Here is a 72,089-nt window from a genome sequence, read left to right as displayed (position 1 = left end):
TGTGTTGAGGAAGAAACTATTATAGGAATGAGGTCAATTTCAGCTTCAATGTTGTTCCTACTCTTCCTTGTCACAGGTGTACATTTTGAGAAGACCGAGTTGAAGGAATTTCATAACAACAGTATCACTTAGTTCCTTGAAATCATTTTAAGTTAAAAATCACATTGCGATTTATCATAAAATTATTTTTGTTGAAGTCCTGAGAGCTTAATTCTTCCTACAATTTCATTGATACCAAAAGTTGGGAATTAACTTTCTTGTCAAAGAATTTGTCAGGATGATCTGCTTTTCCAGGATAACAACACTTTAATTCATTTCTTTGTTGGGCAGCATGTTCCAGGAAATGTATCATAAAAGAATAGGATGGATGAGACAGGTGCCATTCTTTTATAAAATAAGAGAGGACCATTCTTATTAATTTTCATACAAATTCTTATTTGAATTGAGATATAATTTATGTACCATAAAATACACACTTTTAAAGTGTACAGTGCTTTGGAAATTCCAATGATGGAAAGTTTAGAACATTATGTAACTAATGGTGGTTTGAATACTGAGCAAAAAGATCATATCTGTATCTGATTACTTTATTCAGATTTCCTAGAGACTTTTAAATTTTTTCCTTGAAAGTATGCCACAGTGCACACTTTGAGTTGTAAGGCTAGCCAAGAAAAAAAAAAAAGTATTTTTTTTCACAGTATCATTAAAAAAAAAAAAAAAAAAAAAAAATCCTTCCCTTTTAACACTAGAGGTCACTCTGCGACCACAAATGTGAAAGAAGCGCCCTGGGGCTCCAGAAGGTCAGAGCAGCTAATCTGTATAAATTGCTGAACCATGAGCCAAATTTGTACCTAATTATGGGTTGCTTTGATGCAGCCTCACTCCTATTAAAAGTTTCCCTTTTTCCTACAGAACTGTGATTGTTGTGACTCATAGTCACAACCAGCACTAATATTTCTTCACTAACCAGTGTCATCTCAGGCACTGTGACCAAATATACACATCTCTCTATGTTACAGGTTTTTGATGTTCATTATTCAGGTGGAGAAGAGCATCTGTCACTTGGGTATCATCAAACGGTGATAGCTTGGTCTTTATTTATTCATAAGTCCAAGACAGAGACAGTTTTAATTAATGCAACCCTGGATATGTGGGTGCAAAGACCACAGAGCACAGGGTGTGGAAACAATTGCCAAACATTTTCAGAGTTCCTCTTTTCTGTTTTTGGAGATGCATAAAACCAGCTCTGCATACAGTATATGAATATTCTTGCATGCATTAGATTATCAACCATAAATTACAATCTTTATGATCCCTAGAAGAGTTGAATTTCCTTTGGTTAGTTACTCTTTCATTGTAGCATTTTTTTCCCCCCTGAGGCTTTGAATATTTGCTACTGAAGAAATTTCATATATAACTGCAGGCAAAAATATGTGCTTCATTATTGGCCCCTATACATTGGTGTTTTGTCTGTGATGACCAGGACATAGGGGGCCCTCTTTGGGATCTCCTCCTTAAATGAGAGAGTACAGTTCCTCAGGTGGGCAGGCATAAAGACTGAAATACCAAGCATTGAGAAATAGTGGAGGTAGTGAAGCTTGCCACTCCCTGTCATAGCGTCATGAGGCACGAATGAGAAATTTGCAGCAGAAGCAGGTGATTCCCAGGAGTGCAAGACTTTCTTCTCTGGAGCGCAGGTTCAGTTGGGTATTGAGATTCCTTGATATTGGCAGCCTCAGCTGGTCAGGACTAGAGGACTTCCTCCCTGCTCTGCCTAAGCTCCCAGCACCAGCAGTTGAGGGAGCGCTGATGTGGTTTAATTGGAGCTGATGTGCTGCTCCTGGGTCTGATTCCTCACATCCAGGGTTGGCCATGTTTAGGAAGACTTTAGCCATGGGCAAGCCAGAAGCCTTCCCTTGTGGATTGTAGCACAATCACATAATTGCCCTGACCTCTTGTATGTCCTACCCAGGGCTGGATTGGATTTTTAGAGTGTATTTTGCTTAGATTTAGAGCACTCAAGGCGGTGGAGATCATTATTCTCTGTAAGGAGATAACAAAAATATGCTATGGTCACTTATCTCGGCACCTAACCCATCCGCCAACCATTGATTTCCCATCTCGGTTTGCAAGGTGTTGAATGGAACCGATCAATTTAACAGCACTGATGCGGCTCAAACATGCCCATAATCTATATTTTCAGTGGGTTTCCTTCCTGATATCCTCATTCCACTTCGCCACAGTGGCTTCTTGATTGGAGATATTGAAAGAAGGCATTGGGAGGTCTTTATAATGGGAGCAGTCAGCTTTAGCTCTTCCACTCTGCGGGGAGGGGCTCATCTTGTCCCCCTCCCTGCTTCTAATGCTTTCCTTAATGTACATGCTTGCATTCCCCCGCTTGGATTTAAATTAAAAGCACCAATTAGTCTCCTATTTTCTGGCAGCCTGCAAAAACACCATTTAGGGACGAACTGTTTAGAAAGCAGGTTTTTACTTAATAAACAGTGATCAATCGAATTGATTAACCATGAACACATTCCCACTGAGTCTGTGGGTGGCGCTTGTTGTTGATAATTGCGGTTCACAAGTACAAGACTATTAAATGGCTACCTGTGGACGTGGTCCCAGCTCATTCACTTAATAGAACCGAGGGGAGGCGGCGGCAGAGAGAACAATTGTTGATGGCAGTTTTGGGGTTGGGACAGTGTCTGAGCCAACATTTGGCCCCAGCAGATCTCTGCAGTATCTTTATCAATTGTGGCCATTTACTAGACACTCATGCACGTTTCTGTAAACCTCGCATCTGTGGTTATTTTTTTATTTTTATTTTTTAGTAATTCACTTGGTAATTAGATCTTTTCATGTTGGCTTTGTGGTTTTTACATAAACCAGAAGTGTCTGGAGCTGCCTGTGCATCAGAATTAGTGCTGTGATTTGTGCAAAACAGGTTCTCCCCTTCGCTAAAATCGCAGCTAGAAACTGCGAGGAGAGCTTCCCGGCTGCATTAGCTAACTAGCTGCGTCTGAAGGCGTGTGAGAACGATGGAAATGAAGGCGGTTTCCGCAGGAAGGCCCCCCTCAGTCGTCCTGTGGCAGTTGCAGAGCGTGCCTGGAGCTCAAACGCAGCTCAAGAGCAGCCAGCACCTCTGCGCAGCTCACTGGGGGCTCCAGGCACAGCTCCGAGCCCAGAGGTCAGGCTGCTCTTTGTGTGTCAGAGGCAAGGAGACGCCTGAGGTTTGGAGCTTCTGCGGATGCCCCGCTTATTTTAGACCGGTTTCTTTAGCTTCTCTTTGCATACATACTTTACCAAATTACCCAAAGCACAAAATAGCAACGCAGCGTGTTCTACGTGGCTAGGATTCCAAAGATTTAGTGAGAAGATCTGGGAGGGAAGTACATGGACGTAGTTTGGAATGCGTTGTACGCCCTAGGTGCTCTCTCTGGGTAACTGCGGAGGTGGCGCTGGGTGACTTTTAAAGGCCCCTTAACTAGGGAGGACTGGTCTTGGCGGAGTGATTCCTTGCGCCCTCTAGTGGTTCACTTAGTACGTTTGGACACCAAGCCTGGGGGTCCTAAAGCTCCACTGTAAGGCAACTGCCTGGCCCCGCCCCATGCATGGGTGTCATTGGGCTGAGGAAGGGCCCCGACCTTGGTGTTCCTTACAAGCTCACCACGAGATTCTACTGTGCAATCAGGCTGGAGAGCCTTTGATATAAACCAAGCAAAGACAGGGTCCCACGTGGTAGGTGGTAACCCATGTATATTTGGCTTTGAAATATATATTTTTAAATTATTATTATTATTAATACTATTATTACTACTATAACTACTGGAGATTGGACGTAGGATCTCACATGTGCTAGACAAGTGCTCTACTACTGAGGTACATCTCCAGTGCCTTTTAAAAAAAATTCTATTTTGAGACAGGGTCTTACCAAGTTGCCTAGGCTTATCTTGAACTTGTGATTCTCCTGCCTCAGCCTCCAGAGCAGCTGGGATTATAGGTGTACACCACCAAATTCAGCTTAGGTTTATTATTTATGTGTTTTTTATTATTTTAATTGTTTTTATATAATATTGCCTATGGATGATTTTAATCTGGAAATTTCTAATCCTTCAGGAAGACCCAGAAGTTTGCCTAACTTGACAGCCATTCTCAGCCTTTCTCTTCCCTCTCATCTTCTGCTAAAGAGACTGGAGAAACTAAATTAGTATGCAGTTTCTTAGTCTTTCCTAATGCAGTGAATAGCCATGTGATACCAGGCTAGATAAAATAATGTAAGGTAAAGTCCACTGTTGGGTGTTTCTGGGAGAGACTTTTATCCTTTTTAATTTAATATGTTAAAAGAGATGTGGAAAACACCATTCACTTCTCCTTACTTTGAATGTAGGTGAGATGCCTGGAACTCATGCAGTTATCTTGAATCCATGAGGGTGGAGCTAAGAGAAAAAGTGACCCCTTGGCTCAACCAGAACAAGCTAACCCTAACAGTGCCCTGCCTCCAGATATTTTTATTATGGGGTAAAAAGTAGCCTTTATTTGTTTAAACCATGTTAGGTTAAATGGCTTGAAGCCAAATAATTCATACCCCAAACAGTTTCAAATGAAACATCATGGTGAAAAACTGAGTAAGAGGAAAATGTGAAGAAAAATACATTTCTTTAGAGCATCCACAATGGGAAAGGCCCTGGGGTTTCACGTGCATGATTTCAAGCAGAACCAAGGGTGGTGTTGTCATTAGAATCATTTCCAGTTGAGGAAACTGAGGTGGAATACCTTTCCTTTGTTCAGACAATTGGCTTAGTGTGAAGGACCAGTTATCAAATTTCCAGTCAGTCTTACCTGTGATGATGCCTCTCCTTAGGACTGCTTTCCTACTACCCATTGCTGGAGATGCTGAGTCCAGAGGAGATGCTGAATCCCAGCATTGCTGGATTGGGTAGTTAATCCAGGTAGATGGCTGCAGCCAGGGCCAGGTGGACAGGGAAGGCCACAGTGGTACCCAACAATACCCACAGAACAAAAATGGTGGCCCTGAGAGCACCAGCTGGCCAGGGCATGGGACCAGCCTCTTATATCAGAGATGATGCATAGAGAGGTGTGGCTTGTGGAACCATGCTCAGGAGCAGAGCACCTGGGAAGGGAGGGAAGCAAAGCTTCTGGCAAATTCTTGAGGGGACGGTTAACTTTGGATAATATAAAGACTGAAGATCCACTAACCCTCCCCCCTCCAAGTCTTCACTATGAGCAGGGACCTGTATATTTCACAGAGAGAGATATAGAACACATACCAGAAACCCACTGGAGGTTGCACATTAAGAGACATGTATTATGTAAATGCATGCATTATAAACAGTGTGGACCTTCTTCAGAGATTGTGGTGTCAATCATTTTCATCAGTCTTTTATCTTCACATAACTTTGTGTTAAAGATCCTTGCCGCTGTTGTATATGGCCGGGAAGACACAGATCCTGGCAGAGCACCAGGGTACCCAGGAAGGCTCCATAGATCCATAGCACCACATCCAGTTCTGCATTCTAACCACAGTGCCAGTGCATCCCCTCTCTGAGTTACAGCTGCTGGCCTGTAAGTTCTCTGAGTCATTGATTCACACCTTCCCTGACTGGATAGATCGTTAAGAGAATTGGTTTACAAGGCTCTTGCTGAGCGGTTGGCTGTGGGAGAGAAAGTAAACAGACGCTAGATAGAGCTGTAACATATGATGTTATATCCAATGCTTAATGAGGCCAGTAAAAACAGGGAAGCAAGATTAGCCGCAAATAAATGAACGTGCCTGTGTAGAATCGAGAGATGACTGTATTTTATGTGATTTAGTTCCGGAAATGGCAGCTGTTGTATCAATTATGGCTAAGTCGTTCTAACTAATCTCTTCATTGAATTCATTTCATGGACTGAGATGGATTAAAAAATTATTTCATTTCCATGATTAGAAAAGTTAGACAGTTTCTTACAGGAAACATACAAAATAATAAAATAGACAATTCAAATGACCAGAAATCCCACTGCTAATAATAATTCATAATATAGATCATGTTTGCAAGTGATAACTAGTTGTTACATACTACCTAGAACCTTGGCTCTATTAGCATACTAATTAACCCTCTAAGAAGGAAGACAACTAGCAACCACTTGGTTACAGGGAGGAGGGCGATGCTCAAGGAAGTCAAATGACTTGGAATTAATTGTCTGTGTCCATCTCAGGAGAGGCACTTGGAGCAAGTTTTGAAACCACAGTGTCACCCAGTTGGAGGTGGCACAGTCAGGATTTGACCCTGGCAGCTTGGCTCTGGATATAATTTTTTTTATCTCCCTTACTGATTTATTTTATTTTTTTTAAAATTAATTAATTGACTACTTTTACAGTAGAATGCATTTTGTCATATTGTACACCAATAGAGCACAAATTCTCATTCCTCTGGCTATGTATGGTACAGAGTCATACATACATGTATGATTACACAACTCCAGTAGTGTAATCATACATGTATATAGGGTGATAATGTCTGTCTTCCTATCCCCACCGCCCTACCCCTCCTCTCATTCCCCTCTATACAAACCAGTTTTCCTTCATTCTTCCCTATACCCAGCTCCACCATGGATCAGCATCCACTTATCAGAGAAAACATTTGGCTTTTGGTTTTTGGGGATTGGCTTATTTCACTTAGCATGATATTCTCTAGTTCCATCCATTTATCTGCAAATGCCATAACTTCATTCTTCTTTAAGGCTAAATAACATTCCATTGTGTATATGTAGCACATTTTTTTTTTTGGTCTGGATGTATTTTTAATCAGAAATCTCTATTGCCTCTGAGGGAAACTGTGGAAAACATATTGTTCTCTTCATCTGAAAATGCACACATAGCTTTGTGTTAAAGATCTACATCACAAATTTGGGAACATTTTCTATATGCTGGTTTGAAATTTTATTTGTCATGTGACTCTATGTATCTATTATAAAGAAGCATTTGATGAATTTGTAGTATTACTTTCTCTGAGTGCTCTGGTTTGAATGTGAATTGTTAGTCATGAGGGTTCTGTCATCTTGAATGGGTTAATGACATTTTGGGGGAGTAGCCTAGTTGTCATGGGAATGGGTTCTTGACACAGACTGTGTTCAGCCTCCTTTCCCTCCCTCCTCTTGCACATGCGCTCTTGCCTCCTGCCTTCTAAGATGGGATGAAGCATGAGACCCTCACCAGTTATAGACTCCTCCGCCTTGGACTTCCAGCTTCCTGAACTGTAAGAAATACATCTCTGCTCTTTGTAAATTACCCAGTCTCAGGCATTCTGTTATAGCAGCACAAAACAGATGAAGACACAGACGCACATTGGAATATTTTAAAAATTACACTCCTAACCCCAGGCATTTGCACCATTTCCAAGTGCTATTGAGTGATATTATAAATAATGCTGAGATGAAAGCCAGTTTTATACATATATCTGTGAGTAGACCTCTGATTATTTCACCTAAGTCAATTCCCACAAGTAGCATTCCAGGATGACAACATATGGGCAGTTTCAATGACCTCAGTACTTACGTTGATTCTATACGGGTTTGGTTTGGTGATGAGCTTTGACCACGATGATGAAATGAATGGACTGGCTTCATTTGTGGTTGTGATTACAGATCTACCCTCAGCCATATGACAAAAAGGCATTTGATGGGTTGGAAAATGAGTTGCACAGTGGCTCTAATGAACCCCAAGAAGCACTGTGATGGATGGTCTGCCTTTGTGCCTCACAGCAGTGTCATAACCCCCTTGCTTGCCTGCTTTCCCCTTGGGCTGTGAGCAGAAGGAGGTCACTCACTGACCAGGTGTTCATCCAGTGTCTTGCCTGGGCCGAGCACTGTGTGGGGGGGCCCTGCCCTCACCTGACCCCCTGGAGGGCTGCGGAAGCGAGTTTCTCCCCTGGGTCACCTGATGTCTTTCCTTATACTCTGCCTTCAAAACTTGCTTCACGTGCTTCTCCTGAGATGGACACAGATACTTAATCCCAGTAGCAGGTGTTAGTAGGGCCATTCCTTGGGGACATCTTGAAGGGTGGCTTCCATATCATATCCCATATTACAGATGAGGAACCCAAGGCACAGAGTTTAATAACTTGCTCCAGGCCACCTGTCTATAAGTAGTGGACTTAGGATTGGAACTTGCATCTGTTTAATTCCCAAGACCTTATTCTTTCCCATGCCACCTTCTGACTTCTCAGAATGAAGTCAGGGTTAAGTGTAGGGCTCAGTACTTGTTCTGATTCCTACAGTCTGTGGTTCAAACTGGACCACAAACAGGGACAGGTGTTCCTGATTGCACCCCAGGCTCAGGAAGGGATCCTGAGGTCCTTGGGAAAGCCGGGAATCCCTGGTTACAGCAACTATCAGGACGGAATGAGTGTTCAGAATGACTCCCTCTGGGGAGCATGTCCCTCTGTTGCATCTGGGGGCAGGAGCCTTTCTTTGCTTGTTCTAATTGGAAAAGCGACTTTTGTTGAGAGTGCTGTTTGTAGCAGAATGGCTTCCACTGCGTTGTCAATTTCAGATAAGGAATTCACACGCTCCCTCCTTGGATCCTTTACTTGTTTGGCTCTTTGTGTCCCCTTCTGTGTGTCAGGACTTGCTCTTGACACTGAGAATCCAGAGGGGACTGGAAGAAAGCTTCTTCCTCAAGGATCTCCCAGTTTGGTGGGGAGGACTGGGAAGTGTCCTGCCATTATGTGAGGCAGAATGTTGGTGACTCTAGGGATTAGACTGTTGGGGCAGGAGAGGAAGGCATCACGGATTGCCCCAAACAGAAATGATTCCCAGCAGAGGCAGAGTGACAGGAACGCTCCTAAGGAGGATTTTTTTTTTTTAAGCCGATGGTTAGATGAAGAGATGATCATTTTGGAGCCAGAGGGATGGGAGAGAGAAAAAAGAAAGGAAAAAAGAAAAGAAGGGAAAAAAAAGAAAATAGCAATGGATTCCCAAATATTTACAACTGAGCAACTATATAAAGCAGGCTCATTTTGTCATTTTGGTTTCTTTTGACTGAGGAGCTAAAAAGCAGGGTGGTGGTGGGAGGAGATAAATGGGAGGCAATAATAAAAAGACTTGATTTTTCTTTTTTCAGGCCAGAAACATTTGCTGAGCTTGACATAGTTAGTGCTGATATTTTCCTGTGAAGTGCATCAAGAGAATACTTCTTTTAATAATCATGTTCTTAACAACCTCATGTTAGTCAGAGAACAGTAGTCCCCGCTTCTGAATTCTGATGTCCCCAAAGGATACACAGGTGTCCCACCCGGACAGAGAGGAGCAGCATTGTCCCCAGAGGCTGGGGACAAAGGGGGAGAGACTAGAGGCTACCAACAGGTGGCTCTGTGAGCTCAGAAACTGTTCTTGGGGACTGTGCTTGGTGGGAAGGATAGAAACCCCTGAAGATCACAGTTCCAGTATATCTACGGGGACGGTGGTCCTCGGGCCACCACCAAAAGCCCCACAGTCTACAGCCACAGTGCCTCCGTCTTGTGCAGAAAAACGGGCAGGAGGAGTTGAACGTGGCAGGGGCTTTCCCCTCCCTCCTCTGTCTTCTGGATTTCTGAGACTACATCTTTGCCCATTTGTCTGTGCTGTGAAAGAGAAAGTTACCCTGTAGCTGAGGGGAAGGACATGCAATGACAGAGTGGTTCTCCCAAGTCCTGTACTGCTGTCCGTGTGGAATGACACCATTTCCTAAGAAAAATGTGTAAACACTGTCAGGCAGGAGATGTCACGGGGGGCCTTTCCCTTGTTGGCTCTGGGACCAGAGAGAGAGAATGTGTGGGATTGTGTCCCTTAGAGGGTCCCACAGCTGCAAGCCCACACAATGGACTGTCTGTGAACACAGGCTCACTCTGGGGTCAATAATTTTTGAATTAAGAAGGATTTACATGATCAGTTGTAATTGTCACCATTGCTAAAGGAGATGCTGGATTCTTCAGATCAGAAGACTTTAAACTGCCAGCGTTCCACAATCCCTGCTCTGAGTAGCTCCACTGGGTCAGACCCAATAATTCAAGCTTTAAAATTCCCGTGTCTACGTCGTGGGTTTAAACAGTACAAAGCTCTGTGGTAAGTCGTCTCCCTCTATGGCAGCCATTGATGAGAAACCCTGGTTGTACATCAGGATCAAACTGGACACAGGGGTATCCTGACTTTTAAGATAAGTTCATGAGACTTTTGAATTATAAGAAATCATGCTCCTTGCAGACAGTTTCAGCGATAAATAAGTTACAATGAATTTATAAAAATTGCCTATAATCTACCACTCAAAGGCAACCCAACTATTAATATGAAACAAAATAAGATGAAAAAACTGGTGTAGCTATGGTTATGATATTCCTTATAGTGAATGATCTGGGACAGATCAAGGTCCACAGATTCTAGGGTTTTTTGTTTTTTATTTAAAAAAATTTTCCTCACCCCAGGATATATCGATAGGTTTTTGCTATTAGCATGTGACAGTGTACGTATGGGAACAGTGCTGACTTTGAATTTCTGTGAAGGATTTCCTGACTCTCTTAAATGATGTTGCTGTGAACAGGGGTGACTTTCTGTCTCTGCCAAAATGCCTCTGGGTTGCATATGACTGCTGCTGTCCTGATTCACAACAGGTAGATAGGTGCAGTCCTTTAGAAGAGACCATCCCTCACCACCAAGTCTCCCTGGCCTTGCTTTTGTGGTCTGCATATTAGTTATCTCTGCCTGACATTTTGTTTTCCATTGTTTATTGTTGGTGGCCCCTAACAAGAGTAGACACTTCATATGAACAGGCATTTCCTAAAGGGCTATATCCCTAGCACGCAGCACAGAGGCCTGGCACTTACTAGATGCTCAATTAAAAGTTATTGACCAGCCAGATAAAGTGGCACATACCTGTAATTCCTGTGACTCAGGAGGCTGAGGCAGGAAGATTGCAAGTTCAAGACTGCCTGAGCAACTGCCTGATAGTGAGACTCTATCTTAAAATTAAAAAAAAAAAAGAATTAAAAAAAGAGAAAAATACTGGGAATATAGATCAGTGGTGAAAGCACCCCTAAATTCGATCCCTAGTACAAATAAAAATTTTTTTGTTGACCAAATGGATACATGCTGGGAACTATTGATTGCCATGAGATAGAGTGCTCCAATCTTTGGTTTGAAAGAAGGAGGCTGCCATTGACAGCAGTGGACAAGGATGCATCCTCGTTTGTCCGAAGGGTGGCCTCTTAACTGTCACGTTTAGTCTCTGCATCCTTTAGAACAGGTCCCAAAGGAAAATCAAGAAACATTTCTCGCTGGGTGAAGTTCAAGTTATAGAACACTAGCCCAGTGTTTTTCCACTGGTGACAATTTTGACCTTAAATGGTGACATTTTTGGTTGTCTCAACTGGGGATGGGGATGCGGATGCTGGTAGCATCTGGTGAGTAGAGCTGGGGGCTGGGGGCTGCTCAGCATCCTCCAATCCACAGGGCAGCCCCCACACAAAGAGTGTTCAGGCCTAATGTGTCAATAGTGCCAGAGCAGGACGCCCTGCCCTAGGCCCTCTCTTGTCTTTCTTAGAAGGGGCGCAAGGAAGGACTTAACATAGGGAGGAAACAATGGGAACAGCTTTTATCGATAATGAAGTTACCTAGCTCTGTGTTAGATACTTACTAAATTAGTGCCTGTCTTAGTCAATTTTCACATGGTCCTTTGAATGGAATCTTTTCAGTCTCATTTTACAGATGACAGACTGAGGCTCAGAGAGCTTAGTAACTTGACCCAAATCATACACGCAGCCTATCTGAACACAAAGCTGTCTTGTTTTAAAACTCACACCCTTCCCAGTAGACACACTGAGTCCTGCAGGTGGTGGAACACTGATTTCTTCCTCAGAAAGCACGGTGGATAAGGGGAGACCTCTTCAGGAAGGAGGTGATTAACCTGTTGCAGTTAAGAGCTCGTTAATGTGGAATCTGAAAAGCCAACCAGGCGGAAGAAGAGGTTTCCTCAGAATTTTCGGCCGAGATTTGCAAGTAAATGAGACTGTGAGGTAAGCCTAGTGAATTTCTTTTGGAAGTTCAACATTATAAGCATTATGATTGTTGGCTTAAGCAATGCAGGACTTAAATGGTAACCACTTCACCATTACTGAGTAACATGACCTGGAGAGTCAGTAATGTCTCTAGCACTCTGCACCGAGGACAGGGCTGTCACTTTCTGGTCTTAGTCATCTGTTAACACCTTTAACAAATGTTCTGGGTGCTTGCTCTGTGGATGATCTGCCCAGGTCCTGGGGACACCCTAATAAGACCCGTTGGCTGGACAACGTTCCTAGTCTATTTAAGGGTAGACCTAAAATCAAAAGTCACAGTGCCCTGTATGAAGTGCCATAACTTAGACACGGGTCAGGTGATAGAAGTCTAAAGAGGAGATGGTCAGAATCTTCTTTGGGCAATAAGAACAGGGGAAGTGTCCCTGAGGAATAATGGTCCATCTGGGTTTTGAAGGATGCAGAGAAGTCTGAGTGGATATAGAAAACACAGGAGCGTCAGGCAGAGGAAACATGGTGGTGAAGGCCTGTGGCAGGGGAAAGCGTCTTATCTCCAGAGCGTCCTGTGTATTATAGACAAATAGGTGAGCCTGTACTGTGTGTTAGGCATCGGAAACAGGGACGAACAATAGAGGCACATGGCTAAGATGACCAGAGCATTTCAAGTGCTCTAAGAAATAGAGCCATGGGGTTGTGTGATGGAGAAATGAGAACTGGAAGGGAAATGATGTGTAAATCAAAACTTAATCACCAGTTAGAAGGAGCTGGTAATGTGACCTGAGCATTCAGATAGGGATACTTCCCTTCTCCTGCCCCCGGGCTCTAGTTCTGGCATTTGAGCCAGGGAAGCCCTTCTACCTTCATGGCTGAGGCCCCTGGCCGAGGTGGCCAGGGCACAGGGAAGGTTACAGGGAAGGGCACAGGTTCCTGATTCTCCATTTTCTGTACTGGTCATTTAGGGAATGAGGAGGTCTCCCCTCTATTGACTGTTCCCTTGACAATTCCCTGGAACACCTGCCTGGTGATGGGATGTGCTGAGCATCCTGCAGGACTCAGGGAGCCTCTCTGATTGACTTAGAAGATCACCACATCCACCTCCAGGATCACGGGGATGTGCAGTTGTGGAGCCGGCATGGACCCCCTCTCCACCAGGGCAGCTATTTCTGGATAGTGGGGAGGTCACAAGGAGCAGTCCTAGAGGCAAGGAGGGAAGGGGGCTCTGTGCCTAATGATGGCCTCATAGAAGATGGTCAGTTGGGCTATGTTGAAAGTAGATGCTTCAGGGTCATTCAGCATTATCTCTATATCCAGGGCATTGGTGGAAGGTCTAGTTGATGAGAACTGAGCAAAGTGGGGATGTGAGCATCCAGAGCCCAGAGGACTGTCCTAGTGGGCATGGGAGAGGGGCAGGAGGTGAGAGGGCTGGAAAGTGAGGTAGAGCCTTATGAGAAGTCATGACATAGACCTTGGATTTCTCCTGCAGGTGATCAGGACATGCCCAGTGGCTCTGGATGGTGAACGGTACTATGGATAAGTAGCGGGAAATCTTTCTCTGGAGACTGCTGACAGAACGCTGGCTCCGCGAGGACAGCCTGGTTGTGACGGTCAGCAGGCCAAGGCAGAGAGGTAGGACCTTCCAGCCTTGGGATCTGGGATGAGAAAGGCAGTCACAGCCCCTCATGGCACCAGGTAGGGGATGCATGGGCAGATGTAGGGGGAAAGGTGTCAGTTGGAATTTGAGGATGCTGAGGACAGAAAGCAGGCAGCTGCTGGACATTCAGGTCCGAGGCTCAGGAAGCCAGAGACAGACTTGGTGACAGAAGAGTGGAGTTGTGAGCAGCATATTGGAGATGCTATGAAAATGGGAAGAGTGAGAGGAGGCAGGGGACAAAGTCCTGGCAGATCCCAGGTCTCATTGGTGGTCAAGAGGAGAGTCCCATGAAGGTAAATGGAGAGAGGTGGCTTGGGACATTGAAGGAGAATCAAAGGGAGTGTGATCATAGTTACTGATGAGAAATGGTGACAGTCACCTGTGGGAAGAGTCAGTTTATTTGTTATGATGAAATTGAAGCTCTAGCTAAGCTATGGAACCAACCTAGGTGCCCTTCAACTGATAGACGGATAAAGGAAATGTGGTACATATATACAATGGAATATTACTCAGCCTTAAAGAAGAATGAAATTATGGCATTTGCCCATAAATGGAGACTATCATGTTAAATGAAATAAGCCAATCCCAAAGAACCAAAGGCCAAATATTCTCTCTGATATGCAGATGCTATCTCACAACAAGCAGGGTGGGGAGAGGGAAGAATAGAGGTTCACTGGATTAGACTCAGGGGAATGAAGGGAAGGGGGAGAATGGGAATAGGAAAGACAGAAAAATTAATTGGATATAACTTTCCTTATTCTTATATGAATACACAACCACTGTAACTCCACATCATGTACAACCACAGAAATGGGAAGTTATACTCCATGTATGTGGGATATGTCAAAAGACATTTTACTGACATGTATAACTAAAAAAAGAACAAATGAAAATTTAAAAAAATTGAAGCTCAGGAAGCTTCTAACAGGTCACACAGCTAGCAAATGGCAGAGTGGGCACATGGCAGAGACTAGCAACCCAAGTTGGGGACAGATCTATTAACCAAGTCACTCAGTTCAGATTCATTTTATAGCCTTTTAAGAATCACATTCACAAGAGTTATATGTTTTTTAAATACTATATTAACAAACACATATACATATATATACATATATATGTATACACACATACTTATTAGAAGGAAAATAATTATACTGGAGAAAATTTGGACAATAAAGAAAAGGAAAAAAATATCGGCCACAATCCTCACCTTTTAATGCAATCACTGTTAGTATTTTGGGATGAATTTTGGTGATAATTTTTCTGATTTATATTCTGATTTTTAAAAAATCTAATATTCTAACTAATTGTTGAGGCTTTGCACAGATTCCATTGCCTCCCCCCTTAATGGTCACATAAACATCCATCAAGTGAATATTCTACTTATGAACTTGAACAGTCTCCAATCTCGAAGACTTAAGTGATTTTCTCTTTTGTCACTGCTGTTTGGTGTAGTATTATTACACTCTACAGAACATTTTTTTCTGAATTTAAGGTAATTTCCTCATGAAAGTTTCAGAGTCAATATTTTTATTGGTCTTAATACATATTGCCAAATTGCTTCATGAGAGAGCCATGCATGTAATTATCCAGTACATGCACGACTGGAAATGTTTGCTTTTTAATTTTGGATGTCTTCATTGGAATCACTTGGCTCGGCAGCATGGGAGTCAGAGGCCTTCAGCTACCACCAGTGAGAGGGACCCCACCTCAAGTCCATAACATGGCTTCAGGGTTAACCTGAAGCCAGGAGGGGATCTGAATTAGCCAAGTGGGTCTTTCAGTGGAAACTTCACTATCAATTGATAGAATTTGCAAAGGTATGAATGTGGACATACCTGACAGTGTGGACCACAGAGGAGGCCAGAAAGTGGGCAACAGTGAAGACGTGGACACACATGGGAACCCCAAATGTCGCATTGGCTCATTCCTAGTCTCTCCAGAGAATTCACCACTGGAGACTCTGCCCTTTCATTTCTTGAGGGACTAATTTACTGGATTAGTTCAGCCTCTCTCTGGATCCTCCAGGGAACAGTGAAATTCTAAGGGGGCTTTTCCGTCCTCTGCCCAGTGCATGTGGAGGTGGGATCCCAGCCAGTCATGTCCACAGCTCCCAGTACAGCAGAGGCAGGCTGCTGCTAATGAGCCCTGGGCTGGTGCCTTGGATCTAAGGGACATGTGCATACTGCCAGCTAGTGTGGGGCTAAATGCCACTCCTCTGTGTGCACATTCTTATTTCTTTGGCTTCTGAATGTCCTTAGAAAGACAATAGTAATAGAAGCGAGTTAAGGGGACGGGAAGGGGTTGTATGGTGGATTCCATTAGATGGGATGTGATGGCGAGGTCTAAATATTGCATTGCCAAGAAGAAAAGGGGAAAGCGACTTCCCTGCGCCTTGTCCTTGACACACGCCTTGATAGACCGCAGCAGATATTAATGGTCGGGAAATGCTTTTAAGCCTAGCGTGCCTTCTGTGGGCTTCTAAATTCTGAGAGGTTCAGATAAGGACTCTGGTTTCCCAGGGGAGTGAAGGAGTAAACACTGTGGGCTTATAGCTTTTCAGAGAAGTCTTAAGACAACAAAGCACTCATTAATGGAAGAAATACACGGTGGCAGACACCTTTATTTTTGTTTAGTCTTTTGACAGGGTTGGAATAAAAAGAGTTATGTGATAGGGGGAGAAGCCTTACCTTCATTTAACTTGCTAAATTCTGTGGGTGTAATTACCTATAAGTATAATTACAGGGAAGACAAATGGCATTTTTAGCTGTGGTCTTAAAAAGCGAGTTAATTTCCGACTTTGACCAGAACTATGTTAATTAGCCTCCATGCACTCCCATGCGCTCTCTCTCTCTCTCTCTCTCTCTCTCTCTGTGTGTGTGTGTGTGTGTCTGAATGGAAGTTTTTCACCTAGGACTGAGTGTGGCAGTTTCCCCCGTACCTTTGAGTAATGAAAGGACACTGCATGCCAACCGAATCAGGGCTGCTGTATTAATAAGGCTACTTTCCTGTCCATTTATCATCAATTAAAGGTGCGCTAGTTTGTAAAGTAACCCCACCTTCGGCCCAGCCGCCCAGAACGGCTCCTCATTTATTTTCTGCGTGGTTTCGTTTGGAGTTAGACCCACCTTGTAGCTCAGAGGTGACAGGCGGCATGAAAAAGTACACTAATTGAGACATCTCAAGGGAGAAATATAAGAAAACTGAAATGGTAATTAGAATGAGAAGATTTTTAAGCTGGGTAAGGAAAATCGAATGGAGGTGCATATTAGGGGCTGTTACAAATGGGGATGAAGGTACTCGGAGCTGGGAAAGACAGAAATGGATTTTCAAGTAGAGCATGCCCTTTTAACACCGAAGGGAGAGAGAGGAGAGTACAGCCACATGACATCCTGGGTGCAGGTACCTGGACTTTCAGGAAGGGTGGCCTCACATGCAGGATGCATGACAAAGCTGATGGCGGAGTTGACCAGAAACTTGCCAGGGTTTAATGGAGGCTGATATTTTGGGGACAGAAATATGTTGGGCGTCTGATAGGAAACATGGTCCTAAAACTAAAATGTGGTCTAACTGCTCCCGGGCATTTGTGCAGGAGTAGAGAGAGAAGCTGCAGGGAGTTTCCCGTGATCCAAGAGCCGGAGTGTTCTTTGGCTTCCCCTTTAGTACTCCCACTTACTGCCCTTGAAGCTGTGCTTCTCAGGATTTGAGAAGGTCACCACAAGTCCAAGTCTTCAGTGGCAAAAAGTAGAACAGGTGGATCAATTTTCCTGCAACCTCATCCCTCGCACATGGATGATTTTTTTTTTTTTTTTTTTGGTTAGGAATTCAGATTCCAATCGTTCATTTCCTTTCTGAAACGTGAATCCCCAGGAACTAACACATATGTGAGCTATTTTAAGAAATGTTTCTTTAAGTGTGGGATAGTCTTGGGTGGCTGTTTGTATTTTATCCTGGTGGGTTTTGAGCCCCCTGTCCTTGCCTACCAGATCTGGATGCTCAGAGAACTTTGTACTTCTCACTTGGTCTGGCAATCTCTTTGGGCCAATGAGGCTAAAATCAATGGGCTAGAGACATAGGGTGGATGGGAGCATCTCATAGTCCAACCAACATGGGGATCCTTGTCAAGTTGCTGGAAGATCAGGTTGAACACTTCCAATAACAGGGAGCCTCAAAAGATGCAATGCTGTCACCTTCTCTCTGCAGAGTGGACATGTCCCTTTCAGCTGTTTGTACCCAGCTGTCAACTGTCATACTTTTTTTTTTTCTAAGACACAATACCTTTATTTTATTTGTTTTTATTTTTATTTAATCTTTTTTAGTTGTATATGAACTCAATGCCTTTGTTTGTTTTTATGTGGTGCTAGGATCAAACCCAGTGCCTCACGCATGCTACGCAAGCGCTCTACCACTGAGCCACAATCCCAGCCCCAACTGTCATACTTCTGATGTCTTGTCACCAGCCTAAATGTGCTCAGTTTCTTTAACTGTTCCTGGGAGGATGTGGTTTTTAGTTCCTTCCCCTTGGCCATCATCATGTGTGGGAGCCAACGTGAACCCCGGTGTGTGATCTGGCACAAAATGGGAATACCTGTCACCTTTGTCGTAGAACATATATCTCTTTTAATGAGTCTCAAGACCATCTTGATTTCTTTGGCAACTACATTTGCACTAACCATCGTCGTCAATCTCTTGGAATAGAGGGGGATGAGCAAGACACATGTGGCCCTTGCTTGTCTGGAGTTCACAGTGTGGTGAGGAAGAGTCAGAGATGAAGGAACCACCATGGTGTTATCTAGTGGAGGAGGGGCCGGGACAGCAATGGGATTATAGGACTTGGACTCAGATCTGGTTTAGTCGGGGTGAAAGCATTCAAGCCAAGCCCTGCAGGCTGTGTAGGCACATGGCTGGTGAAGCAGGGGTGAGAAGCAAGGTGTGGTGCATACTTGTAGAGAGAAAACTCCATGTGCAAAGGCCCAGGGGTGAGGAAGGTGCCAGCTGATGGATAGATGTCCCAGAGAGGTGACTGTGTCAGACTGTGAGGTGGGACAAGGTTAGAAGGAAGTCAGAGACAGAGTTCCAGCCTGCTCCATCCATGGGAGGGCCTTTCTCTCTAGACCAGGTTCTGCTTTTGGCTAAAGCCTGGGGAAGGCCCTTTTAAGCAAGAAGTGGCTGGATTACATTTGCTTCAGAACCCTGCTTTTTTGGATGTCATCCTGTTCCTCCCCACATTTTCTTTCTGCGATTGTACTGTCTGGGTTTTCATCTTCTGATTAGAGTTTTATGTCCACCCACATTTTACACTTTGGTGTACACAATCATAGCAGTCTATATGGACATTTGCATTTGGATTTTGATTCTATCCCCTGATATATGCACTCTGCCTCCCAACTCTGCTCAGCTTTCTAAGTATCTCCTCTGATCTTCCAAGTGGCTGAGGGCTTTGAGCTGGACAGAACCTTGTAGCACTTGTCTGTAAGCTATCCCTTGGGTGACCTAGATCTATTCATGGACACATGTTTTGTTCCTGTTGAAACTACCCTTGACTCTTCCTCATTGAACCTACATCAGCCTTCCTGTCTTCCCCGGGTCTTGGAGAGTTCAGATAAGAGAGATTCCCTTGGTCATTATGTTGGCGTAGCTTCTGTTACTATAACAAATACCTGAGATAATCAACTTATCAAGAGAAAAAGTTTATTTTGGCTCAATAGTTGTAAAGACTTCAGTTCATGATCTTCTGTCTCCATTGCTTTGGGCCAGGCAGGTAGCACATCTTAGTGGAGGTATGTAGTGGAGCAAAAGAGAGAGAAAGGAAGGGACAGGGACCTATGATTCTTCAAGGGTATACCCCCAAGTCCTAAGGACGTTCCATTTCTTTAATGTTATACTACCTCCTAATAGTGGCACCCTGAGGACTAAGCCTTTACCACATGGACCTTACCATCCAGGCTGTAGCAGTCATGAGGCCATCCTGGAGCTCTGCTGTGGCTGTGTGCTGCTGCTGATCTCCAGGGAAGTCCCCTGTACTGTGTGGCATCTCTGCACTGGAGCTACTGAGATGCCTTCTTAGCTCAGGCTGCTATAACAATGTATCAGAGACTGGGTAACACAAGCACCAGGCTCTCAGTTCTCATGGTTCTGGAAGCTGGAAGGCCAAGAACAGGGTGCCTACATGGTCATGTTCTGGGGAGGGCTCCCTCTCTCATCTGGGTTACAGGGTGCTGACTTCCTGCCATATCCTCAGATGGCAGAAAGAACCAGAGAGTTCTCTGGGGTCCCATTCATAAGGGTACTAATCCTGTTTATGATGTTTCTATCATCATGACCTAATTTCCTCCCCAAAGCACAACCTCCTAGAACAATCATCTGGGGAGTTAGAACCTCAGCATTTGGATTTTGGGTAATATAGACGTTCAGCTCTTTGCTGATCCCCTACGTAGTCCTTTCCTAGAGGAGCTTAAGAGAAATATTATTTCCTATCATTTCCTGTCTGATTTTTGGCTGAGTAAAATCATCTCAAAAGCTGATGAGGCTGCTGCTATTAGGAACATGGAGGAAGCTTTTAGCGGAAATTCTGATGAATCTTAGGAAACATCCTGCAACGACTTGACTCTGCCTTGACTTGAGATGCCCCTTCTGAAAGGCACTGCTTTGAGGGACATTGAAATGCAGATGCAGTTGTCAGATGGTCCAAATGAGTTCTTTGGTCCATACCTGAAGCTTTTTGGGGCTTTCTAATAATTATTCCAGACAATAGACTAAAATCTCACTTTGCAAATGTGGTGCTGGCAAATGTTGGGTGCCTATGTGTTAATGCAATGTGGGCTGATTCCATTTTCAACTGTAGGCCTCTCTTGAGTTCCTGTCCCCCATGGGGCTCTGATTTTATTTTGAACTCCTCAGTTCATCAACTTCTTTCAGACTTCCTTGTTGTCAACTTTGAGTTTGAATGAAGTCTGCTTTCTTGGTGCCTTATGTGCCCAATGTGGGTGATCCTTAGGCTCTCTGCCTGTAGAGTTGCATGGTTCTGGAAGCTGGAAGGCCAAGAACAGGGTGCCTACATGGTCATCCTGAAACATAAAGCATCTGTGTTAGTCAGTTTTTCATTGTTGTGAAAATACTCAACAAGTATAACTTAGAGGAGGAAAAGTTAATCTGCTTCATGGTTTTAGAGGTTCAGTCCATATTTGGCCAACTCCATTGCTCTAGGCCTGAGGTGAGGCAAGACATCACGGTGGAACGGTGTGGTGGAAGAAAACCACTCAGCTTATGGTGGTCAGGACACAAAGAGCCATAAATAAAATATAATGCCCAAAAGCATGCCCCCAGTGACCTGCTTCCTCCAGCCATGCCCCATCTCCCATAGTTACCACACAAATTATCCCATAGTTACTTTCAAAATATTAATCCATAAAATGGCTTAATCTACTGATTAGGTTACTTTTAATCTCTGAACATTGTCACATTGGATAACCCATGAGCTTTTCAGGGAACACCTCATATCCAAACCACAGCAGCATCTTGCTTTCTTCCAGTGTGTACTCTCTGCAAATTTCTATTCCATGGCCACATAACTGGTTTGGACAGTTTGTTCTTGGGGTTCTGCCTTCCCTGGGTCTTGGAGAGTTCAGATGAGAGAGATCCCTTTGTCATTATGTTGGTGTAGTTTCTGTTACTATAACAAATATCTGAGATAATCAACTTATCAAGAGAAAAGGTTTATTTTGTCTCAACAGTTGTAAAGACTTCAGTTCATGATTTCTTGGCCCCATTGCTTTGGGCCAGGCAGGTAGCACATCATAGAAGAGGCATGTAGTGGAGCAAAAAAGAGAGAAAGGAAGGGACAGGGACTGCAGAGATTCTGGGAGGATTTTATATAGACTGAGCCCGGCTCCCTCCCAGGACAGACACATCTCCCTTGGCAAGTATAGCAGAAGCATCTACTCCTATTGAAGTGTCAGGCTCTGGTCACTTTCTTCTGCTTCTTGTATTACTTTACCCTGGTTGTGTCAGAAGGTGGCTCTTTCTCCCTTTCATGTCTTAAGTGGGTTACAAATTTCTGGATTGCAGCTGCCAGTTAGCATGCTTTTTTTTTTTTTAACTTTACTGTTAATAACCCTAGGAATGGTACGACTCATTTCACTAATCAAGCAGAAATAGTTATCAAGCCACCAGCTTTGAGTAAGAATGGATAACTTTATAAAGCCATGAAGACATGGCCTTATGAAGGTTGAAAATTCAAAGCCAGCACCACGTGGATGGTGAAGCAATGAATTAGCTAATTATAGTGGTTTTATATCCCTGTTTGATCATTATTAAAAAAAAAAGTTTCTCCCTCCCCCAACATACACACACACATACACACATACACACACACACACACACACACACACGCAGGCAAAACCCTATCAAACAAGTTTCTCTTTGAATTTAAAATTACTCTCGGGGTCAGGGAGGTTTCTGAATCACAGATGAAAATGTGAACATCAAAGAGATCCTCCCCCTTCTTCTAAGAGAAGAAGAGCTCTTTCTTCCCAACTATATAAGGAGGGAGAATAATGCATAGATTTGAAAGTAAGTTTTCACGAGGGCAAAAAGAGACTGGAAGACACCCCGTTCCTCTGAGTAGACAAGTGTGAATGTTGCTCTGATGAGGTAGAATGTGACTGATAAGGAGCATCTGCAGTCTTAGGTCCAGGACTAGGGACCACTTCTTCCTGAGCAGTGAAGGGCACATGCAGAGGCTGTCGTTTCATCAGCTGACCAATAAAGAGAAGGGATGCTGGACCCTAAAACTGAAGAAGTCTGAGCTTGCCTCCAGAAGAAGATTCATAGAAAGAGACTTTCAAAAATGAAAATATTTGGGGGAATCATGAACTGAAATCGATTTCTGTGCATGTATGAATTTGTCAGAATGAACCCAACTACTATGTATAACCATTAAACTCTAAGAAAAATATTAAAATATTTTTGAATAAATGAAAAATTCTTTAGTTTCAAATGGCTCATTGAGAAAAGAGACAGTATAGTTGAGTGCAGAAAATATATCCACTTTCTTAGTAAGTAAGAGTAATTTTGACCTACCCTTAGTTTGTGTGGCTGAAATGTGCCCTTTTGGTCATTATACTGTTACTGACTGTGCTAAACTTTTCTTTTTCCCTTTGTTCCTTAGCTTTCTGGGATTTCATAAATGCCAATAGCTAACAGAATAATCTGTGTCATATAAAGAGCTGTCACATGTTCTAGATAGGGAGATGTTAGATCCCACATTGTCATGTAAGAACCTAGTTAACCAAGAAAAACCCACAACTGACCTCATAGTTGAGACTGGGATGAGGCAGGGATGTGTGCCCTTATCACTCCTATATAATTCAGGGAAGGTCACTAATATAATGACCACAGGTGGAGTTCTTCAAGATGTTGGCAGCTGTACTACATACTTTTCATTATGGTCTTTATTTAATCCATAGTGCTCTGGGGACTGTTTTCCCTGATTGTTTGATGGATAAGAAAGGAACAGCTCAAAGAGGTTCTGATTTTGTCCAGAGTTACACAGTAAGCAACTGTTGGAGCAGGTATTTTCCACCACAACAATCTACTCCAAAGGGGAACTACTGTACACTGTCTTATACAAAGCTCCTTCTGTTTGTTTAAAAAATTTGGGTACTAAGAGGGGCCATGACTATCCTTGTGCCTGTAGGTGGTAGGACTAGGACAGGATTCTTAGCACTGTGCACTCTCCTTGATTCCTTTTCACTTATAAGTTGTAGACCCCAGCCTGTTATTGAAGTCTTTATAGAGTTTGAAATCTTGCATGCAAAAAAAAAAAAAAAAAATCCTCTCCAGTGAAAAACAAATTTTAATTGGGAAAGTAAAAAAAAAAAAAAAAAAAAATTAGATTCCGCCCTCCTGTTTTAGTCCCCTTTAAATCTCTGAAGGTCACTTTAATATATTGTCTACTTTTTCTCATGAAAATATGTTGCTCATTTAGTTAAATAGACTAGAGTAGTTGAGTCAAGTGATGGTTTTACACTTAGTGATTGATTTTCATTTTCTTAGGATATAAATTAAATTTTATGAGACTTTGACATAAAGTTGAGAGCAGAAAACTCTATCAAAGGTGGAATAAAACAAAAATATGGTGATATATGGCAGGGCAGGTGTATTCCTCTGTGTAGGACAGCTGCACTGTGGGCCAGGAAGTCCCACCAGGTGTCCCCTAGCAGAGTCCAGCTTCACTCTCTACCCATCTGGGGTGTCCTCTCTTCTTTTACCCCAGAAGGCTGGAGGGGAGAGTTGGAAAAATAAAAGAGGGAGATAAGGGGAGGGGAAACATTTCTGCTTCCTTCCAGTACCATTTCCATTTCCTGGTACGCAAGGGGGCCAGGTGGGAGGGAGGAAGCATATCCTTCAATGTCAGCATGTGGAAGTTCAGCCAAACAGAAGGGCTCATACTAGGAGAAAGTGAGTCTACTCATGGTGCATCTGGAGACTGCAATTCCACCCATGTACTAGGAAGTGATATTTCTGAGTTTTTCTGTTAAATTTATTGGTTATTCTTTCATTTTATTATCTATCTTTATTAGGAAATGTGCATTAGCATCTTTTAAATGTTTAAGCATGTTTTTGCAAGAAACCATTACATTTAAAAAATTATTAATGTTTTAGAGACTGCAAAAATAATCAGTGAAGCTGTCATAACTTTTGTGTGTGTAAGGGTGCTTGTGTATGTACAGGCATGGACATGTGTGTTTTCTCACTTTCCTTCCAATTTATGGCTACTATTATTATTATATGATAAATGGCAATAAGTCTATCTATCATAAGTCTAGCATGATAATAGTTATAAAAGTCATAAAAATGCAGAGATCATCCTACTACCAATAGAAGTTCCTCCTACAATGCTGAATTTCTAGTATTTTAAAAAAGTTTTAGTTGTGGAAATTTCTAGAGATGATTGAACTTTTTCTTGTCCTTTTGATTCAGCCTATTAATGGTGTATCACAGTTGCTCATTTCTAAATGAAAGGGTTTGGAAATATTTCAGTCTATGTAATATAGTAGTTGAAAGATTTAGATGATGGCTTGTTTCAGTATGAACACAGATGTGTTAAGGGGGTTGTTTTGGTCAAACTTCTAAAAATAAGATATTAATTTTAAGCTGGGTGTGGTAGTACATATCTGTCATCCCCATGGTTGGGAGGCTGAGGCAGGAGGATTGTGAGTTCAAAGCTAACCTCAGCAATTTAGTGAGGCCTAAAACAACTTGGTAAGACACTATCTCTAAATAAAATATAAAAAGGGTTAGGGATGTGCCTCAGTGGTTAAGCACCCTTGGGTTCAACCCTTGGTACCAAAAAAAAAAAAAAAAAATTTAGATTTTCTACTTCACGTTTTTTTTTTTCTTTTTTTTGTTGTTGTTCTGTTTCTTTTATTTTGCGGGGAGATAGGGGTTTGTTTTGTTTAGCTCATTTTCGCCAGAGATCAGATTCCTTTTGCTCATCTATTCTGCTGATAAACATGGAGGAAGGGTCTTCTTTTCCTGGGGTGGCAGCAGGATGAGGGTCACCTCGCACATCCTTGCTAAGTTGGAGATGAACCAGGGAGATGTAAGGATACCAAACTGAGTTGTGTTATCCATATGCATTAACCACAGAGAAGTATTTTCAACTAAATTTGCAATATTAATGCTTATCTTAAATAAGGTATTTATTCTATCCAGTAAAAACCAGTTCTATATATTTGTGAGCTCATAGTCCTGTAATTCCTGTGATGGCTAATAACAATAATATCATCAATTACTGTTTGCTAGGTATTTTCTTTTGAGCATTTAATGTTGCTGAAGGTTTTATATGCATCATGTGATTTTGTCCTCACAATAATTCTCCAAAATATATACAGTTCCCAAGTAAAGAAAAGGGAAATCCCAATTAAAACAACCTGGTCAAAGTCGTACAGTTAGTGACAGACCCAGATTCAGGTCTCTCTGGCTCAAAAACCTCATTCTAAATCAATATACTTCATTACCAGTGACAAAGGAACTTTCTCTTTTCTGTGAAGAAAAGTGTTTAGTAAATGAGTATTTTAAAAATTTAATTTATGTTTTAATTTTTAAATATAAAATGTAGTTATTCTTCTAGCTGATACCTGCTAAAATTGAGGGACAAAATGTCCAGTGTCCCTTCATTCTTTGCTTGTAGCAAGGGAATCTGAGCCTTCACTCAGCTTTCAGAGCTTGGGGCAGGAGTTCTTCACACAGAATCTGAGGTTCTGTTGCTGGATCTTAGGTGCTGTTCATCCCAGGGTGCCTCTGCTGCTCTCCGCCTATCCATGAGTGCCTTCTTCTAGAAGACCTGGTAGATGTGTGTTGCCTGGACAGTTCTACTTGTTCCTCACCCCCCTGCAGTAGAACATGGAATTTCTCTTCCCAGTCAGCTGGTATGAATCTAATTTCTTTACACATTTTATTAAGAAAATTTTAAAACATACACAAGAGGCAGAAGAGTTTAATGAAACTCCATGTACCTATCACTTAGCTCTGAACAATGATTGCTCAGGGCCCCTTTTACTTGTTCTATTTTGTCACTCCTCCTTCCCCAACCCCAGTGATTATTTTGAAGCAAATTTCAGATGTTATATACTTTTATCTATATTTGGTGATTAATTAAATTAAAATTTAATTTAATATATAACCAGAAAGGACACGGGGGGGGGGGGGGAGAGAGAGAGAGAGAGAGAGAGAGACAGACAGACAAATAGATAAATTTGGAATATTCAAAAACCCTTTGTGATAAAACACTAGCAAATTAGGTAATAGAAGGAATATACCTCAATATACTAAAGATCATATTTAGTAAGTGTACAGCAAATCTCATTCTGAATGGGGAAAATATGAAATCTTTTTCTCTGAGATCTGCAATAAGATAAAGATACCTTTTTCACCACTTTCATAACATAGTATCAGAAGTAATAGCCAGAGTAATTAAGCAAGACAAAGAATAAAGGACATGACCATATATACAGAAAAACCCAGCACTCCACCAAAGATTTATTATGACTAATAAATGAATTCAGCAAAGTTTTAGGACATAAGACCAATATACAAAAATCAGCAGTATTGCTATACACCTATAGTGAATTATCTGAAGTAGGTTAACAAACCAATTCTATTTATAATAACAACAAAAAATGCATGGGGATAAATTTAACAAGAGAGATGAAAGACCTCACCAATGAAAACTATAAAACATTAATGAAAGAAATTGAAGGGGACACAAAAAGTGGAAAGATATCCCATGTTCATGGAATAGGAAAATCAATTTTGTAAAATGCCCACTTTACCCAAAGTGATCACCTCCTCTTTCTTGCAGGCCTGTGCTGCCAAGGAAGCCTTTTTTTTTTTTTTAAACTGTTGTCCTGCTCCCAATATTATGAGAAACTAGTGGAGGCTTTTGGAGAAGAGCTGTGAGCAACAGCAAGCTGCTCTTATGACGGGAGTCCCAGATACTCCACATAGTAGCCCATGTCTAGCTTTTAAGAATTCATTTCAAAAATTATATGATTTTATCTTATAAACTTATATGGTGCCCACATCTTCCTCCCAGGGACTGAAAAATGTGAAGGAGTTGTCACTTGTAGAAATAACTTATCACTTGTGGAAAATAGCTCACTTGGACTACCAAGTGACCATAGGCTGATGATGGATTCAAGGAGAATTATTCTTTTGTAGGTTATTCAACTTTTTTTCTTGTCAGTATGGGAGAGAGATTCTTTGCAATTTTATACATCCTAAACAGAAGCTCGTACACCTAATCTTTTTCTTTGTTTAAATTTTTATACAGTTTTTGAGGTATAATTTTTATATAATGAACTGCATGAATTTAAAGAATAGAATTTGATGAGTTTGACACATGTATATACCTGTGAAATCATCCCCATAATCACCAAAATGACTATCTGTCACCACAAAAGTTTCTTCATGTATTTCTGTAAATCATCTCTCCCTATTTCCACTCTAACTCCCATCTCTTGGTAACAAGTGATCTATTTTTCTGACCCTAAATTATCTTTATATGAAACATTTCAGACTTTATACACCTTTGGGTAATTGTTGACAAATTGCACTGGAACTAACATAAATGGTAAAACGGTCCTATTATTTTTGACTAATAGTTCACAGCACATATGTATTAGATAAGAGTTTGTGTAGCCTAAACAGCTTCATACTGTGTTCAGTGTGATGAGTGTACTAACCAGGAGCTTGGATGTTAAATTATAATGTTAAATCGCTATAAGCATATCTAAATGCTTATTCTTAATTTTACACTTATTTCATCATGCCCAGAAGGAACTGTGTAAGTACTTCATGGACTACATTAATTAGTGATTCACACTTTGAGTAGTATTATTGTAGAGTTTCCTAAATTTAAATTTGTTGGTTAGATTCTTGTGGTGTAATTTAGTATGTTCTAATTTTTCTGTAATCTGATAGTTTTAGAATCTTGATCTAATTCAAATTTTTTCAAAAATATTTTATCAATGGTGGATATTTCTATTAGGGGTTAAAACTTTGGTTGTCTCTCTTCTTTTTATTTTACCAGCCTGTTGAAAATGGTTGCCTAGTTCATCAGGGATTGCAAAATGATGTTACTTTAATTTTTGTCAATAATTTAAAAAGTTACATCAAAAGACCTTTTTAAAAGGACACTTCCTCTTATCGATGACTGCATTGTTTTAAGGTAGTGTTCAGGCAGGAAAGGCTGGATAAGTGCTTGATTTCTTTCTTTTATTTACCATCTTTCCAAACAATGAATTAGTGATTTAGTACCCTCTAAAGATGATCAATGAGATTTCAAAAATAAATATTACTATGAACCCATATATTTGACAGATTTCATATTAGTACAGTTAATATTATTATGCCAAGATTTTACCTTCTTTGGCCAGTAGGAGAACTTTCAAGCTGGCGTCTGTGTCTTTAGGACAAAATCCTATTAGTATTGAAGTGTTTCTTTCTAATACAAAATGTTCCAGATTTATCTTGTCCATTTCCTCTTTCAGACTTGGATTTAGCAGTCCCAATTTGTGTGTTAAAGGGAAATGGTATGTAGAGGCCATAATCTGGGTGATAGGAGATCTTGATTATTTTTAATGGCTGCACAATATTCCAACGTATCAAATTTGGTCAAACATTTTCCAACTGTTGAACAATGACTATTTTTCAGATTTTGGCCTACAATCTTCACATGTAACCCTTTGCTATTGACTGTCTGCTGTCATGCCTGTTGTTAGCCATTCAGAGAAAGAAAGAGATCAACCAAGTTGCAAACTCTGCTTATTCTAGCATAGAGATGCTCACTGGTCCTCAGAAAATGTTAATCACTTAATTGGTGGGGGGAACTCAAGCCTGAATAATTTTTATTTGGTCTCTGAAACATAAATCTGAAAAGGGAGGACAAAAACAGATTATTGTCATATGAATTAATCATTGGGAGACTTAGTAGAATAGATTTTTTCTTTCCAACTGTAAAGTGTCATATGCATAAGACCCTAGTCTCCTGCAGGCAAATCCAAAGGCTTATACAGACTCCATGAATTTTCCTGATCTGAGGAAGCAAGCTAAGATCTGTCACTGACTTAAGTGAACATTGTTGCTGAGCTGACATCATTTGTCAATCATGGAGCCTGTGAAATATCCAGGGACAAATAGAAAACTAACAAGTATTCCTTTGGGGCTGGGACTATAGCTCAGTGGTAGAGCACTTGCCTTGCATGTGTGAGGTACTAGGTTGGATCCTCAGCACCATATAAAAATAAATAAATAAATAAATAAAGATATTGTACCAACTATAACTAAATTTTTTTTTTAAAGTATTCCTTTGACAAGATTTTGCTGGTCAAACTGAAGTGCACAATTAGGTCATAACAATAAACTAGGAGAAAAAAAGAAAAGAAAAAAAAACATAAAATCCTACAGAAGACTTTTTTATGTTGCTCTTTGGGAATGGGAGAGCAAATGCAGTTGTAGGCAAAATAGTGGCTTGATAATGAATGTTCACAGGTGGTGCTAGGAAATCACATGACTGCATATCCCTGTCTATGAATTTGGCATGTTTGCATGAATAAAGATGCTTTTGTGGTTAAACTATGACAATAAATGAGAAAAATGATGTTTACAGAAATGAAAGTATTCTTTCTTTTCTCTGCAAAAACACATTGTGGAAACCACTTCTCATTCAGGAGGAAAATGTTAAATAAACTACATAATAATGAAAAGAAACAACAAATGAAAACTTTATAAATAAAAATTCTATATCTGCAAGCCAGAGAAATTTTATATATTTTATTTATTAAATGCTTCACATATCTGAATATATTATTCTTACTGATGCACTCTTTTTTCAATAAATAGGAATTTCCCAGGAGAAGTCCTTAGTCATCCTATCTATTTACTATATGATTTCTTTCATTGGTGATTTCATTTACTTTCTGGCTTTGAATACCTTCTACATACTGTGACTCTTAAGTTCATATTTCTGTTCTTGACCATGCTAATGTGGAGAACAAACTACATTGGGATTAGGCAACAACCTCATTCCAATCTCCATTTGAGAGTCTTTTGGTAATTCAATCTTAACATGCTTCAAATTACGCTCTTGATCTTGTCCTGTAAGTCTGATCTCCTTCTTGTTTTCCCTGTAGCAAGAAATGGTATCACCAGAAGTCCAATAGACTGGAAAGGAGTCTTGGAGTTGTCACTGAGTCTTATCCTTTTTTGATGTTATACAGGACCTATGAGCAAATTCTGCTTTGAGTCCATTTCCATTATCACTGTTGCTTGAACCACAATTACTTTGAGCTGGGACTTCTGCCAGGAGTCTGCATCAGTGCCACAGCTTTTTTTTTTTTTCTCATTGGCCATCTACTGTATTATAGATGCTGTGCTAAGTAGGGGTCCCACCCTTGCAGGTTCACATCCGTGGGGGAGACAGACATGAAAACAAGCAGCTATGTCACCATGTGGCACCTAAAGTGGAGGTGGGTGGAAAGCTCCTTTGGGAGCAGAGGCAAAGGAAAGCAAACTGTGACTGGGGAATATTTGAACTGTGTCCCATAGATGAGCTTGAATTTGCTAAGATAAGAGGTGGAAACTTACTTTAGAGAGATTTAATGGCAAGTACAAAAACTATAAAGGTACATGATGTGATGTGTTTGGCAGCCACTTTTAAACTGGCAAGTGCATGTTTCTGGTAGCTAGAGATTCTTCCAGGAAGTTCATATATATAAAGAGTTTTGATGAATCCATTTCCAAATTTTCAATTCTAACTTTCCTAAAATGCTGCTTCTTGGAGTGTGTATCCACAGTAGCCCTTTACTTTCCAGGAGAAAGACATACCTCTTGCTCTTCCAAATCTCACTTTGATGTATTGCCACTGGGGGTTAGTGTGCAAAATCCCCATAGTGGAGATGGAAAGGAAGTACTGGGCACTGAAATTGAGCAAATTATGTTATATGCATTTGCAAATATATCAGAATCAATCCTACTAGTGTGTATAATTACAATGCACTAATAAAAACATTTAAAATGAAAAAAAAAACCTCAGTGGTAAAGGATAAATTGATTTAATCTGGGTATCATAGCACACATCGTTCTAGGTTGCTCTGTTTGTTTGTTTGTTTTTTTGGTATTGAGGAATCAAACCCAGGACCTTTCAGATGCTAGGCAAGTCTTCTACCTCTGAGTTATATCTGTAGCCCACTAATATCTTATACATATTTCTGTTGAGTATTAGAAAGAGGACATTTTTATCAATGTTGGCCTGTTTCCACTTCAGAAGAACAGAAATTGTAGGGTGGCACACAACTGTAATCTCACTGCCCAGGAGGCTGAGACAGGAGATTCATGAGTTCAAAACCAGCCTCAGCAACATAGCGAGGGCTTAAGCAACTCAGTAAGGTCCTGTCTCTAAACACATAAAAGGGCTGGGGATGTGGCTCAATGGTTAAATGCCCCTGGGTTCAATCCCCAGTACCAAAAAAAAAAAAAAAAAAGTTGTAGAAGATAGGGATAGTATTCTTTTAAAAAATAAATAACAGGACTACATTAAGGACTGCCAAGAATTTCAAGATGCATTGGATAAAGCCAGTGGTGTAAAATTTTCATGATTACCTTCAGATTTAATGTCATTTATTCAATAAGGCAATTAAAGCTTATCATGAAATAGTCACATCATGAAATAAATATTCCATTTCCAGTTAATCTTCTTTCTATGAACCATGTAGGTAAGGTCCAGGTGCAGAAATTGAGATTTAGGTAGTAAAAGAAGGGCTGTGATTGAATCAAGGCCAGTCTGACTACAGAGCCTCTGCTGTTGGCTATGCACATGAATTCTGATGGGTCTGGGGGTTCTTTTCCCGGCTGTGGAACATGCCTATGGCTAACAGTCCCCCCGGAGCCATATTAGCATCTGCTTAAAGAAACTGGTGGCTCCAGTGTCTCTAGTCTGTAATCTTGGGAGTTGACAGGATTTTGTCTAGAATGAGATAGCCCCCAGAGAGAAATGATGATTTCAATGCTTGAAAATGTTCACACATTTCCCAGGAGACGCTTCTGTTTTGTGAAATTTTTCCTGATTTCAAGGAACATTTAAAACATGGCTCTTTTTCTTTTACAATGTTAAGTTCACTTGGCACCCGAAATCTATGCTCATGTTTTCCTCTTCTTTGCATTTTGACAAATGAACTCAAGTGTGTTGGGTGTGGGGCTGAGGTTTTGAGTAGCAACGGACCTAAGTGCATCCTCTGGAGGTGGCTTCATGGAGCTTTCCTTATTCCTCTGGAATTTGCAAGGGAAGGGGAAGAAGAATACCCACTGTTTTACTCCCTTAGCTCAGATTAGTGGCACAAAAGCTTGGTGGCAACCGCTACTCCCTTTACCTGTCCCGGTGAGGAGGAACCACTTTTTCCCCCGCTGCATAGTTTTTGGTGTGGAAAGCACTAAAACTCCAGCTGGGAAAATGATTGATGTCTTTCTAGACCCCAGAGGCTTCCACAGACATCTACTCTCATTTCAAAGCAGGGAAAAAGTGCAAGTGTGTGTGGGGAATGGTGTGAAAAACCCATTATTCTTTATTTTATCAAAATGAGGAGGAAGTGAAGGAAAAGTATAGGAGCGAGCACTAAGCTTCTGTGATAAATAGATGCTTAGGTTTTTAACAGCGAAGGAACTTTTCCTGGTGTTCATTCATCCACTCACTCATGGAGCAGATACTGAGGCCCTATTATATGCAGGGCCCCATTTTTGTTTCAGGTTAAGCAAAGATGACTAAAATAGAGTGCCCACCTATGTGGTTCCCATCCTGTGGTGAATGCATATGTTTAAACAAATGTGTTTCAGTGTCATTTGGAATATGATGTAGAGGAGGTGGGGAGACTACAGGAAGAATGACCCCTTTCTGGGTCGTTGACAGGAGAAAGGGTGGATGTTATAAAGACAATGACATTTGAATCTTCAAGGAGGCATATAACATCAGGGTTAAGACAGCCTGGAAGGAGCTGAGAGGGGGTGGGATCTTGTTTCTGTTGAGTATTGTAAATGGGCATAAGTGGGCCATAGGGTCACTGTGAGCTTTGTATGAGATGGTGTCCAAAAGTGAATAATCTGTAAAAGTGGGACCTGTCTTCATGGTACCAGCTCTTGTTTACTAGACTGAATGGAGGAACCACAGATTAAGGTGAGAGAATTTCCCTCTACCAATAAAAAGGGGCTCAGTCCTCCTTGATTTGGGTTTGTATTTTGTGGGATGGAGATGTAGGAGGGTGTGAAAATCCTTCGAGAACACTTAAGTAAATTGGTGCAAGTTATTTCAGTGTCCATTCTCAGGAGGGGTGTGCAAAGGGTACAGAAATTGTGAGTGTTCGCAGTGAATTTGATTTTACAAATGCATCTTTTTTTTTCCCTATGAAAAGCAGGCAGGTTTAATGTCAGTGGAGCCAAAAGTTTTCAAGCATGTGCCAAGCACAGATTGGGGCGGCAGCAGTGTTGGTGTGCTGCATGCAATACTAATGGGATTGACTTGGAGTCCCCTCTGCTTATTTTCCCTTTAAATCACGATTCTATTAAGCCAGTGGTTCTTAGCCTTAGTCGTGCATAATAATCTCTTGGAAGGTTTTAAAAATACCAATGCCTGTACCACACCCCCAGAGAGTCTGTTTCACCTGGTTTAAGGGGAGTTCCTTGGGTCTCTTATTTTTCAAAAGTTCCTATCCCCACTCCATGCTGCCACCAGATCATTGTAATGCATGAACAGAGTTTACAATTGTTGCCTTGGGGAGTGGAAGGCTCACCTGTGTGTGGTTCGAACTTTGACCCTGTTTGGTGACACTACTTTCTTTGTAGAGAGGAGGCTGCTTTTATGACAATGAGTTAAGTTTCAGCCTTACTGGAGAATATCTTTAAAAGCAAGAAATGATACTCAGAGTAGTCATCCCTTGACATATGAGGGGGATGGGTTCCAGGACCCTATGCATACCAAAATCCACAGATGCTCAAGCCTCTTATATATGATGGCATAGTATGTGCTTTCAACAGATCTTCCCATACACTTTAAATCTTCTTTGGCTTACTTACAAAACCTAGTATACTGCAAATATCATATGAATAGGTGTTACATTGTATTGTTTATTTTATTTGTATAATTTTTAGTGTAGTCTCATTACTTGTATTGTTCCCCTAACCCCATGCATATTTTCTATGCATAGTGGGTTGAATCTATGATGTGGAACCTGCTTATATAGAGGGCTGATTGTCTGATCTGTTGTGAAGGTACTTCTAGCTTGCTTGAGCTAAGTTTATAACTTCATCCAAACTACCTTCTCACACTCAGATTTAGTTATAAGATTAATTTCCTGAGTCTTGCCTTTGCAGACTACAGAGGACTCTTTTGCTCTTGATCTCTTTTCCCTCTACCGGCTTTGACTGATTGTGCTGAGACTTGACCACTGCAGCCTCTTAGCTTTGACCCTTGAGACTGCTCAGAGGATTCACCTTCTTCTGCCATTACACTTGGGCATTTTGAGCACTACACCATGCCCTTTGCAGCCCTGTTGGTTAGGTATCTATCCCTGTAGTCATCCATATCACAGTCCCAGGTGTGACCATTAGCATCAAAAGGGCATCATCTTCAGAGAAAGCCTGAGGCAAGTCAGCTGTTGAATTGATCAAAACAAGTCTCTTTGAAGAGCATCAAATAGTGCCTGCTCCCAATAAAAAGTTAAATTGTTATAAATTGTTTTTTTGCCAAAAAAATAAGATTATTTGATTTGCAGATGGGGAAGCTGGACCTTTTGATCTTTTTCTGAATACCTATTGGCAATTTTGACTTTTGGACTGAATTCTGGGCAGGTTTGCTCAGATTGTTTAAGTGCAATGCCCGGGGGCTGAAGGTTACAACTGGTGTTCTTGCAGACTGCCAAATCTCAGAAACTGGCGCTCTACCAGGTGGAAACATTTGAATGGCTCAGTGCACAGTGATTGAGTGGGGAAAAGATAAAACTAGTAGAAGGGAGAATCTTAGCAATGAGAGGTTGGCAGGAGCTGATAACCTGGAAAGTAAAGGGTACATTCTTTGTATATAAAGGTCTTATGTGTTCTTTTTTGATATTCTAAGATTTCTTAATTCTTTGAGTATCAATAGAGAAAAAAATGAAACAAATTCTAAAAACATACTCCGATGATCACAATAGTTAAAGATTATTGCTCTGTGACTGGAAAAGCAGCTACATAAAACAAAACAAAACAAAAACCAACAAAACCCCACAAAGAACCAAAAAACCAAAACCTAAACCAAAATACAAAACAAACAATCAAACAAAAAACAAGACCTAAAATAAACTAAGCACAACAAAAATGGAAATTTTGAAAAGTTACATAAAAAATTTTTGCTCAGAGTTGGTGACTATATATATCTAAGAGGTTACTATAGAAGCAGTGACATGATTAATTTCAGTAAGGAAAAGGTGATGTGAGTCCAGCCTTCCTCTAGCAACTGTTGCCTGCAAATGAAAGCTCACACATGGGTCCACTTCTCTACTGGAGAAGGCTGGACTGACAGCCCCTTTTCACAAGGAGCTGTTTAATAATGCAAGCCCATTAATTGTGGAGGAAGACTGCTTCTTGTTCTCTACTCTTTACAGCAAAAGCAACCATATTATCAGAAATGAAGTTGATTGCAAAAGAAGCAAGGGCATGAAAGCTTTTTCCCCCTTTACTTTTCTTTGGAAACACACTCTACCCTTTGGAAGGTTTAGGATGTTTAAAAAGTGGTAAAATAAGCAGCACTACTGGACCATTGTCAGTAGAATGTCTTGGAGTATTAGCTGTTTATTTCACTGACATATTCTGAAGGGTCTATAGGGGGCTTTTTCAGAAGTCAGGACCTCAATGTAATATACAAGCATTGATTCTGATATTTCCCTTGATAACGGTGCTTGACCATATTGGGGTCGTAAGTCAGTAAGGTTCATTGGCTGCTGCAATGCTCACTGTCACCAGTAATAAGTACAAAGGACTTGCTCTAAAAGCTGGCTTATAAAACTTTAAGGAAACTTGGATTGCTTAAGTGAACTTGCAGGACTCCGGGGGGGCCAGGCAGACCTTAGTTGTCTACTTATATTAATTTCACAGAGTTTAAAGGGTCAAGAAATGCGGTCAGCGATGCTTATTAATTTATGAAAGACAGACTTGTCTGTCTCACTATCCCGCTTTGACCATTCTGCCTTTCCTTTTAGAAAATTTAATATAAATTAAACCTTACCAGACAAGAGTGCCCTAAAGGATTAAGTCTAAAGTTCACAGCTGGACTAAAAGGATCCAAAGATGCTATGTCTTTTTGCAAGCACAATTTCATTTGAAGTGATGTTTGAACAATAGAACCACATGGTGGACATAAAACATGAGAAGAAAAAGCAATTAGAGGCATATCACAGTTAGTCAAGGATTAGGATATTTTAAAAATATAAGACATGTTTGCTTCTAAGGAGTTTTTATTCTTCTTTCCTCAAGAAATAATGGCTTGTAACTAGAGTGTCTTCTTGGCTTTAAGTGGGGGAATGGTGCTTGTTAAGATGGGAATGTTTGTGTGTCATGGTGATGTCTCAAAACCAAATCTGACTGCTGAGGCCAAACTCTACTGAGGGGAAGTGAGGGACATGGAACATTGCCATCAATGAAGCCATTCTTCCTAATGGGATGCTTCTTCCTGGTTGACATGCTTTTGAATAAAGAAGGGGAGGCCAGAATCATGTAAAGACAGGTATTTAAAAATACAATTTCTCAAAAAACTTGACCATTTCGAGGTTCAAAGAGATTCATACATTTTCTGAGGTTGCACAGCCAAGAAATAAAGGAATCTTCCTCTCCGATCCCCTATACCAAGGGATCAGATTGAGTATCACCACTCCCATGCCAGGCTTTTATTTTTGGAGACCAATACATCCAAGAGATGAAAAAGCACATGTGCATAGGCACTGAGTGAGTGAGAGGAATGGAAATCAGGCCAGCTTGGCTGTAATGTATTGGGCATGGGGGGCACAGGAATTGGAAAATTAGATGGGAAAGCTAGAGTCAGACATGCAGGGTCAAATAGCTAGTCATTTGATTTTTACTCTAGGAGTAGTGGAAGCCATTTGGAAGGTTGAATCCAGGGAATACTCAAGTTTAGTGATTTATGAGTTTAAGAAAAGTTACACTGAGAGACTACTACTTCCTGTTGGGATAGAGTACTGGTGGTAAAGAATACTCCTAGAGAGAAGAAATGAATAAAACCAAATGTCTTGTTCCATTTGGGCTGCTGTAACAAGACACCAGAAAAGCTGGATAGCTTATAAGTAACAGAAATTTATTTCTCACAGTTTTGGAGGATGGAAAGTCTAAGATCAAAGTGTCTTCAGATTCAGATTGTAATGAGGACCCACTTTCTCAAAAGTGATACCTTCTTGCTGTGTCTTCATGTGGTAGAAGGGGCTGACTAGGTCTCTGTGGTGTCTTTTATAAGGGCATTACCCACTCACCTCCAGAAGGGTCCCCCTCCTAATACCATCACCTTGGTGATTAGGTCCCAACTTTCAATACCATCACCTTGTTGATTAGCAAGAATGTAAACATTCAGACTGTACTTCCAGAAAAAAATGTAGAAATGATTTCTTTGAAGGCAACAGAAAGTTGTTGAAGCAAAGAGGAAAAGAGCAGCTGAGACTCTGGAAAAGTGAGGGTCTGACTTCTACAGCCTCTTTTTACTGATTTTTGGGGGTCACGTAAGAGAATGAAAATCGAGAATCTGCACTAAATGATAGACTCCTAGTGGGAGAGAAAATGGTAGAGCTTCTGTAAGAGACTTGGAACGTTGTAAGCATGCTGCCATGTTTTTCCTTAAGGCAGTTGAATTCTGACACTATGTGGAGTTGGAGATAAAGACCTAAACATCAGTTCTCTAAAAAAGAACATAGCGGAGTTTTCACTAGTCTTCAGTCTCAAGAAACGAAGATTAGAGTCCAGCACTCACTCTGGGGGGATGGGGATGATACAGGGAATACATTGGACATTTATGTGAAAAATTTGAAGGACATGGCTAAGATAAGGGAAAAGAGAAAGCAGATTGAGCCTTATGTGCTCTATAACACAGACTTGATGTCTGATAGTCTCTGCTTAGATTAAGGTGGTTAACTCTCTGACTGAAGGAAGGAGAGGAATATGGCCCATGGAGGAAAATGCCATCACCTAGGATCTCCAAAAGTTTAAGAAGCAATAATCATTAAATCAGTAATTACTAGACAAGCTAAAGCAAAAATATTACATAAGTGAAATGGAGAGGAAAAACAAAAAGGCCCACAGATCATCCACATATAGCAGTTTGTTAATGAGACTTTTAAATAACTGATAATTATACTTAAGGGCATGGAGAATAGGAATAGAGCCAAAAATACACAGAATGTGTCACAGGTTTCAATCTATAAAATAAATGGGCAATTTCAAAATTAAATAATGCAATATCAGTGACAATAGTGCAATATGAGAGATAGTAATCTTTACATGACAATAAGAAAAATTAGTGAGTTTGAAGACATTTCAAAAGAATATCCATACTGAAGCTAACAGAAAAAAACAACATATTGAGAAGAACATTAGAGAAATTTGGAACTCCATCAACAGATCTAACATAAATGGAATTTCAGAAAATAATATAGTGAATGGAGCAGAAGCAACATTTAAAAGAGGTCATGGATGAATATATTTCAAAACTGATGAATGATGTTAATCTACAAGTTCAGGGAAACTCTGTGATATCAAAAAGTGTAAACATAACATCACCGTGTTGTATTTCAAGTAAATATTATAATAAGACTGCTAATAGCCACAGGAAAAAAGAAAAACAATATACATTATCTTCAAGGGAACAATGGTAAATCTGATACCAAAGAGACTTACCAAAGAGAACAATGAAAGCCAGGATACAATGGAACGATATCTTTAAAGTACTAAGAATATCACTCTGGTGTTCAGAAAAGAAAATGATTTGGGGGGTTAGAGTTGGCTGGAGAAAATATGAAAAGAACAAGTGGCTGATTTTTAGAGTATTGTAGTGTCTTGTAAGAGGTTAGACAAAACCAATGATGATGGAGATGAAAAGGCGGGGATTGATGTGATAAATTTTAGGAAGTCAAAACCCTCCAAAGAAATAGAGCAAACCCACCAATAAAATAGGAAACCCTTCCCCCCAAAAGTCTGTTTCTTTTCCATGATTATTTTCTTTATTTCTTAGAGGTTTCCTTAGCCACCTCATGGACCATCTGATTAACTGAGATGAAAACACAGTTTGTTTTTTTTTCCCCACAAGAAAGCCTCTTCTGCAAGCTATGCCTTCTCATTCTTGTCTTCACATATGAAGCTTAGAAAGCAACTGAGTACAGCTCTGTTTCTCTGTGAAGAATTCCATGTGACACCATGGTAGGAACTTTGGTAGGGAGCATAAGCTCTTACCTCAGTCACATCACATTTTATTCAAATGTGTTTTGATCAGAGTATGGTTAGAGATATGTGGGCTTGACAGTAAGGAAAAGGACTGAATTTGGTAAGTGTGGTGCTTTCTTTGAAGTCTTTTAGTTTAGAGAAATCTGAACAAAGGAAGGGTGACTTTAGGTCTGATTTAACTGTATCCAAGCATCATCTTTGTCTACTACTTAGACAACTTTGGAGCTTATTTTCTGGCATTTGAAAAAAAGGATTGCTAGTATAGTAGTATTCCCCTTATCTGTGGGTGATGCATTCCATTCCAAGATGTCTGGTTGATGCCTCAAGCTGTAGATAGTGCTGAACCCTAAAATTTAATGCATTTTCTAACTTAACAAAGTACTTACATGTACAGTGGCTGTGCCTTTTGTAGAATGAGCTGTGACAGCAAAACTAGTATGAATTTCTTTTTCCTTCTTTACAATTTCATTCGTCCTTGCCATAGATATTAGCAACCTCAGCATACATTTTTTTCTTTATTTATTAAGTCAAGAACTTTCATCTTTTAAAGGAATCACTTTACAGTTTCTCTGTAGCATGTCTGAATTGCCAGCATCACTACTCTTGCTCAACGGGATCATTATTAAGTAAAATAAAGGTTATATGAATACATACACTGTGCTACCATGTCAGTCAATCTAATAATAGAGTTGTCTACTAAGTGAATAATGGATAGGCAGCATATAGAGTGTGAATATGTTAGACAAAGGGATAATTCACTTCTAGAATGGAACAGAGTAGAACAATGTGAATTTTTTTTCATGCTACTTAGAATGCTGTGCAATTTAATACTTATGAATTGATTATTTCTAGAATTTTCATTTGATATTTTTGGACCATGGGTGACCATGGGCAACTGAAACTGCAGAAAGTAAAACTATAAATGGAGTGGAATTGAGTCTATTGTAATATTAATATGAGATAGTGCCAGGTACTGAGCCCAGAGTCAGGCACATGTCAATAATACCATCATCTATCCCACTGGCCTGATTGTATTGAGGTCAATTATCTTAAGGTCCAGCATAGGACATGTACTAGGATGATCTGCTCAGAGCTACAGACCATACTGGCTTGTTCTCTCAGTACATGCATATTTAAGCACATAATTGTGCATCTTTGGACATGCAGAGATGGAAGATCTAACAAGGGAGAAAAAGTCAGGCTCATTTGAACAAGGTATAGTCATAGGAATTAAGAAGGGCAACATAACTAAATATAAACCACTTAAAAATACAACATGGGTCTCAATAAAAATAGAACTCTGCTATTTTAGTTTCTGCTCATGAGAGGTTTGAAGTAATGAGAGTTTGAAGGACAGGGTCTATTTAATTTATGTATTAGTGCCCTACTGCTGCTACAACAAATTATAACAAACCTAATGACCTAAAACACATCACAAATTTATTCTCTTATAGTTCTAGAAGTCAAAAGTCTAAAATTGATAAGTCTATGGGGGCTGTGTTCCTTCTGGGGTCTTTCCCTTATCTGTTTCCAGAGACTCCCTTTTCTGTATGTCTTGGCTCCTGGGTCTATCCCTGCATCAACACAACTGTTTGTTATCCTTGTCACATCTTCTGACTCCCTCTTAGGAGGACCCTTAAGATTACATTAGACCTGCCAAAATAATTCAGCTCAATCTCTCCATTTTACCTTAATCACATCTGCAAAGTTCCTTTTACCATGTAAGGTGATATTAACATGTTCTGGGGATTATGATACAGACATCATAATTATGAAGTTTATGTAAGGTACCATTATTAAGCTTATATAATTTGATTTTTGTGATTAAAATATACAGTCATAAAACTTACTAAAGTAATATTTTAAAATATATACTTTTGTGGCACTAAATAAATTTATATTACTATACAGTTAACCCTAACATCTATTTACAGAAACTTTTCATCTTCACCAATTGGAATTTTGTTCTATTCTGTTCTTCTTCTTTATCCCTCTCTCCAAGTCCAAGGAAATCACCATTTTTTTTCTGTTTCTGTGAATTGACTTTGCTAGATATCTCATATAAACGGAATAATAGAGTATTTTTCTTTTCTTGGCTGACCTATTTCATATAACATAATGTCCTTAAGGTTCATTTATGTTGTAGCATGTGTCAGAATATCCTTTTTAAAAGACCAAATAATATTCCATTGTAGTGTATACCATATTGAAAAAAATCCATTCATTTTACGGTAGACATTTGGGTTGCTTTCACCTTTTGGCTGTTGTGAATAAAGTGCTATGAACATGGTTCATACTTATTTGATTAAGCACTTTTAAATATACATACTGTTTTTTGATAATAGCCATCCTAAAGAATATGAGATGGTGTCTCATCATGGGTTTGATTTTCATTTCCCCAATGAATAGTGATGTTGAGGTTTATATAGCTCTAGATGATCATTTGCATAACTTCTTTGGTAAAAAAAGAACTATTAAAGATTGTATCAATATTAAACTAGGAAGCTGAGTTTTTTTTAGGTATGAGTTCTTTATATATTATGTATAGAAATCCCTTATCATATAAGTGATTTGCTTGCCTTTTCATTCTGTTGCTAGTGTTGTTTAACACACGAAAGTTTAATTTTGATTAAGTCTAACTTATCTATTTTTCCTTTTCTTGCCTGTCCTTTTGGTGTCATATCCAAGAAATCATCATCAAATCCAATTTCATGAAGCATTCCACCTATACTCTTTTCTAGGAGTTTTGTGATTTCCTCCCATACTCTTTTCTAAAAGTTTTAGTTTTACAATTAGGTCTTTCATACATTGAGTTAATTTTTGGATATGGATTAAGGTAAGACTGCAATTTCACTTTTTTTGCATTTGTATATCAATGCATATTCCCCATTGAATAGTCTTGGTACCCTTGTCAAAAACCATTTGACTTTATACACAAGGGTGTATTTCTGTGCTCTCTATTCTTTTATTGGTCTTTTGGCTAGTAGCACACTGTTTTGATTACTGTAGCTTTGTAATAAGTCTTGGAGTCAGGAAGATCTTTATTGTGAGATCTTTATTGTCATGACTGAGAGTGATTTCTGGGGCTATAAATTCGAAGTACCCCAGTGATAGCAGAAGATGCATAAATGAATGTCCTTAAAAGCACATGAAACTGTGCCTTCTTTTTCTGCCAGAACATGCCAATGAAGAGAGATTGTCCATATTAGAAAGTTGAAATATGGTTTTAGCTTCCATTGAAATTATTGACCAGATAAAAACAAAGCCCTCTGATCTAGAGCACTCCTAGGGAGGAGGAACAGAATATCTTCACTTGATTTAACTCATTTTAAAACTAAATTCCTTCTTTCTTCTTTCATCCTGGCACACACTATCAATACCTTGAGTAAATTAGGATTAATTTAGGCTGCATATACTAGAAAATATAGTAAAGTAAGAGGTTTATTTCTATCTCATGTAACAGGGAGACAGGCAAACCAGGAATGATTTTTAGGCTCCAGTTGACCTCCAGCTTTCTGTTATGCACTCCCTGGATTATAGCCTTCATCTTTCTACTCCAAGATGGAAATTTTATTTCCACTTATCACATCACCTTACATCACAGATCATCATCATCTAATCACATCATATAACATCACAACACAGAAGGAGGAAAGAAGAAATGCCCCAACCCCCTCCTTTTTAATGAGACTTCTTGGGGGAATCATGAAATGCATCCATTTATCACATAACCACATTTTAGTCACATAACCACATTTCTGCAGGGGAGGCTTAGAAACACAGCCTATTGGCCAAGTTAACACTGGGGAGCTGATTTGCAAACAAGAACGAGAAAATGGTCATTAAAAATCAACTTGAAGTCTCTGCCACACTTTTGAGTACCTTTGACAAAAAAGTCTGAATATATGAACTCTTGTCTCCTTCTTCTATGCCCTGCACTATTAGATATCAATGCAAATAAAAATAATAAGGTAATGAAAGCTTTACTTCATCAGTGCTATATATATATATATATATATATATATATATATATATATATATATATATATATATATATATATATATATAATATGACCTTAGGAGGCTTCCTAGAATGAGCATAAACGACTATGGTAAGGTCTGAATATTTTAGCTCAGTTCAACTCCAATCCTCTTTGCAGAGCTCATCACCAACTTTGCACTGGAAGGAAGATTGTTTGCTTTTGTGGATATACTGCAGTGGTAGGTAAATGCATGTACTTTCATGGCAATGACTCATCAAATGGGGGGAAGCTTGGACATAGCAACAGATGGTAATACATAAGCCTATCTAATCAGCCCTTCTGATTATCAGAATCCCTACTACAGTGATTCTTTGGAGTCTGCTGGGTTCAGAGATCTAACCCAGAAAAATCTGAAGGGAATACTGAGCTTGGAGCTCCAAGATTCAATGAAAGGATAAAAATGTGTCAAGCTGAAAGTAGAGTAGCGATTACTAGGGACTGAGAATGGAGTTGGTGTGGTGGTAGGGGTGAGGGTGGAAGAAGTATTATTGGATATGACCAATGCACACTGTGTACACATATCTGGAAATATCATGCTGATTACCATTACTATGTAAAGCTAATACATGTTAATAAAAAGATTAAAAATGAAAATGACTACAAAGTTTACTACAGAGTTAGATTCAACAAAAATATATGCATCCATATGCATCCATTATGGTCAGTCCTTCTTCATGAAGAAATTACTAAAATTCTTTGCCAAATTTGTCCAGTTCAGACCCTCTTCTTTTTTATTCAACTCTCTTCTCTGTGTCTTGTTTATTCATATCCTTTGTCTTTGCCATTACTTATTTGATTAAGCACTTTTAAATATTGATTGCAGAGCTTTCTCAGAATTGCTATCAGCGATGGCACACATTTACTCTTTCCTCCAGTGTGATTAGCAGGGATGGTACAGGTCCATGCAATACTGCAATTAGTAAGGCCTCCTCTCCTTCAAAGCTAGGGCTGTACATTGGCTTCAGGGGAGTATTGCCTATTCTCTTCAGGTTCTTTGCTCTCTGTTCTTTCTCACTGAACCTATTGTTGACAAGCAATTTTCCCCATAGAATGTACTTCTATCATGAGAAATCCATAATCTGGTTGATAATAATGATTCTAGAACATTCCTGAAAGTTGGTCTTCCAAAGTAGATACAAAGACATCTGGAAGCATTTTTTCCCCTGCATATTTAGGAGCCAAATGTTTTACTTTTTCCAAAGTTTTCCAGGTAGATGGATTTGGAGAAAAAAAATTCAAAGCATACTGATATCAGACATTGGCTGTCTATTGTTCAATGTATATGTTTACTCCCCAACTTTCTGCTTTCTGTAACTGCAAAGTAAATTGGTAACTATTTAATTTATTGGAATAAATCTGAGAGTATTGGAAATGATACTTATTAAAGAACAAAAGTCTCAGAATTTTCAAATCTTAAAATGTGGATAATCATAATACCTCCATCTACCCATCTCCCAGAATCAGTAGAGTCCACCTAGATAACACATGTAAGGGCACTTTGTAGACTATAAAACACAGTAAAATGTTGGTTGTTATTACAGACTTCATGCTAATATTTTCCTTGTGCCTCTTATATCAAAGCAGGAAAAGTTTTTAACTATTAATTTTTATGTTTTTTTCTTCATTCTCAAAAAGGCTTGCTGGAATTCAACTCAAACAAAAAAGTAAGCAACAAGTGAAATATACTGGTTCACCTTATTGGGAAGTCAAATCTGTATTCAGGCACAGTGAGATCTGGAAGCTCAGTCACTGACATTGAGACTCTTTCTCTCCCAGTCTGTGGGCCATGTTCTTTCAGTTTCCTCCATGTTTTATGGGTGCACAATTACTGACATCATCACATAACTCAACAGAAAGACAACTTCTTTCTGCTAGTGTCCATATATCAATTTTAAATATATGGACTCACTTCAGGTGACTGCTGGGAGTGACATCTGTCATGAAAGAAAGGAGTTCCTTCTTTGAATGGCCACACACTATGTGGCTTCTTTTGGTCCAGGCAGAAGTAAGGTCAGGAGCTCTATGGCTGACCATCTAGTCAGAAGCGCAGGGTTGGGAGAATGGTGATTCTTCACAAACAGACTTGTTGAGCATACATGAAATTCATGTGTTTTTTGCAAAGGATGAAATCAAGTGTTTCAGAGAAGAGGAAGCACAAATAGTGAATGAATATATGAAAACTTTGTTAGTAGTCAGGGAAATGAAAAACCAACCCCGTGGGGAAAATTTTAAAAAATCGGACAATACAAATCTGGTGAAAATGTAAAACAATGGCTAATTTACTGGTTGACATATGACCTGATATAACTTCCTTGGAAAATAACCTGCTATTATTGCAAAGTTTGAACATTCATATATACAAGAGTCTAACAATTTGACTCCTAAATGCCAGTGAAAACCAACAGCAGCAGCATGAACTGATACTTCTTAAGCTTGAACAGTGTTAAGTGAGAAAACCAGTTTCAAAAACTAACCCCAGCATGGCGCTATTTTTGTAAAGTTCAATACAAGGAAAATGCAATAACGTTTTGCTTTGTTAAATAGCAAATGCAAGAGAATGATAAGTACAAAATTAAAATAATAATTACTGGTCAGTTATTTAGACTCGCTGGTAATGGTAATGGTTCTGGTTTTTATTTTTTAACATAGAGATCAATTTGCAGACATTTGTTTCATTAGCTCCACAGCACACGCATGCACACACACACACATACACACGTACATGCATATATATATATGTGTGTGTGTGTGTGTAGATATGTTACGTATATTATTTCATATACTAAAATATTAAATAATAGAAGCATGTAAAAAGAAAGCATATGTTCACTGCAAGTGTTCCAAAACTGGCTTAATCAGAAATGCAAATTTTAGTAGACATTAATATGCATGTAACTGAGGAAATTCAGGAGTCAAAGTATGATTTATATGTGATTGTTGCTGTATTTTAGATGCACTAAAAGTTTAGTTTGGCCAAGTAACTGATAGAACATTTGCTAAGTTATCAAACTTTGAAAGACTCAAAGAAAACAGAAAAGGAAGGACATTCTTTTTGCAGCCTGATCCAGTGGAAATCTGGATTAAATATAAAAAAAGAAAATGAAGGGGTGGTTTAAGGAACTTGTTTTGAATCTTTAAAACATAGCCATTAGAACATGGAAGAGTTTCCCCCAACGGGCTTCAGATGATTCATTTTTTTTTCGCATAAATGAATGTTTGCTTGGAGAATAAAAGTCAGTATAATAGGTATTAACAGCATGATTTTAACTCATATGGGAATTTGTTTTTACTCATGTGAGAATAGTTCAAGTTTGCATTCCTGTTATAATTTTAGAATGGGATTTTTTTTACAAAGCCTAACATTTTTCCCCAAAGGAATTATGGTTAGGCAAGGAGGATTACTGAAAACAAAAAAAGATGACAGAAAGAGAATTGGAATAGAGAAGGCAAAAAACTAGGGAGTGAGAGAGAAATAGAGAGAATGGTATAGTGGAAAGAGCAGAGTCTTTGTGATGCACACATGGAAGTTTAAATCCTGGCTCTGCCACTGACTAGCCGTGTGACTTGACCAAGTTCCTCAACTTCTCTGATATTCACTGGGCATATGTGAATGTGAGGAACAACAGCCTCCACCTCCCCATGTTGTTAGGATCACAATCTTTGCAGGCAGATGGAATGTGACCCAGGAAGGATCAACAATGAATGCAGAAAAGGTGAATATATATATATATATATATATATATATATATATATATATATATATATATATGATCATATTCTTAACAATTTGCATGTTTGTAATGCCTACTATAAAAGACAGTGATCACTATGAATATATTGATGGGTGAATGAACAACATGAAAGTAGAAATTTTAGAAAGTGAGATTCACTCCATGGAAAAAGTAAAGGAGAGGATGGTAACCCCATATAAATAAAAATAGCTATATTATTCTTATTCTTTCACTTGGTGTCAGCCCTATAACTAAGAATTGTCCCCCTCCTTTAATGCAGGTTGCATGTCTAGCATCCAGAGAGAATGTTCATAAATATATTTGTGCTTTGCATTCTAGCATACTTGATTATTCTTTTCCAATTCTAAATGATAACAAGCTGGTGGCTAAGGAGGAAAGGAAGATGAGATGGTGTTGGGACTATTGTTAGGGGTACATTCAGTGAGTGAAGATTTATTTTCAGAAAATTAGGTACCCCTCTCTGTTTTGGGAATTATTGTTGATAGAATAAAAAATATGTCTGGAGCTAGGCACCCCTGTGATGCTGTGGTTTGGGTGGGCTTTTTGTGTCTCGCATTCATTGTGATTGAAGGCTTGGTCTGGCAGGCTGGTGCTATTGGGAGGGGATGGGACCTTGAGGGAGGTGGAGCTAAGTGAGAGGTCCTTGGGTCATTGGGGATGGGCTTTCAGGAAGTAGTTGTCTTATCCCTTTAGTTCTCTCAGGAGCATTGTTTAAAAAGAGCAAGGCCTGGCTGCTCCCCTCTTCTGTAAGTGTGTTTCAGGTGTAATTGCCTGCTCACTCCTGCACATGCCCTCGCCATTGCCATCTGCACCATCAGGTGATGCACTAACAGAATCTGTTCTATGCTGTTTGGATTTTGAACCTCTAAAACTGTGAGCTAAATAAACCTCTTTTCTTCGTAAGTAGTGTATGTGAGGTATTTTAAAAATAAAATCAAATAAAGAACCAAGAAGAATGTTTATTATTTATTTGGGGTTTATTAGGATTACAATCCAGGAGATAGCCAAATCTTGCAGTCTTAATAATATTTTCTGCTAAGAGCCATAGCCAAGTAGTATGATGCATGGCATTTTTGGTTGAAAGGTGACGCCAGCAAGCCACTGAGATGATATGATTATGTTAAGATCTGCATTCATATGGATATTAGACCCCTGCTGTCCACCTCAGCCTGCTACTGGACTCCTGGAGAGTTCCCATTGGTTGGGGAAGTGCCGTAGGAGGGAATTCCGGAGGAGGGATTTCCTGTGGCGGGTCCAGGAGATCACCTCGTGTGTTGGTCGGCAACCCCCCCCCCCCCCAGGAGAGTACGGGGCATTGGCGGGGAGTTTCAAAATAAAGTTTGTTCCTATTTGAGTGGCTCGTGATTTTGTGCCCAGCCAGACTGCACCAATTTTCAAAGTCAGCGTGCACCCGGGTGTATAGACAACTCTATTCCAAAGCTGTGGATGTGCCTGAAAGCTGTTTTACCAAGGCCTTCCTACTCCCTTTGAATTGTCCTGAACCAGTGCTGCTGCTCCATCTAGATTATGGGGCACAAGTAGCAGCTAAAAGCACCAGAGCATGCTGTGATTGTCACAGTCTGGTTTGTAGACCAGTCCACTCATCCAGACTCACTACACTTATTTAATAACAACACTTAGCAAAGGGAAGGATGGGCATTCTAGCAGTAATACATGCCAGGGATTTTGTGTGCTGTCTCCTTTAGTTCTCATAGAAACCCCTCCTCTGAACTGTTACATGCCCCTTTTCAGTGGTTTCCTCCAGATCACACATTCATGTTCTGTGTTTACCTTGAAGAACATCTGGCTGCAAGACATGGGGTCTACCCAACAACCTTTACTCCCTCCCAGTTGACAAAATACTCATCCTACTTGCATGTTTTCTTAACCCCAAATCTCATAAAGGAGTCATGAGAGGTGTTTTCCAGGTGAGGAAGTTGAAGTTCCTAGGCTGTGAATGACAAAACTGGATCAGGAAACTCGGTTGAATGACTTCATGTTCAGGCACCATAGTGTCACATGGGAGAAAGGAGAAGACTATCTTATGTTATCCTAGTAGCAGAATATAACCTTGGGGTTCTGTTCTGCTAGTATTAATTAACTGCTTTTCAAGGTCTACACCCTCTTTATACCCCACTGCCTATCCTGGAGTTGCAGTATGAACCAGGTAACTCGAGAGGCTGGACACAGGTGGTCATGGCTGGAAGTTGGCCAAGTCAAACTTCAAAGGCCCAACTTTAAGTGCCTATGGCTCTGTGGTTCCAGAAGCTTCTCAGAATTATAGATCATTGTACACTAATGCCCCGATCCAGAAATCCATGCCTGAGAGTTCCAAGTGCCTCACCATTGCTATCTTGGAGAATGAAGACTATAAATGATTCAACTACTACTCTCTGGTGTGAATCACCCAAGAATTCCAAGTGATCTATCTGTTGCTTTTCTGCATTTGGCAGCAGGCTCTACTCTGTGCAATGTGATTTTGACTACAATCCTTATCACAAGGAACCTTCTATTTTGTTTAAAATGCTCATTGACTTTTTAAACTTGAAAAATAATCCACTGGAACATATAACCGAGATACCCCTATGCCTGAAGAAAAATGGACATCAGTCACCATGAGCTGGTCATATGTTCCTTAATTTACCACATCATCAGCTCATGCACCTACAACTCAATGTGGGAGCAGGCATGTGTTTTTCAAATGAAACTGCAGTTAATGGTACAAAATATTTACATTTATGCCCCTAATCCAAACAGCCACAAAACTTTATTTCTCCTCCTCTAGTTTCAATATTTAATTAGTGACAAAGCACCAGAAACCTGCAGGGAAAAAATGCCCCATTATTTTTTAAGTTATAGTATATTTACATCTCCACCTGCTCCCTTTGTCTGCACCTGTCTCTGTTGTACACAGATTCGTCTCAGCCAGCCCCCCAGGAATGCAGCTGTGTCATCACATTCAGAGGCATCCTAATATTTCATACTAAGCTCTAAACCAATTAGGAATGACTACTGACTGTGCTGACTCATGGGAAGAGAAGGGGATAATGTGTCCTTCAGGTAATGAACTTCTTTGGGGACTTGACACATATTTCATTTTTTAGTGCTGTTGGTTTTCCCTTGTCACATTTCTGTGGATGTGGCTTCATTTTGCCTCGTTGTGCTAAAAGGATTATGCAGAGATTAATATTTGGGAAGGAACCAAGCGACCCACCTCAAAGCCCTCAGGGGCATGCTGGAGAGTACGGGGAGATCTGGCTCAAGTGAATATGTACTTGGCGGGGGATGTTGGGTCCTTCTTGTACTTTAACTTCCCTATACTCCACTGGTTCTCAACCCTCGTGAGTGTCAGAGTTATCCCAGTGGGCACAATGCTGGGTCTCCAACCTCAGAGCTCCTGATTCAGTGGGATTAGGATGGGACTTGTCAAGGGCCCCAGTGAATCCAATGCTGCTTGTTTGGGGGCCACACTTTGAGAACCACTGCTCTGAAGTAGAGGTGCCATGGTTTAACCATTTGCAGGATGTGTGAGGATTCCTTGAATAAAAGAAAAATGTGATCTCAGATATACCTTTGTGTGATTAAATCAGAGGTTAGAAGACCAAAGCTTACCAGACTGCTGGGTATTGTTTAACATCACCTAAGTGAATGAAGTGGACCAGAAGGCAGAGACAGACAGGAGTGGGGGGACCTGAGGGACTCAGAAAGCTCATACCCCATCAAAGGGACAGCTTTATCTGAGCTGAACTAGACTGTGGTTTGTGGGAGCCCAGTCTTCTAGTTCTACAGGATGAACCTCAAATCCAGATTCAGATTTTTAAAATGTAAAATGACCCTATTTCAAAATGGAGAGTTACAACTGCTCCTCAGCTTGCCCCTTTGCAATCTCTGGTCCAAACAAATATACCAACCACTTTTTTCCTGAGAGAGTAGACAGATTTATTAGACATGCATAGCCTTTCTTTGGAGTTTTCTCCAAATTTGCCAATTGCCCATCCTTGTCTAGTGGATACTTTGGCTCCAAATCCCTGTCTAGGTCCTGATGGTGAAAACCTAAGTTGGGGGCTGACCAACTGGATACATGCCAGGTCAGCCCCCAGTGACAACTAAAAGAGAGGCCAAGTGCAAATTTCATGGTGTATTAGGTAGGGTTCTCCAAAGGAACAGTCAATAGAATATTTAAAAATATATATGGGGATTTATTAGATTAGCTTACATAAACAGAGGCTGGAAGTCCCACAGTGACCATCTGCAGGCTGGAGACCTGGGGAAACTAGCAGATGCTATCTGTGAAGCTGAAGCCTCAGAACAAGAAGGACCAATGATGTGGCTCCAGCCTGAGGTTAAAGGCTTGGAAGTCTCCTTTAGAGTTCGTGGTATAAATATGCTTTCAAAGGTTGAAGAAGTTGGAAACTGAGGTCGAAGAGTGATAGAGCATCAGCAAAAGAACATGGCCAACTCAAGAAGGGTTGAGTTAGTACACACCTGAGCTTCCCTCTTCTCTATTTTCTTTTTACCTGGCGCCCATGGTATTGGGTGGTACTGGCCATTTTCAAGGCATTTTCCTCTACTCTGCTTGCTGACTCACATGCAATCTTCTCTAGAAACATCCTTACAGACCCACTCAGAGTATGCTCTACCAAGTTTCTAGGCATCACTCCAGTTCAAGTTGATGACCAAAATTAACCATCATGCATGATATAGATTTGCTTCTTGTGAACTAGAGAGGAAGATTCTAGCCCATGGTGGCAGTTGGGACAGGAGCAATTGCTGTGCTTATGTTGTAGCCCTAGTAGATTCCTGTGGAACATGCATCTGCAACTTGAGGCAGGAGAGGAACAAGGCCCAGGCAACCTGGTCATTGTCCCCTTTGAGGAGGATGCTCATTTAGGAGCTTTCACATGTTGCATCTCATTTAATTCACATTGCAACTTGATGATAATATTTTTATTTTAAATTTATTTATTTATTCTAATTTGTAATACATGACAGCAGAATGCATTTCAATTAATAGCACACATATGGAGAACAATTTTTAATGACTCTGGTTGTTCACAAAGTAGAGTCACACCATTTGTGTCTCCATACATGTACTTAGGGTAATAATGTCCATCTCATTGCACCTTGATGATATTATTATTGCCATTTTATCTGAGGTGAAACTGGAGGTCTGAGGGTTTTTGTAGTTGGTGAGTGATTGGGCTGTGACCTGAAATGAGATAATAAGATAGGAAGCCCAGTGACTTGCCACCTTAGACTCTTGAGTAATGCATCCCAGCCTCCTTGACTGGGAATATAGCATGATGGGTGTTGGGAAAACCATGGCTTTCATTTATTTTTTTAACGATTTCAAATTTTATAATGGAAATTTGACTTCATATTTGTACATGCTCCTACATAGCAAGACCTTAATTTTTCTTTACTACCATAAAATATGACCCTGAGAAATAGGGTTGAAATAGGATGTTAACAGAAACCTCACAGCCCACACCTGACTCATTAATATCCCTGAGTTTGAATGGGGCAGGTCCTAACTCTTTCACTGAGATTTCTTTGCTTCACTAAGTTCAATCCATGTTGGGGCTATTAAAATGTCCGTTCAGTACTTAGTCTAAAATTACCCCCTTTTACAAGTTTTCCCATTACGTAGATCTACAGCCCTTTGGAAGTTGAATGGTTTTTGGTGGAGGTGGAGGTATGCCTGTCAATGTTTGAGAGCCATCTAGCTCTAAGCTGGATTACAAGTAAATAAAAATGGACTTTGAGCCTAACTCCTGTCTTTAAAAAAATCCTCTATAACAGAGATAATAGAAGCAAAGAAATGGCAGTGCCTGAGCCCAAGAATGTGGAAAGTCTAAGTAAGGTACTTAATATTCATCTAGTATTCATTGCGATAACATCAATCTTACCAAATTCTCTTGGTATTAATGTAGATGTTCTGCATTTAATATATACTTCCAGTGGAATTTCATTGTAATTGAGCACTAAATGATGTCCACTTATGGTAAAGTGGTTCCAGAATTTTCTGTAATAAATAGGTTTTAGTAGAATAGAAGGTCCCAAATTCATCGCTGAGTCTATATTAGGCTCTTTATGCTCTAATTGTCATTGATAGTCTTTACTGTATTATTGCCAGACAGTTCATAATTTCCCCGGCTGAACAAATGGTGATTTGTGAGTGGAATAAAATACTGAGTGGATTATGTGATGCTGTTGATTTATATTGCTCTACTTTAGCAAAATACAGTTGGTCCTCTGTATCCACAGGTTCTGCATCTTGGGTTCAGCATTCATGGAATCAACTAACTATGGATTAAAAATATTAAAAAAATTGCATCTGTGCTGAACATGTACAGACATTTTCCACTTGTTATTACCTAAACAATACGGTTTAAGAACTGTTTACATATCATTGCATTACATTAGTTATTATAAATAACCTAAAGATGATGTAAAGCATGTGGGATGTTTGTACATTATATGCACACACTATACCATTTTATATAAGGAACTTGAGCATCCTCAGATTTTGGTATCTGTGTTAGTTAGCTTTTCATTGCTGTGACCAAAATACCTGACAAGAACCACTCAAAAGAGGAAAGATTTATTTTGGCTCCTGGTTTCCAGAGACTCAGTTCCTGGTGGGATGACTCCAAAGCAGAAACATCATGGTGGAAGGGTTGTAGAAGAAAGCTTCTCATCTCATGGGAGACAGAAAAGAGAAGGGGGGAATGGGGTAAGATTGAGTAGTGAGAAAACAAATTCTTCCAGACACACTCCCAGAGACCTAACTGCTCCAACTAGGTCACACCTCCCAGTGGTACAGTCAGTTATCAAACAAGTGGATTAATCCATTGATGAGGATTGGAGCCCTCATGATTCAACCATTGCTTAAAAGCCCCTCCTCTGAACCTTACTACTTTGGGCACTATGCTTTCAATACATGAGGTTTTTTTGCGGGGGGGCATTTCAGATTCAAATCATAACAACATCTGAGGGGGTGTTGGAGCATGGATACTGAGGGACAATTATATCTTTTAAAATCACATGAATCATCTCTACTGGTATCATTATTAATTAGTTGTAAGGAAGTTACTTGTGTAGTAGCAAAGATAGCAAAGATGTGTTGAGTGCTTACTATCTATTAACACCTTGTTAAGGTAAATACTATATATTCATCATTCCACTGGACCCTCAAAGAAACATGATAGGTCCAATTATCATTTGTATTTTATTAGGTAAGTTGAGCATCAGGGGTTGGGAATTTGTACAAGACCATACAGATGGAAAGGGGCAGAGTTGGGTTTTGAATTCATATCATCCTGGCTTCAGGCTTTAAAGTCTGTGCTTTTAGCCACTGCACCAGATAGCGTGTGTGTGTGTGTGTGTGTGTGTGTGTGTGTGTGTGGTTAACAGGCATGGAATTCCCTATAAGTAGATGGAGAAAACTATGGATTCCTGGTGAGAATTATTGTGTTTCTTTATCACAAGCAGGCTAGACTTGTTATGATAAACCAAGATGCTGATTAAGAGATAGCCTTTCCTTGGCTTTAGCTGAGAGATGATGGGGGAACTGACATTTAGGGAGAATATCTTTCTGAAAAAAAGCGCACACAATGAACCCATTAAGCGAATAGCTAGTAACCCAAACAAATTGCTCAAACTGAATTTATTTGCATGGGAAGCAGTCTTAGCAGATATATAATAGCAGCTAGTTAACCCTGGGGTGAGACTGTGAGACTATTGGAGCTGAGGTGGAAATCTCTGTAAAGTTCACGATCCTTGTGCTGCCTGTGCTGGAGTTCTGAATGCCCCACAGGAAGGGCTGTCCCAGTGCTGACTCACCAGCAGAGGGCCTTGACCTCTCTTTGCAAAAAAGAGAGGACTGAGTTGAATTCAGACCTATTTACACTGGCACAGTCAATCATTTTTCAAATGAAACAATGTAGAATCCCAACGTATAGAACAGATGAGGGCAGAAAATCTCTGGCTGAAGTAGTCACAGCCTCCTTTCCATCTTAGACTGGAAACTTCTTGGGCCTCCTTATCTTGACCCAGATCTCCCGAGACCCTTTTAGATGTCAGAATAAGTCTAGCTGCTCGCTCAGGCTTCTGCTAATGTACATTTCTGGTTATTCACTGTATCTGGATAAAGGATATATAGGAGGATTGTGTAGCTCTGGATTAGAGCAATTGGTGTGTTATAACTTTATGAGCACTGGAAATTGAGTCATTGGTCAGTTTTCTTTTGCACAGGGACTCCCTGACTGATATTTTACCTAGGGCAAGCATTTCAGATACTAAGGCTTATGTTTTGGACCAACCACATTTTGTGTCCTTACCATATCATTATTTCAGTTTTCTTTCTTCCTTATTTCTAATGTATATAATTGTGTTGTTCAACACAATTCTGCAAGCCACTTTAACTTTTTTTTTTTTTTGTATTTTTAGCGAGATGGATTAGGAAACTAACCATCCAAACCAATCAACTGACAAAAAAACTCCTCCAGATCCTTTCTGATTCCAAGCCCCCAAATATGTGTCACTAACGTGTGCAAATTTTGCAACTTGGGGCTCAAATGTCACTTCTTTACTTTTACATACACCTACATCTCTGTTACTATTGTTATTATGCCTGTAGTCCCCTTTATTGCATTTAGCACAGCTTATAATTATGAACTTGTGTGATTATTTAATCCGCTTCTGAGTCAAATTTTTAGGAGAGGAAGCTTAAAAAGTGTGGGTTAGGGTCATGCTAAGGTATTTGGTTTTCACTTGTTTAGTTACAAAGTAACACACAGTAGGTCCTCAGCTAACTACTAATGAATGGCTGCAGGAATCAAATGAGTCTTTAGAGACCCAGCAGGAGGCTGGTATCACCACATAAGTCTCCTCGAAGGGGAAAAGCAGTTCTTTATTGTTAATGCCAACACCTCAGATAATATACTTTTAATCTCTGCTCATAATGGTAATGTAGATAAATTCCGTAAATCAAATCTCAGCAGTAAAAAGGTTAATAAGTTTATGCTGTATAATTGAAAGCCATATTGGTGATTAAAAGGATTTTATATATCAGTTTTCTGGGTCACCCAACTAATTATTTTCAATGGCCAGTAATAAAACACAGCACCATGCCTGGCCAGACGCTGCACACTGTCAGATGTTAAATCATGTAGAAAGGACTTGAGCAGGTTACCTTAAGTTGGCTGATTTTTCCCTTGGGATGTGAAGCCACTGAAATCTGTGCTGTTTGTTTTGTGTCAGGCTTACATGATGTTTGGGGGTTGTCATCTACCAAAAGGAAGGAAGCAATCCTCCCAAATGGGAAAGGCTACAGTGCGCTCCTAGGGTCCAGGAGTAGCGGTAATCATTCACATTTAATGCTTCATTTGCAACAAGACCATAGCTGCAGTGCAGCGCATACTTTGCCATCCTAGCTCAGAATGGAGAGTTTGCAAAGAAAAGGACAAAAAGTATGTGATCTGGAGTAGATTAACATTTATTGACCCCTCAAAAATATCCCAGGAAAATGCTTTTAGATTTAGGTCCACCAGAGACCACTAAGTTATGCATCTTCAATACAAGTTAGTGATGGGAAAACTGAGGCTCAGAAAGTGTGGATGAGTTGACCAAGGTCATGGCTATAAAGCAGCACAACCATGTTCATGCTTGGAGATGAGAGAGGGGTGGCATTTGTCTTAACTTCTGCTACTATTTCTTAAAAGTGGTCCTGATGTGTCACTTAGCTCAATTGCCATCACCTCCAGAGTGGCAAAAGAGTTGCCGCTCTTTGAAGAGTTTACATCAAAAATGAAAACAAATAAAACATGTTTGTTTCTAAACATGAATTAGTGGACTTAAATCCAGAAAAGTCATTAAATACTGTAGTGGATGTCTTTTCTTTCACACTTGGATTTTGCCCTATTGTGGAGAGGAATTAAATTTGGAAACCTGTATATTTGAAATCTTTCTTTTTATAACTTTAGTTCTCTCTGAGGTTCTGAAAATAGGCACTGTGTTGGGTCCTCCTGGGTGTATGTGTGGAGGCGGAGGTTGGATTTGAAAAACCAGTCCAATGGGGCTCTACAGAGTCTGGTGATCACAGATGAATCAGTTTGAACTACTCAGTTACAAAGGCAAATGATTTACAGATGAAATAAAGAATGAAAATGGAGAGGTGAATGCCATTCACTTTGCCTGCCAAATTTACTCCTTTATAGAATAGCCAATAGCATCCAGGAGTGCGGTGACTGGTTTAAAAAAGTTATTTGATGGATATGTTAATCAAACAATCAAATCAAGGAGATGAGCTGAAGATGGCACTAGATTGGTGCTCTCAGAACTCTCCAGGGGTTTGATAATTAAACCCAGGTGCTTTCTTTTCTGGTATCCAGTGCTGGGAGGGAGTGACCTTCCAGTGACTTAATGTTCCCATCTGCTATCAGGTGGTACGTGAAATGTATGAGCAACCTCAGTTCCTTCCTGGAGGAAGGAGATGTGATTAACCCAATAACCCAGAGAGAAGACTCAGAAACAGGCGAAGGAATCCCCCTTGGGACCACAGCGAAGGGATTCACATTGTAGGGGAAAGTTGAGCTTCTCAAATTACAGGAATTCTTCTTCATGTCCATTTGTGACAAGTGTTCCAAAACTCCTCTAACTGCTCAGCCATATTTTACAAGGAAATATTGGGGTAAGTGGGGAGTAGGGAATGAGAAGGGGAGCCAGGTGGAGCAGGATGGACCGGCAGACTTAGAAGGGTAGAGAGAAAAGGAGAGACAACAACACATAATATTTCCATTGATATAAAAACAAATGCGCTTCAGATGTCTTGAGGCACAAGTGACATTTATCTTTAATGGGAAGCATACTTTGAATAAAACCAAGCGAGCAACATCCATCATCTTTCCTCTTGACATCTGTAACAACATGCTTGAGGGCATCGATGATTGGGGGTTTGTGGGGAGAGTTGTCAAGAGGCAGTGGCTTGTCCTGTCCCTGGGAGCACAGATCTGGGTACTCTGGGCTGGTTGCACCTGATGCACGGTGAGAGAGTGGCAGCGGGGTAGGAAGCTGGCACTGTAAGGCATCCTCAAAGGTTTCTATAGTGGGCTGAGTCTTCCAGGTTAGACTCATCTCTGCAATGGCATTGCCATTGTGGACTGCTGGTTTTCACTGGACTAGGGTGTTGGTACAAAGAAGACAATAGGAGAGCAGGGACTTACCCTGCAAAAGGTGTAAAGATGGTATACATTTTCTCTGTTCCATTTTCTCCCGCCAGTACTCAGAACTTTCCAGCAGACTGTTGATGTCTCTAGTCTCTCCTTAAGCAAGTATTTGAGGCTCATTTCTCACTCTCAGCTCATCTGATCAACCAACCAATCTGGCCTGAGAACTCCTACCAGTTGGACTGGGCTAAGACTTCAACAGAGCTTATTGGGATACAATACCCTGCGGGAGGGAAGGCTTGGGTGCAGAATTTCACCCACTGTTGGAGGTAGGGCAGCAACTACTGTGAGGTGAGTGAGGTACTTGCCTTGTGTGGGCTGCAAAATTTAAAGGGGAGTTTAACAGTCCCCTCCAAACCACTCCCCCCAAAACCCCCATACTTCTGTAATAATAAGAGTTAATATTAAAAAATCCATGATGAAATGTCTACATTTTATATATAGAACTCATGGGTCATGGAGAGTAAGGCTGTCACTCTCAGGGTCATGCAAGTGTGGGATTTCGTCTGTTTTTTATTTAGAACTTTCATATTTTGTTCATGTGGAGTTGGGACTGGGGAAGCTATAATAGACCAATGGATGCTTCCCCAGCTCTGTCCCAGCCCCGTGTTGTAGTCCAGGAAGACTTTTCTCCCAAATTTATATTGCATTTTACATAAATTCCCTTTGATTTAAGCTGGGTTGAGTGGGGTTCTGTTTCCTGTGACCAATAATCCCAAAACTAAGACAGAAAGAAATATTCATTCCCTTTCCAACTTCACAGAGCCTTGTCAGAGAGTCACAAAATCTTTTCTTCTTGATTCAATTTTCTGTTTCAAATTGTAAAGAACAATTTTATAGCAGTAAGAAAGAATTTTCTTTTTTAAAAAATATATTACATCTAATCCCCTCAATATAATACAGAGTTTTTCATTTTTACATGTTCCCTTATAGGATCTGATCACAATTTTTCATAGTCACAGTCATAGTGAACATAAAATTTTGAATTTTGTTCTTTTTGGTGAACTTCGTGTACACCAAATTTTCCATACTGTTACATGTAAATGTCTGCAGGCCATTCTATTGATCTTTTTGTTCGATATTTTACTCATTAAATCTCTTATTGTTAGGCTTACATATTGTGTCCAATTTAAATCACTTATTATTAGACTCACAAATTGTCTCTGATTTTTTCATGTGATAATGTGAAAATGAACATGTTCATCTCCGTGGGTTTTGTTGTTTCACTGATTTCTGTAAGATTCCAGAAGTCTGATTTCTGAGCCTACGTCCATTGCTATGTTTTTTAATGTATAACTTTTGCTATGCTTTTTAATGTATGACTTTTATTGCCATATAAAATTTCAACAGCATTTGGAATTTACAGTGCAAACAATAGAATTTAAGCCAAAAGAATTCTTATACATAAACTGCCTTATTTCAAATTTAAATGCAAGTGGGGGAAGCATTCATCTTTTAAATTTAGTTTACTTACAGTGTTGTTCAGTTTCAAAATAGAGACAGGAATGGATTTTTTTTCTTTTCACTTGCAGCAGAGCCTTATGATTACCCCCAACTACTTTTTCTCTCTCCAGTTTATTTGGCAAAACAGAAACAATCCTACTTTATGTTTTTTTAAGAAAACATTTTTTGGCATCTCTGAGAACCATAGTCATACAAATTGCAAATTAAATTGGAACTCTCTATATACATAACAGATACATTAGTAGTTTTTAATTTTTAAAAAATGATCTTGTTACTTTTTAAAACAATGTTAATATCATACCTCCAGGAAAGAGTCAGCATGTCTATTCCAACCATAGGTATATGCAGTGAGGCTCAACTTCCCCTATACTAATTATGAATGAAAATATGCAAATGAAAATCCTGAGCCATATCTTACATTTCTGTGGTTTATTTTCACTGATGCATGTAGGGCAATTTTTGCAAAAATAGTATAGAGAAAGGAAGCTCTGAGACCCAAAGATTCTATTTCCTCAAATTGAGTCAGTGACTGAATTAGTGATCAAACAAATATCCTTTAAACCAGGGTCCTTGTTCCTCTATAAGAGAATTACATCAACATTTCCCCTCAAACCAACATTTTGAAACATGAAACTCTCAACCTAGATAAATGAAATGGGGGTAGAAAACCAAAATGTAACCATTGAGGAGTCTCAAAAGCACATCATATTCTGGCTACATCCATTAGCAAAATGCTTTGAGTAGACACAGACTTAGGTCAACAGCTTGAAAACCCAAACTGCCTTACAAATGGAAGATTTTCTGGAGTGATGTAGGAACAGGAAGCAAGTGAAAGGAGGGCTGTTGGCCCATCACCTAGGTGAATTCCAGCCAGCTGTAAGTCCAGGGAAAAGCTTACTCCTGAAACAGGTAAGACTGGAGATAAACAGCATCTTGAGGCCAGAATGCAAAATAACCCTTTTGCTCTATGTGAAGGTTTGAAGGTTCCATGACTTGCCCAAAGTCAAATGAGTAGATTGATCTAGTACCAGGGATGCAGTTCAGTGTTTTGAAACACAGTGCACCATTACTTCATCTCATTGCTACTCATCACAGACAACAATGCATCTTCTTGTGACAGGTGTCTAATCTTTCTTCCTCCTGTGATCTCCAAGTTTCTTCTCTGGAAGCCAACTAGGGGAGTCCTCATTCCAGGTAGTACCATAGCCTACAGGTTACTGACTTACACAGCCTGCCGCCAGATTCTCTTGCTTTGTCTTATGAGGGTGGGACTCCTTAATCATTCACCAACTCATCTCTGTTTTTCTTGATTCATGTTTTCCTGAAACTATTCAGTGGGCTCCACTCAGCCTATGAATCAATTCTCTTTGGGTTAGGTTTGTACACTGGTCCCTTCTAAAGGGGTCAAAGAGAAGTTCCCCCAAAGTAGTTATTTGATATCATGTACATAGTGAGCATCATTTCTGTGCCTGTGTATTATTTTTATCTTATTTTATTTTTATTTGTTTTGATTAGTACATATCCCTGTGTTTTGATGCACACAAGGTCTGGGCAGGAAACAGAATTTAGTTCAAGAAGAAACTATCTGCAGAGGAATGCACAGTGTTAAGGAACCAAAGAAGAAATGTTGAGGCCCCCATGAGACCAGCAGAGATAGGACGCAGTTGCCACTTGGGTCTCAAGTAGAGAATGGATGAAATAGTGTTTTACAGCCTGGTGAGAGCAGGAGTCCTAGGGTCAGAGAGACTTAACAAAGCTGCAAGAATTCCAGGGATGCTGTTCAAGCAAGGAGGGCAAGAGGAAAGAGGCAACACATCTGCCTCTCTCTTACCATCCTCTTTCTGGCCAGCCTCCAATTGACCAAACTCAGAAAGAAGCCAGTCAATAGAGGAGTCAGGACATGGTTTTTGAGGGTCAGCCTTCATGAAGCATGGAACAGAGCAGTGAATGGATTTGTGGAATAAAAAGAAACATATCAACAACTTTTTTTGGCATATCTTCTTATATAATATTTAAAACAGTTCCATTTTATGATGGGAAACCAGGTAGCTTATGGAGCTGTTTTGAATTCTTTCTGAAATAAGATAGTATATGGAGCCAACCTAGGTGCCCTTCAACAGATGAATGAAAAAAATGTGGCATACACACACACACACACACACACACACACACACACACACACTGGAGTATTCTCAGCCATAAGGAAGAATGACATTATGGCATTTGTCAGTAAATGGATGGAAGGAGACTATCGTGGAAAGTGAAGTAAGCCATCCCCAAAAGTCAAAAATTGAATGTTTTCTCTGCTATACAGAAGCTCATTCAAAATGGGTGGTGGTGGGGGAATAAAAAATAGGAAAAAAAAATCAGTGGAATAGATGAAGAGGAATGAAGAAAAGGGAAGAGGGATGGAATAGGGAAAGACAGTAGAGTGAATCTGACCTATTTTCCTATGTACATACATAAATATACCACAGCGAATCTCACCATAATGTATATCCATAAGACATTAATTAAAAAAAAACTATAAATAGCAGAAAGATCAGTAGAGTAGAGGGAAGTAGAGTAGAGGGATAGGAAGAAGGGGAGGGAAAGGGGGAGGTACTAGGGACTGAATTAAAACAAATTATATTCCATGCTTTTATAATTATATAGAAATGAATTCTAATGTTACATATAACTAAAAAGAACCAATAAAATATATAACTACAAAAAGATAGCATATAGATTCATAAATTTGCTCATAGTCACAGAGCTAGTATATTACTGGGGTCTGAATATGTCTGTTTGATTCAAAAGATAATAACATTTGCTAACACTGTGTAGGGCAGATAATATTTGGGCACTGTGCTAAGACAATCACAATCATTAACTCACCTCATCCTTATAATAGTAAGGGGTATTGGAACCTTCATTTTTCTATTTGGAATGAAATTTTATGGAAGTTAAATGGAGTCATTCCTCAGTCTCTGCAATAGATTGGTTCTAGGACTCCTGCTATTACCAAAATCTGCAGGTGTTCAAGTCCCTTATATAAAATTGGATAGTATTTGCATGTAACCTATGTGATCTTCCATATACTCAAAATCATCACTAGATGATTTATAATACTTAATACAATGTAAATGCTCTGTAAGTTGTTGTTTTATTGTATTGTTCAGGGAATAATTACAAGGAAAAAAGTTTGTACATAGTCAGTATGGATGCATTTTTTCTGTCAATGGATGGTAGAATCCATGGACACAGACCCTGCAGATACAGAGGACAAGCAGTATTGTTTTCCAACTCATTGTGATGGGAAAAATTCAAATCTACTTCTGTCTGAATCCAGAGTCTGAGTTCTTCACGAGCCCCTGCCTTGCTGCCCCTTTAAGGTGAGTGTGGAGAACCCAGCAGTACTCTTTAATGTGGGTGTCCAGTCACTGACGTGACACCATTTCCCTCTGTGCATGCTGAGCTGGCAATGACCATTCCATCTTCAGTATCCTCCCAGTGGGTGGTAACAGTCATGAGACATCCTCCATGGAATAATAATGACCATAAAGATATTTTCTCTAATCCATAGAACTAATCTGCATAATGGCTGCTATTATTCCCATTTGGTAGATTATACAATTTAAGTTTGGACAGACATGTGGCTCAGATGAGCTCACAAGATCCTGAGCCGCCACCAGAATATGTAGCCTTATTGGACTGACCATAAGTCCTGACCTCTTACCTTCAATTCACATGACTCACTTTCTCATCCACCACAAATCAATTAAACTCTTGAAAAGAAGCCAGGTGGTTTGTTCCTGAGAATCAGCACAGATCCCATACTTTGACTGTCTTCATCCACACAGGAAGATTTGAAACCTTCCACATCTTTCTGTCTTCTGTTGGAATAGGGTGGTCGGCAAAAGTGAATGAAAGAGTGATTAAATGAATTAATAAGTAAATAAGCACATGTATTCTCATTTTGATTCTATGAAATCCATAATTGAAATTTTTATTGTGCTATTAAAACCCTGGGACAGCTGGTTGCTTCTGTTTTACTGAAAATCTGGTCTCAGGAAGATGAAAGCTGCCTGAGTTCAAATTAGTTTTCCTTGTGCTTTGGAACTTGCCTCCACTTCTGTTTAGGATGATGGGGGCTGAACAAGCCTGCAGCACATATTTAATAGGCATATTTATTTGGTGTCTGAACAAAATCCTTTGAGGGTTTATAATCTGAGAAGTGGACATTAAATCCTGTAAATTAATGGAGCCATGCTCCTTGTTCAACATCAAACAACCGACGAATAGCACTATACCAGCTTTCCTTCCTGACAGAAGACTGGTCCACTTTTGGTGGGGAAGTTGTTTTTGCAAATGAACTTTCAAATTTAGGAGGGTATATATGGAGCTTGGAGGGCATAATGGGAGACCTCCCCAGTCAACCACATCCACTGATCCAGTCCTGGTGGTCAGGAGAAAGTATTATGACCAGAGCTGCACTTGAACTTCAATTGTGTAAGAATCACCTGGGGATCTTGAAAAAAAATGCAGATATGTGAATAACACATTTTGGGTGGGACCTGAGAGTTTTCATTTGTAACAAGTTCACAGGTGGTGCTGACATGTTTGGTCCATGGACCACACATTGAGTTGCTGGGTTCTATGATATGCATTTACATCTTATTTTTGTAGTGCTCTCATGATTAGGCCAGTGATTTATCAGTAGCTATACTGGGGCAGGGCTGATATTATATAGCAGCATTTGATATCATGAAAGTCATTGTCATTTTTGTTGAAATCATCTTGGGGTCATCATTGTTATTGCTCCTCTTTTGGGGACCTCCAACAGGGTGAAATATTGGCAAGCACCAGAAATTCACTCAAGGGGGCTCCAGTTGAAAGGAAATTTTATTCTGCTATGGACAAATCCCTTGGGAACTAATAATAACCTCATGGGGGCTAGAGCTAGACAACGCCATTTCTCTATCTCTGTTTCTTGCTGCACATGCAGTTCAAATGCTTGATCACAGCCCATCAAGGCTGGCCACCAGTGGTGGACTTGACAACCAAGTCTATGTAACCTACAAGTGCATCCACTTATAGCTCACTGACTGCACTTGTAAAGTCCCTATCCAAAATTCTCAGGTATCCATTGGTCTAGATTCAGTCTGGAGTCCAGCCTGGGTCCAATGCCAGAGAGGAGTATAGGCAGGATGCTGTAGCCCAGAGACTGCCAGGACTCAGAGCTTAAGAGTGAGGCATGATGGATATATCTAAGTAGTAGGCATTATTACGCTTTTCATTGTCTAATGGATGAGGCAGGGGAGGCTAAGAAATATTTTATTTACGTGAATAACACATTTTGGGTGGGACCTGAGAGTTTTCTGCCACCCTCATCAGTGGTGAACCAGAATTCATAACTTTCTCTTCTTCTAGTCCAGGAGATTCCTATACTGTTATGCTGCTCTTCACAATTTGGGAAGAATGTCCTGCATCCTGTCTCTTCTTCATCTATCTCCATTAAAGAAATCCACTTTGAGTAAATACTCATCTCCTCAGGAGAACTGTAATTCAGAAGGTGATGGTGGCCCCTTCTCTGGGCCTGCTTGCAGCCAAGCCTCTGCATGTGCATTTTGTGGTTTTAGTTGCATAGCTAATCCTCAAGGAGGCAAAACTTTAGGATTAATAAATTTTGGGAGCTCAGTCCTAGGCTGGTCCACCCATAACTTCACAGCTTCCCTCAGAGCACTGAGCACCAGCTCTTGATGGCTTTCGAGTCACATCTTAGGTATGTCCTTCAGGGACTTCCATCGGTTTTGTTCTGTAACCTCCCCTGGGTTGGTACTGTGCAGACTATAGGCTAATCTCATACTGACAACTGCCCTCTTGCCAGCCATTCCATGTCCAGTCTACCTGGGCCTCCATCTCCATCACCATGTTTCTGTGGGACTGGAAATCCAGGAGCCAAAGTTGCTGGATAGCCATGACATCACAGACCCAGTGTGTCTGGTACTTCTTAATCCCCTCTGATGCCCAGTGTATGTTCCACTCTGGAGGCCTCCCCACTAGCTTTCCACTGCCTGAGAAGATGTGAAGTCTTGCTCACATTACATTTGCCTTTGAAGGATGGAATGGACAAACTGGGTAGGACATCAAAAGGGGAGATGGTTAGCTCCAAAGACACCCTTCCCTGAACTAACAATGTTGCCTGAGTTCTTCTTGACCAGAAGTAGGCTATCCATGGCTCTTTCATGATCCATACTTAAAAACCAAATGTTCTGCCTCCAAGCTGATGGATTTTTTTTTTATCTGTTAAGGGAAGCAGAGCAAGATGCTATCTTCTATCAGGAGAGAAGTGGCCACTGATGATGTGGGGTGCTGTGACTGACACCAGTGAGTAGCCTCCAGCCTGTGACAGGTGTCAGGTCATAGACCAGATGGTGAACCAGTTCATCAAGGTTCACTGCCAAGACCAGGCCACTAGGAAGGGTCTTCAGCAAGGAGGTTGAGAAAGATGCTGATGCAGAGGGTACTAGGAGCAAGAAAGTTGGGAGCAGTTTGTGACTATGGGAAGACTGTCATGCCATTCTCACTGGGCTGGATACAGTTTTCCAAGAGACAAAGATGTGGTCTGCCAGGGGATGGATAGCAGGAACTTTTTATAAGAGGGCAAGTCCTCCTCTGCCAGCATCAATTTTCCCCACCTCCCATTATATCTTTTCTATTGTTTCCTCTGTTCTTTTCCTACATAGAACTCATCGCCATTTTAATCTGGTATTTAATTGTTGATGTGTTTACTGTCTGTTAATCTACTAAGGGGAGGGATTGAATCTCTTGGGACCTCCAGGACCTACTATGTGCTTGGTATGCAGAGAATGCTCATTAAGTGTTCTCTGAATATATCAAACCTGGACAGAAGTGACAGCCACTCTGAGCCTGTGGGATTGATGGCTGATCCCACAACCTTGGCTGCCAGTTGAGGAATGGAACACTTGGCCATCAGGTGGATTTTGCACTTGGTTTGAGAAAAGATGAAAGAGTGATGCTTGTAGATAGCTTTTGATGAAAATATGGGAGATGAAAAGATCATGGGGAACATAATATGGAAATGCATTGCCACCTGCTACCTAAGCTTGGTGGCAAGAAGCTAGACATGGACATTGGGTGGGCTTGCTCAGAATCTCTGCCATGTTGCTTTGTCTCAGCATCAGTGTCCCTATCTGTAACAGGGAAGTAATAGTACCTGCTTGATAGGGTTGTTGTGTGGATTAGCTATGGTAATGCCAAACACTGGGCTGGGCATACAGAGCTATTTTCATAATTTTATCACAAAGTTTAAAAACTATAAAACAGTAAGATTATGGGAAGGCAGTACATTATAGGATAATGGAAAGATCAGGGCATTTGTAATATGAAAAGCTGTCTGGATCCCAACTACATGCCTACAGCTATGACAAGCTGGGTATATACTTTAACCTCTCTGAACCCCACTCAAAAAATCATTTTTTTGCTACCTGATGACAGGAGGATTAAATGAGATAATGCATCATAATACATTAACTAAAAATGTAAAGCAGAGTTCCAGAGGGTGTGTTTCCTATTCCATGAAGGTTGGGAAGATGATTAAGGGAAGAAATGTTAGAAGAATCAAAAGATTATGACTCTTTAGCAACACTATTATATTAAAAATAGAGTTTTTTAAATAAGGGGAAGTAAAATTTTAGTTAACAATTGTTCCAATTTGCTTAGTGATTATCTTCATAAGTGTAAATTCTGGTGCCTGCAGCAAAACATCCTACCCTTTGTTAATTGTAACTTCAGTGGTCTCCCGAGGGGCCACTCCTCTCCTGCAGCACCCCCCTCCCGTAAAGCTGTGTGTATGCCTGTGGCTGTCTCTATAGCCTTTGAAAAAGCTATAAAAAAGACCCACAAAAGGAAAATCAAGCACCTTTCAACATTTCCCCCTCTCCTTTTTACTTTTTAAGTTTCATTGAACATTAAAAGTTTTTATGAGTATCGAGGAAAGGCATTTTGCCACTTGAAGTTAAGGTGTGATTCAAATTATAGGATGGTAGAGTCCATTTCCAAAGTGGTATTTAACAAGTTTCACAGATATCTTTTTTTTATAGGACATTTCTAGTGGTGCAGAGATGTAAAAAAAGCGACAGACTTAGAAACTTGGTAACTGCCCTTGTGCCCCAACTTTGCTTGAAGTGCAGCCTGGGCCACCGTTTCCTTTGATCCCTTTTTCTTCATGCTTTACTGAATCACCTCAGTACACTATTCCTTGAATGAGTTCCAAGCTACTTACCTCCATAAGCTTGCACTTTAGCAAAGACCTATATATATAATATGTAGAGATGATGGGAATTGATGGGTGCCAGAAAGTTCTGCCTCAGAGGCCAATATCATGTTTGCGTCCAACAGTCTATGGGGCCAAGTGTGAGGTCTTAGCATTAATGCCATTTTAATCTAAGTATTATCTTGGCATTTTGATATGTTAGGTAAAGAGGAATAGTGTCGATTGAAGTAGAGACCACTACCATCAATGTCTGCAAAACTTTGGTTGTTAAAACTGCAAATAGCTTTTGTATTCCAAAGGATAAGAACAAATCAACAAAGAACCAATCAGAATTACTTTCTTATTCAGCAGAAAGGGTAAGCAATATTTCTGACACAGAGATTAAATAAAAAAAAAATCCCACCAATGTAGGGACCATGAACTAATTAATACCTTCAGGTCAGGAGTGAAAACTTGTGAAGCCGCCCTCCCTTCTTCTTGGAAACAATGTATTCTTGCCCAGGGCATAACTAGCTCGTTAATCTGGTCAATAATTCAAAAGATTTTTTTTTTATGAGAAGGCTGATTTATCTTGTTTGATTTTTTATCATCTGTCAAATTAGCTGGATAATCACCTAATTGATACTTTTCACTTTGCAAGTGGCTCCAACTTGAATGTAGAACAAATTAAAACTGTCTTCCCTGTCAATTAGAAAAGGAAGCAGGGCTGACCCACCTGCCATAGAATCTATGATAGTCCATAAGTGGTGACCTCAAGATCAGGAGGTGAGGGACAGAGTCTGATGAGAAAGATTTTGTGTTCTTTTTTCATTTGGCATAAAACCACCTCTGTAGAGGCCAATTTGGCTACCCCCACCCCAATTCATATTGAAATGCCTCAAAGAATTAATAATAATAAAATTCTCCCAAAGTCAATTTGCACATATTTCCAACTGAACTAAAGGATGTGGGAGACAAATTATGTTCTAAACTCGAAAGAGAAACCTCTTCTCCCCTTAAGTCCAGCAAATCTGAGTTGACTTCACCCATAAATCCAAGAACAAAAAGTTATAAATTGAGCCTATGAAGGACATTGCCTCTTTTCAAGTGACGTTTCCTTACCTTAATGGATTTAGCGATGGCAGGGAGTCAGAGAAAACTGTCTTAACTAAATCTTTGACTGATTATGCATTTTTCCCTATTCATACAAGATAGATTCATCATCCCAATTTGTCAAGCTGGCGAAGTTCCAATTAATTACACCCGGCAAACCTCAGCTTGCGTTATGTCCGTGTCAGGCCTAATCTAGAGGCTCATTTGCTGGCGGCCCGATGAAGAGGTATCAGAGGTGGTGTTCCATGTGGTACTTACTGTGATGGATGCCCCTGCATCACGGCCGGTGGCAGAGGCAGAGCCCTGGACGCCTCTCTCCTCCTCTGGGCCCGAGGACTCGCCGCTCCTGTACTAATTTGAGGGCCCATCTGTATAGTGGATGTTGTTGTAAAGTCTATTCTTCATGGCTGGGCTGAAGGCTTTCCCTGTCGTGTGGGCTGCTTAAATATCTACACAGCTCCTACATTTCTGTCAGGTTTGTCCTTGCAAAATGGAAAACAGAAGGAGACTTGTCCTCCAACTGAGTTTTGGAGCTCTTCGGGACTGATGTGTGTTACAGGAGAATATCACAGGTACTAGCTTGGTGTACCCAAGGCATTTATGAACACATCTGCATATTCTCATAAGTATATGTTTTCTTAGTGTCTGCAGGTAATGCCAGGCTCTTTGGCTTATGGTGACTTTGTTTTCATGGTTTTACTTTATTGGGGAGTGACTTGAGAACAAGTGTTATTTATTAAGCAGCATGAGGCCTGCTGGATTTTGATATGCATTCTCTGGTGCATGCATGAAGTAATGTTTGATGGAGTGATTAGAATTCCATGCTATGCCCAATGCTATATTGGCATAAGCTGTCTTTCAACCAATTGTTATTAGCCTCATTTAAGATGGGGAAAATGAACTTAGACAAGTTAAGTGACTTACTCAAAATTGCATAACGAATAAGTTATGGAGATGAAATTTATCTCATTATAAGATTTGAGCTCTTTCCAGGACCCCAGATTATGTCCCCAGATTATGTTCCTTCTTCCTCTATTCACACCCCATCCTGACCCACAACCCTAACCTTTCTTCCCTCTCCACCCACATTCTAGCCTGCAAACTGCACTGAGGGGCTATAGTGCCTTGCATGGGAATCAGATTTGCAGGGTTTCACAGCTTCATGACACTGTGCCATTGCTGGGGCTGCATCTCCCCTGGACCATGGGACTGGCAGGCACGAGGACATATCAGAGCTAAAGCTTGGGCATGTTTCCAGATTGCCTTGACACTTCTGTCTCTTTCTCCGTAAGTTTCCCTCCCATATCTGTCACCTCTCCATTCCCAACTTTGGATGAAATGTCACCTGAAGGGCAGGGAGTCTGCATTGCAGAGGAGCAGGATGATGTACCCAGAAGTGTGGGAATACTGACTCTGCATAGAATGAATTTGACCAATGGAAATGGGAGGTGGGTAGAGGCTAAGCAGATCCCTCCCTTTTTGCACTTGTGGGTCCCCCTTGTGGGGTGTTTTTTCCTTGTTCCTCTTGCAGAGAAGTCACACATGTTAAGTGAACACATCTGCTAAGCATCAGTCTGGATGTCTATTGCTCACAGTGGATCAGTGGCCAGTCAGTAATACAGTGCCTTGCATTCCCTGTATCTTGGTCTCACTCTTTTTTTTTAACGCCCCCCCCCCTTTCAAAACAAAGTATTGGTATCTTAATATTAGCTGCTGGATTTGAGACAGGGATATGGGGAACTGAGAGAAAAGTTGACTTCTCACCCTTGCAGCTTCTGCAGAAGAGACCCTGAAGGTGATTGTCATGTTTTGGACAAAATTAAGTTACATCAATATGAACTTGTAACTTCAATAAATCTTCAAGTGCATTAATATTCACCATTTACATTCCTTCCTGGTTCTTAAATATAATGTGTTTTACAGTTATCAAAAACATATGCTGCATTTCAGCAGCATTTTATATACAACTTGCTCAACAGAAGGTGCCAGTATCCCAATATGTTTTTCTGAGTTTTGGCTTTAACCATTGTGATGAAAGAATTCAAGTGCAACAGTGTCATCGTTTTGAATGTAGATGGAGACATTGCCAAAGGGTGCCTCCTGAACCAAAGGAAAAAGAAGGGGGTTGTTTATTTTTTTTTCTTTGAACTAATTTTATAATATTTCTACTATGGGAAAGGCTTACTATTGAACTTGGTGAGAGCTACACGGATGAATCAATCCTAGCTCTTGTTTTAAAGGAACTTTCAGTTTAATACAATACTATCTATCTTTCATTTTTTTATAATACTTTCTTGATAAAGCTGGACATGACAGTCTTCTTATTAAAGGAGAGAGTGATAATTTTTCTGTTGCTATACCTGGGGAATCATATGAGAGTTAACATAATGAGATACATTCATACCTTGTGGTAAATGTACATTGTCCTACATCTCCAGTAGGTGGCCTACCTCATCCGTCCCCCATCATCCAGCTCCTAAAGCGATAATGCTTGGCAAGGCCGCGGATT

This window comes from Marmota flaviventris, chromosome 2 (assembly GCF_047511675.1).
Source record: "Marmota flaviventris isolate mMarFla1 chromosome 2, mMarFla1.hap1, whole genome shotgun sequence".
NCBI classification, from domain to species: Eukaryota; Metazoa; Chordata; class Mammalia; order Rodentia; family Sciuridae; genus Marmota; species Marmota flaviventris.
Note: the sequence above shows the minus strand (reverse complement) of the source record.